Below are 72,089 nucleotides of genomic sequence, written 5' to 3' on the forward strand. Positions count from 1 at the left end.
AGCTGCCCTTCTCCTCTCAGCCAGGGATCTCTTCTTGTCTCTTGTCCTTTCTCCCTCTTTTCTCTCCCTCCCGGCTTTTACATTTCTTCCACCGTGATCCCTTGGGTGATTACTGACAGGGTAATGTGACTTTTCACACCATCTGTCTGCGTACACTGCCCTAAAACTGGGCTGGGGAAAGCCTCTCCCCAACCTCAGCTGACTGGACATCTCCCCCCTCCCCCTCTCCCCCTCTTCCCCTCCCCTTCACGGTAGCCAAGCGAAGGATTCCTCTCTCCCTCCCTCCCCCCCCTCTTTCTTTTTCCACCCCTCCCGCCTTCAGTGCAAGCCCAAGACGCAGAATCCTGCCGAGGGAAAGTGCTCCTTGAAACCATCACTGCAGACCCCGCTGCGAAAAGTGCAAGAGAAGAGAGAAAAAGCCTCGGCAGCTAATCTCCTGTGGCTGAGGGCTTTGCAGACAGGGAGATGGCTTCAGGCTCTCAGAGATTTTCTCTCACCTTTCTCCAGGGCATGGGATGTGTCTTCTTCATCCTTCAGATCATCTCTGTTCAGGCTGATGGTGAGTTTCCCATTCAGTTTGGGCTGGGTTGCTACAGCTGTAATGAGAGCTGTATGTTGAAATGGGTTATTGGCAAAAAAAAAAACCAAACAAAAAAACCAAACCAAAAACAAAACCAAACCACCAGCAAACTTTTTTTTTTTTTGGTAATAAGAAACTTAAATACACAACCCAGTTTGGGTTAAGGAACGTCAGATTCAGAGGTTTTTGAGACTACAAATGTCCTGGGGTTAAGGAGAGAAAGGAAATAATAGATCAGAAGGCGAAGATTATTTTATTACAACAAAACTCCAAGAGAGTGAACTTTTCCAGAGGAAGTAAGAATAATAAACCAAAACCAGAACACAGTTAAGGAGACTGAGCTATCCTTCAGGAGACCTCTCCTTATAATTAAAAGTACCTTTTCTCCCAAGGATTCCCTATTTGCCCCCCTGAAATGCCTCTCAGCATCAGTTTATACAGGCAGGTACTTGAGGAATGGAAGAGAAGCAGCCGAAAGCTTTAATGACTTCTGTCCACTACCTCACACGCTGAGGATGACTGCTCACCTTTCTGCAGGCGAGCTCCAGCTGCACTCCACTACTAATGGATGGAATCGTGACATGAGTTTGACTGGAGCACCAGCTACCAGTTACTCTGGAATGGGACTTTCAACTCTCTGATTATCATCCTAAACACCTGCATCTCTTGAAAGTTCCCAGTAGCCTATTGCCCTTTCATTGAAAAAGCCGGGGTGTAGTAATGATGAACAACTTGCCTTAGGGAAAACATAGTGTGCTTTTGAAACAGCCATTTCTTTTCCTGGGTGAGAAACACTGAGTGGTCACATTTTTTCACTTTCACAGCTGCAACAGATTTATGCCTGTTGTCAAGATTTTTTCTTTTTTTCACTTTTATTTCAGTACTCTAATCTTTTACCACCAATGTTTACAGCAGTATTGCAGAGAACAGAGCTTAAACATTATAGGGCAATAAAACCCTCTTCTTTTTGTTCTCAGAGTATTTTCCTTTTTAAACTAATTCTTTCAGCAAAGGAAAGGGAGAAAATTAATCTTGCCTATATGTTTCTGCCACTTTTGGTGAAATACCATTTATACAACAGAACTGTGTCTTGTAAATGTGAAGAAAACTACCTTTCATTAAGAACAAAGGAAAAGAAATATATCAGGCAACGCACTGTGCTGTAGTAGGCAAAACTGTGATTCTGGTGTCGGGAAATACTCCTTCCCTAGCAAAATTCCTCTGAAACAAGGGGGAAAAAAAACCCCATACCCATGAAAAGGGGTTCTCCACAGAACTTAAGAAAAGGGGACAGGACAGGAATAGTTAATTTCCCTTGCTAAGAAACTTTCATCTGAAGGCTTCCTTTATCTTTTCAAGAGCACCTCTCAATCTGTATTATTTCTATAGAACTAGTGGTATCTTCTTGGATCCTAAACGGATGCCCTCTAAAAGAGAAAGGAGAAAAAATGTTGGAGACCATTTTAAGGCAGAGTTCATGACAGGTTTTAATTGTTATTTAATAGTTTGTCCTTCCTTCACACACGGTAAAGCAATTACAAGAATCAAAGGGTGGAATATCTGAAGTACATTGCAGTTGTAGAACATGACTGTAATACTTTAGTTTCCATTTTTATTTAACGTCTAAATATCATCATGACGAATGTGCAAGTCCCCTATTAACGTGCTCCTCAACCTGTCCTCCTAACAGTGTTCAGGCAAACAACTGCAACACTGCCCTGTAAACCATCTGAGTACTCTATGCTGATACAGAAGAAAACACTTAAGGTGAACTTTAAAATTCACCGCCAGACGTAGGCTTATGTATTTAGGACAATCTGAGAGTACAAAACAGGATTCGTACTCTTTATTGTTATAGTTTCTGGCCTGATCCATTCAGGAGAAACCACCTTTTCATTTGTGCTGCTCTCTGGTACATGCAAATGTCACTGAAGTGCCAAAGGACCATTCTGGGTGAAAACACATATCCATGCATTTGTTATTTTAAACTCAGAGTAACTGCCTGCCTTGAAACCGCTGCAGGGGTTTGGAATTCACCTTGTCAAAACCCAGTAAGACTCAGGCTGGCCCCTGTCGGGCAAGCCTCCGAAACTGGCTACACTGCGTTGCCCTGAGTAAGACTTCCCTTTTATTGTCTCACACGCAGCTAAGGACAGAGAGGAGAGCGTTGAGGTCTGATGAAGGTGTAAAGCCTCGAAGCTTAGTTGATCTCTTCTGACAAGTCCTTACCACAGCGCATATTGTTGTGCTGTCCTTAGTTTCCAGGAAGGCGTAGGTAAAGGCTGAAATAAAAGATAGGTTTGTTTCGCTTTACAGGTTTGTGACTGTTGAAATCTTCTTGCTCACAGCTGGTGAGGCTGGGGTGAGGCTGGGGTAAGGCAGGCAGAAGGCTTCTTTAGGGCTTGTTGCTGCTCCGACGGACCGTGCCGTGCTACTGCTGTTCGGGCAGCTACTGCAGGACCACGCAGGCTGTCGTGAGGAGTCTGCGTTACACCAGTGCTCATCCAGACTTGTTTAAAGTGTCTTTGCATTTGCTCTGGAACAGGAGAATAAGGACGTGGCTTCATGCATAGGAGCTGACTCTGCTTTTTTGGTTTTTACACACACCCCCTCCTTTCGCAGCTGCTAATACCACCATACATTCTCTCTCTGCAGAGCACTTGCAGTGATACAGAGCATGTCAGGAGAGAACGGTGGTGCTTCTTCTCCCTTGCTAGGGTACACCTGAGTTGAAAGAAAGATGCTAATTGCGAAAACTGCATTAATTGCGCCAGAGTGGGGTTGGTTGTTGGCTAAATCTGGGGTCTGGGTTGCATCAAGCCTGTCATCTAGTAGTGACCATGCATAGTGACTGCAAAGACTGCAAGTGGAAGAATCGTGACTCTAGAAAGCTAGGCACAGTTAAGTAGGGATCTGAGATCATAAAATCATAGAATAATTTTGGTTGGAAAAAGCCTTTAAGCACATTGAGACCAATCATGCATCTGACCTAGAACCAGGTGTGTCTGATGTACAAGAGGGGGGAAAAATTACTCTGGGCTTTCCTCTGGCTTACTTTTTTAGAAAAGGTAAAAAGATATTTTTTTCTCTTCTGCTCTCTCTAGACATGTGCATTTTTATAGCAGGTGTTTTGTTTCCAGGCTCCCAGTTGCCCACCAGCACATATTCTTGCACACTGCAAAAAGAAATGCGTAAACAATTGCAGCTACTTGACCCTAAAGAGTGTAGTGAAATTAAAATTTAAGCTCAGATTGAGCTCAAAGGCAACCTCCTGATTTTGCTGTTTTTCTGATGATGTAGTATTTTAAACAATTTAAATTAAACAAGGTATCATTCACTTTGGTTTCTCACAGAAATAAACTCTCCATTCATGAACGCCAAGCAGAACTGGTAATTACAAAAATCTCTGACTGTAATTGTACAGTTTTACTGAATCCTCCACCCTTACTATTACAATGAAGGCCATTGTTAGACACAGCCATAGAAATGGAAATTAAATTGCTCTTCAAGTACAGAAATGACCTCCTCTTCCCCTGCTCTCTTCCATCTCAATTCAAAGTTTTTAATATTTCAGTTAAAATAAATTGGACTTCACATTCGCACATCTTTCACCACATTTATTTTGTTGGAGCTGCTTTGAACTAGTAAGTATCACATCATGACATCAGCGCACTGGACATGCCTTTTAAATTGCTTTCATTTTATATTACTTGTGAGAGAGATTTCTTTTTCAAAGTATATTTGGCTATGCAGCTTTATGTTTCTTCTTCAAGCGTGATGCAAATCCTGCTGAAGACACAGGGAACTTTGAATTCATTTCAGTGGGCTTTGAACCATGCCTATATGCCTCAGAAGAACTTGTTGTATGTTACCCTGTTGGAATAAGTTAGCCAAGTTCTGTCTTCTTAGCAACCAAGAGAATTCTGCTAATTCCACTGAGATTCCTAAGAGTATGAAGAACCTGTTTTTGCACTGATTTTATTTTTCAAGAGCCCCCTTCTCTGTTTCCATACACCTCATGGCAGATGGCTCTTTAGTCTTGAAAGCATAACGTGGTCCAGTTGTTAGAAGCTGAGTTTAGCAAAATTCGAAACTGGAAATAAGGTGGAGTGAGAGTAATGAACCATTGGCACAGCTTACTGTAAAGTGTGCTGTAAAGTCTCCATTACTTGGAGTCATTGAATCATGACGGGATGCCTTTTGAAAAGACATGGTCTGGTTCAGCCATAAATTTTTGGACTCGATGGTGGAATTACTGGGGGGAAATTTACAGTCCAGTTATGTAGGAATTAAACAAGGTGGTAAAAATGAATCCTAGAAGCCCTGACATCTATGCTTCTATGGAGATATATATATAGATAGATATATATATGTATATATATATATAAAGCTTCTCTCAGTAAAGCCTGTGTTCAGCCATTGCTTGTGTGGTAGGTAGAGAGAGGGCCTAGCTCTCCCTCCCCCACAGAGAAAGAAACCACAGCTAACCCAGTTGGAGAAGCAAAGCTATATTTACAAGCATATATGAAAAGCAGGTTATATATAACACAGTATATACAGTATTTACAAAATACATACAGAAATAGACAGCAAAGAAAAATAACACAACAAAATTCCCTCCTCGAGAAGAGAAGGGTTTCCCTCCCTGTAACCCCCTCTCTCCCCCCCCCACCTCCCTTTTATCCCAAAAAGGGGTTAGAGAGAGAAAGAAAGGCAGTTATTAAGGAAAAGAGATGTTATTAGGCTTCAAAAGCACATGCAGGAATTAGTTTTGCTTATCTCAAGGTCAGCTCCGGCTAGTTTGCTGAGAAGCAGACAGGCTGGAAAGGCAGAACAGGCTGGAACTCCCGAAAAATTCCAACTGCCCTAAAACTTAAAGCTGCATTCTACCAATCTACCAATGAAATTTGTTTACAATATCCTGTTTTCATTTTGATACAAAAACATTCAGCCAGAGTGTTCTAACACTGTCCCTTTCCTAAAGGCACAGCCTCAGACGGTCACAGTTTGTTTAGAATTTTTTCATGCCAAACAATAAAGTGATTATTTTATAAATATATCAAAATATAATCAATATTCTGTGATAATTGTGATCAAATAACAGTAGAGGCTAGCAACACAATGTAAGCCAGTTATTAAAGACAGACTTTCTTTGGTTTCAAGTGTGAATTTTTCTTCAGAACTGTAAATCCAACTGTTAACAGTAGAAAGAGTTGTGTATTATCATTTATTTCTTACCATTGAACTTGAAATGTTTTCAATGGTTTCAAAGGGCAACCTGGAGAAACTTAGTGTGACAAGGCTGTTTTTCATTCTAAACATACTAAATATATTCATTAAGCCTTCTGGTAAAGACTGCTTTGCATGGATTTTTAGCTAAACTAGAAGGGCTGGTTCTCTGGCCTTCTGTATCCATTACTGGCTAACCAGAATTTCCTCTAATTGCCTCTAAACAGTTCACTGTAATGTTCCCAAACAGTAAGTCCTTCCTATCTCACCCTAAAAGCTATTTTTCTACATAATTTGTACATCCTAGATACATTTTTGGAGGGTAAGACTGTTTTGAATCAGTGTCTTCACAATTTCTATTAAAAAGTTCATGCATCTTAGCAAACACGTAACAGGAGCTGAAGAAAGCTGTTACAGCCTCAGTCTTGGCTAGCCAAACTCCTCTAAAGATGGCCTGGTTACTTGCTAGTAGAAAGGCTAAACAATGAACCTGATTTCTTCTAACTGTCTCTAGATGGAACTTGATCCTTAATGATTTTAATGTCTTGTAACTGAAACACTACTAGCTGGAAATTAGAATTACAACCATATCAAACTAACAGATACTATGCAGATGTTCCCTGTGTCTTTGATGCTGTGCCTCAATTCTGACAGTCAAATGGTGAGATGTAGAATGGGGACAAAGGTTCTCCAAATTATCTGGGGGGGTAATTTCAACCCACCATATTATATTATCACCATGCTTACTTCACTATGTCTATTCATGGCTTTGGAAGCAGTAGCCCATGTTGGTCTTGTGCTTTATTTGGGACATTTTGAAAAGGTAGAGTCTCTGTGTAAACTCCCCTGTTATAATTGCAGTTCATGGTATTGATCACAGTATCTAGAGACAATGTAGTCTAGTGGTTAGGACTCTGATCTGTCCTCCTGGGTAGCATTTCTTGGTTCACCATTGTTAATGGCCTGAGCAGCATATCACTCGGTACTCTGAATTCCCATCCCTTCTCGTTGTTGCTTAATTAAATTACTATCTGCCTAAGTCTGGACAACTTCTTACTGTGTGCATGTAGAATTCCCACCCTTGTAGAGATCTTCCTCAGGACCCACCTGCACTTGCTAGCTAATGTAAATACAAATGACATATTTGCTTGAAAGAAACTTTGTATTTTTTGCTGTAAGGACAGGGATACTTCCAGCAAGTTCAACACAGGTGAGAACAGACAGCTGCCAGGTACAGATTTGCCCTGTTTTGGTTCCCTGTATTTAAGATTAGGTTCAGGTGTATCAATTTGTTGAAATAATATGCAGTCAGGGTTGCACTTGGTACAGAATCAGGCTGAACCAGTCTGAAGATTCCTGATACTAGGCAATATATCCTATGAGTGTGAAGCCAGCTGCATAGTGAACACTCAGGATGTGCTGGCATTTATATCTTCATATAAGCACTACCACTAATCTGCTTTTGAAATAAGACAAAATAGGAGTTCCCAGGCATTTACTGAATAAACAATGTGTAAAAGTTGTCTTCCTGCACCTGCAAGCAACCTCAATCTGTCCCTTTGAAACTTAGAAAGGATGTTATTTTCAGAAAGAAGATCCTTATGGCAACTTAAATGTCAATATTATAAACTGTATCATTGTTTGTTTATTTCTCTGGAAATATCCAGCTGATGTGTTTATTCCACGAGCCAGTAACTTCTCAAGCTTCATTGCCAAAACCTCAACTGCCCTGTTCCCAGTTGCCAAACCCTCTAACTTTCAGCCTTACAGCTTTCACACTATTAGATAAATTAAAGTAAAACAAACTGAACTGAAAATACAAGTAACACAGAAATTGTTGCACCAGATATGCCCTCATGCTCATTCCAAAAAGCCACCCATTAAGAAAAATATTCTCCCTGTCTTTCCGGAAAGGTATAGAAGCACAGTGGCTTTGCAGCAGCGTTTGGGCACAAGTTGCTGTAGAATTGCATCATTCTTATTTTAGAGAGCAAGTATAAATCTATTTCTGACACAGAAAAATGGGTTGCAATACTGTCTTTTAGATTTGTACTTGGTTGTAGTTGTGATAAATGCAGCTGTAAAATGCTGAGTAATGGATTCCAGTGTTGTAGCCCACAGGAGATGTTCTGACTTTGGCGATATGTGTGCATGTGAGAGTGTTGTGCTTTCTCTCTCCAAAACTAAAGCACAGACCTGTAGAAGCTAGACAAACTTCTCATATGGACTAGGAATGAGCAGGGTTTAACCATGCTTGCTTTTCTGTTGATGAGCAAAGCTGAAAGAAAAGCAAAGACAAAGGTACTTACAATGTTGATAAGATTACTCATTCTAAGAAGTAGGTTGCTCATCAAAATGAATTAAGAAGAAGATGACTTTATTTGGTGATAATTTGCAGTATTTTTTTTTGTTGAGCATGTGTTGACTACAATACTGTGGTGAGTGACATGTCCTTTCTTGGTGCTGCAGGGAAAGTTTTTGCACTAGAGTCCAAGAACAACTCTCAGAGTCTGGATTTAGCCGAAGCTGAGAAAGCTTGTGTTGACCTGAGCGCTCACTTAGCAACTGCAGAAGAACTGAAAAGGGCTGTTCTGGACTGTTCTTTCGCAGGCTGCACCACAGGATGGCTCGCTGGTGGCTTTACCGGGTAAGGACAACAGCATAATCCCTCCTGAGAGCTGTGAACGACAGCAGTTGAGCAGGTTTTCCTCATGGCATATAGCACATAGCCAGGTATATGCCTCTGGCACAAAGCTAAGTGTGCCACTCTCCCCGTGACATTGATTTTGTGCAGCTCATATTGCAGGAACTCATCAGTCTTAGATCACATATTTCACAGATCTGAAGCAATTTGCCCTTCCTCTTTCCTTCTGAATTATGTAATTGTGGTTCCTTTCCCCCTGGCTTGTAGTGGGATGCTGAGCCCTAGAGGAGCTTGCAGGCTGAGGGCACCATGTTTGAGTTAGTGTTGATGCTCCCTCTGACTCTGTCATTCTTTAATCCAAAACCCCTGAGCCTTATGTAGAAGCCACGTGTGTGTCCCAGGTATTCACGCTTGTCTGAACAGAATTATGGACTCATTTAGATTGGAACAGGCCTCCAAGATCATTGTGTTCATGTAGCTGTGACTTACATGTACTTAGCTATGAGAGCACACATGGTAGTTTGTTGAGAAAGCTTACCAGGAGCTAGTGTCAACACTCTGGCTGAATTGTTCAAGGTAGCTCTCAAGTGACTCAGCAAGGCCCTAGGGTGAGCTTTGTCTTGCATTACAGATAGTGTTGAGAGATGTCCCAGCCTGCCACAGTCTCATCAGGCAGCATTGTTTCCCCTGCTGGGGAATGTAAAAGCATCCTGCGGTGGAAACTGCTTCTGTCTGTTGAGCACAGCGTCGGGAAGCTAAAGTCTGCCTTCAGGAGTTCTCCAGAAGTCCCAGTGACTCTCACTGAAATTTAAGATTTTGAGGGCATATGTTGACATAGGTGCTAGCTCTATGCCAGAAGCTGCATGGCCCTGCCACTTGCTGCTCTGCTGTGGCTGATGAAGGCTTCCCAAACTCAGGAAAACTCAGACTTAGCACAGGCTCGCACAGCAGCTGAAGGCAGCAGCACGTCATCTCCTATCAGGCAGCACTGCCTGAGACCGAGAGTGTGAAAGTAGCTACCAAGTGAAAAACACAGAAAGGAGAGGTTCATGCAGGTCATGACCTGGAGCAGAAAATCTGGTGGGTTTTCAGTTCTTTCCACAGATTTTGTTATGTTCATCAAACCCATCCTTCTACTGCAACAAGGACACTGACAGTGACTGGCAAACAGCCTGAATTCATGTCTGGGATCATCCAGCTTTCCCCTGCTCTAGCTCACAAAGTTGCAGCTACCTTCAGAGCACATGGGAGAACCTGGGGACTGCATGAGATGAGGCAAACTCAGCCTTCTTGGTGGTCAGCATTGGGATGAACACAGCACAGTGTCAGACCTTGTGCAGCACCTTGTGTCCTTTGGTTTAGTCCAAGAGAGTGATCATCCAGTTCATCTCACTTGTACAAAGAACCATTCCTGAAGCACAATGTGGACAAGATGTCTGTTCCATGTGCTCATGGAGCCCAACCTGACTATTGGGCTTCCTTCTAGGTACTGAAGTCCTTTCTGAATGGCTGTCCACCTTCACTCATTAAGAGAGTTCCTGGTTATAGATGACTCTGTTGGTTTAAGTAAAACAGGAACCTGGCCAGCACTCAGACCTACTAGAGGGGGCAGAAAAATGTAGAGCCCAAGTGCACATATCAATTTCAGCAGATGTTTCTCCCAGTGAAGGTCAGGAAAGAAGAATATGAGGCAAGATTATACATCTAAGAGGCTTGTATCAATTAACTAGAAGCAGGGACAGGCTGCCCAGGGGGGTTTCCTGTGTGATCTGGTGTAGGTGATCCTGCTCTGGCAGGGGGGTTGGACTGGATGACCTCTTGAGGTCCCTTCCAGCTCCTCACATTCTGTGATTCTGGAAGACCTCTCCAGGTTAATATAGGATTTGCAGCATGGTCATAAGAATAAAATACAGGCATAGCAGAAGTTAAGCCCTGGAGCTGAAAGAACTTTAAGCTGAATGAAAGCCAATGGCATCCTGGCCTGCATCAGGAATAATGTGGCCAGCAGGAGCAGGGAAGTCATTCTGCCCTGTGCTCAGCACTGGTTAGGCCACACCTGGAGTCCTGTGTCCAGTTCTGGGCTCCTCAATTTGGGAAGGACATTTTGAGACTCTTGAATGTGTCCAGAGAAGGGCAGCGAGGCTGAGGAGGGGTCTGGAGCACAGCCCTGTGAGGAGCAGCTGAGGGAGCTGGGGTTGTTTAGCCTGGAGAAGAGGAGGCTCAGGGGAGACCTTCTTGCTGTCTACAACTCCCTGAAGGGAGGTTGTAGCCAGGTGAGGGTTGGTCTCTTCTCCCAGGCAACCAGCACCAGAACAAGAGGACACAGTCTCAAGCTGTGTCAGGGGAAGTTTAGTCTGGAAGTGAGGAGAAAGTTCTTCCCAGAAAGAGTAGTTGGCCACTGGAATGTGTTGCCCAGGGAGGTGGTGGAGTCACCATTCCTGGAGGTGTTCAAAAAGGATTGGATGTGGCACTTGGAGCCATGGTTTAGTTAGTCATGAGGTGTTGGGTGATAGGTTGGACTTGATGATCTTTGAGGTCTTTTCCAACCTGGTTGATTCTATGAAAGATGTGGTAGTGTGAAGGTTTAATCCTCCCACCACATAAAGCACAGCTAAACACAGCCAGAGAAGTGAATGAAAAGCTGTATTTTACAAGCAGAATGAAATGCAATGAATATATACAAAATATACAGTATTTAGAGTATATACCAAAATATACAGGAAAGAATGTAACACAGAAAAACCCTCCTGAGGAGAATCCCCCTGGGTTCCCCCAAAACGCCTCTCTTCCCCCCTTTCTTGTCCAAGGCTAATTGGATGGAAAAAAGGATTAAAAGAGAAATGGGTATTAAGGGAAAAATCATTAGTTCAAAGCAGTTGTTAAGAAAGTTAGTTTTCTTATCTCATAAGTTTCAGTCCAAGGTCAGGTGCATGCAGGCTGGCCAGCAACAGAAAAAAAAGGCTGAACAGACTGAAAACAGACTCTAAGTTCTTAAAGATACATTCTACTGATCTACCAATGAAACTGGTTTAGAATTATCTTTGTTCTCCTTTTTACACTTAAACATTTCAGCTAGAGAATTCTGTAGCTGTCCTTTTCTTAAAGGCACTGCCTTCAGCTGTCACAAAAGATTCAGTTACATGGCACTGCACTGGGCCAAGAACCTTGGTCACAACTGCCCACTCTCTTCCAGAATCTAAGTCTTTACAGCATCCCTTGGGGACAGGGAGAGAGGCTTCTTGTCTGACAGAGGCCAAATCACAGAGGTTTAAAAAACAGAGGGCAAACAAAAGGGAGGAGCTGAAGATGGATGTGAATGTCTTGTGTCACTGAAGCTGGGACCCTACAAGAATTGCCCAGAAGGAGAGTGTGTAAATCTGAAGCCCCTTCTCTCTTGGATCTCTCCTTTCGGCAGCTTACCAGCCACAGCCTTAGAATAATATCGATATTCGTTCCCTGAGGTGCTTTACAAAGTTCTCATGAGTTAGGAGGTAATACCTAATGTACTGTCAATGTTCAGTGGTGATAAAGGTTTGGGTTATCTAGACACTGTTTCCAAGTTCCCAAACATCAGTATACCATTGAATTTTGTGACAGCTATCAATCAAGTAAGCATGGAGGTTTGTGCATCTTTGGTGATAAAGTTTCCAGAGGGCAGTAAAATTGGTGCAATTAATGAAAGGTTATATTGAAACAACTTCAAGCAAAAGCAACTAATTCCAGTTAAATAATCCAGAAATCTCTCAGGTGATAAGACAGTGATCCTAATTTTGTTGGTTTGTGGTTTGGTTTGTTTGTTTGTTTGTTTGTTTTTTCCCCTAAGCCACTTGCTGAGGTGTCAGGCAGGCTGAGAAGCCAGGAAAACCGCCCACCTCTAAGAAATGCTTGTCAAAATTGTTGTACAGGTTCTTTTATGCAGTATTCGTGTTATGGATGATGGAGAGGAGAAGAAACCATCCTTTTTTTTCAATCTAAGCAATACCACTAGCTAGTCCTGACAGACCCTCAGTTAATTGGTGCAGCTACTAATAGACCAGTCATGGACCTATCCCTAAATACCTTCAATATCAAACTTGGATAGAGTGATAGAATTTGATGATCGATGTAGTCATCATCATACTGTTAGGAAGGAAAGGAAGATTTTTCATCCCTTCTTCGATTCCTCCAGTAAAGCTCTCCTTAGTATGGAAGTCTCTGAACTGTTTAACAGAAGGGACATTGTGGGGTCGCATCAGCATACCATTGCTGTGCAGTCACCACATCTGACCTCAACTGGAGAGCTCCACCAGAGAGAATAGCTCTCACAGCTGGAAACTGATGCTCTCTTCTCTGGGACTATTTTACCCATGGCTGAGCAAGCACCAGAATGTGTGTCACTTGGTACTGAACTAGATGTTATTGACTCTGGGGGAAAACCAGGCAAAGTATAATGCCTAAAAGGATTAAAATGTTTTCACTGTTACTCGCTGCCACTCTGAAGAAGGAAATGAGCAGCTGAGCACAAAGTGTACAAATGAGACAAAATTATTGAAATTGGACAAGCTCAAAAAGAATAGAAAGATTGTCAGAGGGATTTAGATGAACAGACAAAATGCTGACAAATAGAGTTCAGTGATAATACATGCTGGAGGAAATGCTTTCTACTTAAAGGGCTCTACGTGGGTTCTCTGTCAGCTCCAGAAAGATATGCAGATATCACTGTAGACAGCACACAAGAATCTCTGTCAAACTGCAGCTGTAGTAAAAACAAACAAGCCAAGAACTTCCTAGAGTGCTTATGGAATGGGATGGAGAATCAGAAAAAAATACATGTGTCTACACAAAGAGGTCAGTGAAACAGCTTCCGTTGCAATACTATTATGTATTATTGCTACCACATGTTAAGAAAGGTCCTGAAAGAGGCTCAGAAAAGACTCAAGAATTATTACAGGAATGGAAAAGCTATCAGGAAGGGACTCCAAATATTTTACTACATTAGTTACATAATTCAAAAAAATACATCTACAGTTACCCATTCAATACTCCAAGTGTTCACTTGGTAAATGGAAATGTAACAGCAAGGATAAAAGACAGTTGGTAAACAGACAATCTTCAATCCACACTCAGCTGATTTAACACAGAGTGAGGTAAACAGGCTTCACAGCATTCCAGAAGTGGGGAAAATTATCTTTAAAAGAAAGGACTCCTCACTGGGCACACCTTGTGTTATTTATGTTTATGAACCTCCAAATCTTTGAATGTATTTGCCAGATTCTAAACCACTCAGAACTTTATAGGTTGGATCTAAAACCTTGGATTACTCTCCGCAAATGACTGGTGTCCAGTGCAGGTCACAGAGCTTTAGTCCAGTGTTCTCTCATATCCTCTTGGACTGTCTATATCAGAAAGGAGATTAATAAGAGTGAGCATGATAAAAGAAGTTCCTAATTTCAGGAAGAATGCACTTTGGTTTATTTATTTGGTGCCTGGAAAGTATCTTAAATCTTTCCCCTGAGGAAAAATGGATTAGGCATTGGCAGTAGAAGTAAACACAAATAAATGATGTGACCGAAGTCATTATAGTGTTGCAGATTTCCTGACACGCTTCAGTCCTCTTTTCACCACACAGACTTAAAACTGAGCAGAACCTCTAGCAGAGATACAAAAACTTTTCCACCTTTAGATCAATTTTCCACGTTTTGCAAAATCAGTGATTTGGCTATTTTATGCTCTTACTGAATAATTACAATCCCACTTCTGGTTAGTATACCCATTACTGTTGGCTGCTGTGTCCTTATTGCTTTTACAGCCAACAGAGGCACATCACTGCATCAGCATGAGCACATTTACAGTGCCTGCTCACTGGGCAAAGAGAAGTCAGTCTGAAGAACTATCTCAGTTTGGGTGATTGTGAAAGTTTTGATGTCTCATACGTAAACATTGATCCATGTGTGAGTATGTAAAAGTTTAGAATAGAATAGAATAGAATAGACCAGGTTGGAAGAGACCTTCAAGATCATCGTGTCCAACCTATCATCCAACACCACCTAATCAACTAAACCATGCAACTAAACCATGGCACCAAGCACCCTATCAAGTCTCCTCCTGAACACCTCCAGTGTTGGTGACTCCACCACCTCCTCGGGCAGCCCATTCCAATGGGCAATCACTCTGTGTAAAACTTCCTCCTAACCTCCAGCCTAAACCTCCCCTGGCGCAGCCTGAGACTGTGTCCTCTTGTTCTGGTGCTGGCTGCCTGGGAGAGGAGACCAACCTCTGCCTGTCTACAACCTCCCTTCAGGTAGTTGTAGAGAGCAATAAGGTCACCCCTGAGTCTCCTCTTCTCCAGGCTAAGCAACCCCAGCTCCCTCAGTCTCTCCTCATAGAGCTTGTGTTCCAAGCCCCTCACCAACTTGGTTGCCCTTCTCTGGACACGTTCCAGCAAGTCAACATCCTTCCTAAACTGAGGGTCCCAGAACTGGACACAGTACTCAAGGTGTGGCCTAACCAGTGCAGTGTACAGGGGCAGAATATAATGGGATTTCCTCTGCTGGATCCAGTGAGGTTGTGGCCACCCAGCTCACACCAGCCTACTTATAACTGAGCCACTACAGTGACTGTTGCCTCCTCAGCTGTGCTGGTAGAGGTGCTCGTCTCTTGTCTATTTTACCTCAGAAGTTACCTGAGTGGGCCAGCAACTAGGTGTTAAACCCCATTGTTCTGCAGAGTGATGCTGGTGGAAGAAGACACCGGTCTGCTGGTAGAGATGCTCATCTTGCACTCACTCCCTAACCCACTTCAGTCTCTCCAAACTGGGCTAGCACAAGCACCTTGACAAATACAGAACCATAGAATGGTTTGTGTTGGAAAGAACTTTTAAGGATCACCTAGTCCAACCACTGCTGAAGTAAGCAAGGATGTCTTCAACTAGACCAAGTTGTTCACAGTCCTGTCCACCCTGGTCTTAAATGTTTCCAGGGATGAGGTTTCTATCACCTCTCTGAGAAATCTGCCAGTATTTAACCACCCTCGGTACAAAACAATTTCTTCCTTGTACCTAGTAAAAATACACCCTCTTTTAAGTTTAAACTCTTCATCCCTTGTCCTAGCACAACAGGCCCTGCTAAAAAGACTGTTGCTATTTTTTCATAGGCCCCCTTTAAGTACTGAAAGGCCACAATAAGATCTTCCTGGAGCCTTCTCTTCTCCAGGCTGAAGAACCCAAATTCTCTCAGCCTGACTTAATATGATTCAATTCAACTGTAGGATGGAAATTGCTTAAACAAATAAATCCCTGCCAGCAAACCCAGAGAGACAATAAACTGGGTGGTTTTGTGGTTTGAGCAGCCTGGGACAGAACCTCTCTCACAGGCATAATGGGATGGTTTTGTCTTCCACTTCCAGTTGTTCAGACTGATTGAATTCAGAGTTCAGGGCTGTTTGCCCAGGCAGCCATTTACCTGACATGTAGCTCAGAAAGCATCGCACACACATTTCCATTTCAGGAAATGAAATGCCACTAGGCAGGTCTTGTTTGTCAGCTAAGCCCTATTGCACACCCTCTTATAGCTTATTTGCACATCAGATAGGTGAGTGCTTGAACCAGCAAGCAATGACAGAAGCTGGTAGCATTCTCTGAAGGGCTCTCACTGCTACCTTTTTAGTTCAGATGTTGGACTGGAAAACTTTGTGTTGAGTCCTGCAAATCTGGACACCATGTCCTGTAGGGTCATATGTTCATTTCTGGTGATTTTTAAATTTGGAAAGTGGACATGACACAGATTTTCTTATGGTCATCCCTGTGCACAGAATATTAGAAACCCTTCTGTAAGACCTTTGAAGCTCTGCATCAACTTTCTGTTATATGATAGACCTTCTTCAGGGTTGTCAACCTGTTCCTTTGCATTAGATTGCCCCAGGCTGGTTCCTGCAGGATTTATTTCGGAGGGGATAGCTCTGGAGCAAGCAAGCAGAGTCAGCTACAGTAAGTCTTGCTGTGGGAGTCAGAAGACTGGGGTTCTTTTCTTGGCTGACCACAGACCAGATGTTTGCTGCTAGGGAAATTACTTCATCTCTATTTTTCCTTCCTTTTGTTAGCTTCTTGAGTTTTACTCTGACTCCTTTTGAATGCTTCTAACAAAGCAGGGCCCTCATTGCAGATGACACCAGTGGGAAATGTAATAATATGAATGAGAAATGACATTTCACAAGTCTACCTACTTTTTCTGCAGAGTATGGGGGACCTGGCAGCAGGGAAATAACAGCACATTTCTTAGGAAAGAAAAACACCAATATCCCAGGAATGAAAGCAAGCTCAGTGGCTAACCATTACCATGAAAGCATCTGTGTGTGCAACCCTCAGGCTTGTGGGCCCCGTGAAGTCTCTCCAGGTGTACAAGCTGCACAGGCTATTTGCTTCTTTGCAGAGAAGCAGTCCTGTATGTTAGGTCAGCTTGGCGAGTTCTGTGTTTTATTTCAAGGTTGTGCTCTGCTGCCTGATAATAATTTGTATGAATTTGCTTCCAGATATATGTGTGAGTTAGGTCAATAAGTTCTCTTCAGCAGAAAAATTCAGACATGCCTGACAAGCTGTGGTGCAACTCCAAATGCTGAAATTGCTTATGAAAATGTCTGAGGAGGTCTTGCACTTTGAAAGGCCTCCTAGCCCCAGAAAAAACAAAGTACTTAGGTTTCAGGAACAGGAATTGCTACAGGAAGCTCAGTCAGGAGACTTAAGTGTAATGTATGGACACAGCCAGTTCACTCCAAGGAATGATGTCACTGAGAAATGTGGACATGAGCTGCTTACCTTCAGCTTTGGGGGGGATGCAAATCTTTCCTTGGCACAGCTGGGAAAGATGGTATGGCCAAGGTATGACAGCCATGGCTCTCATAAAACAGCCCGATAACTGAAGTACTTCTTATAAAATGTACTTTTTCAGGAGAAGCATTATATGAAAGAAGATAAATTTTTGGTGTATTTTCTAGGACAAACATCATCTGCCAAACTGTAACACCAGAGTCTTCAGAGAAGCCATTTCCTTAGCTGGGACTTACACTTTGAAATTGTGTTTTTAACTGTGACTTTTTAACAAGCATTGAGGGCTTTAGCAAAGCTTCATCAAACTTTGCAAAAAAAGATAAGGGTGTGCTAGTGAAATTAGGTAATGCTGGAAGTTGTTAAAAGTCACAATATTGAACAGGAAGGTAAGACTGACATCAGAAAGAGAGTAACAGAAAGGAGGTGCAGTGTAGCAGTAATACTCAAAGACTGGTAACAGTTCCTGCCTTAAGCTGTGGGAAGAGTTTGTTTTTGGATAGCTTTGGAAGACTGTGGGGAAGATTTGCCTTTGCTTGAATTAGAGAAAGCTGTGTTTTGTCTTTGACTCCAAGGGTGATGTAAACACTTTGTAGCTGAAGGAGAGAAACTGGGCAGAATTTGGTTGGATGTGTTAAAATATTGTTTTGTTATTTTGACCTATTGTATGCCTTAATTATGTGCATGCCAGTAAAAAATGACCAACTGAGATGTGACACATGTGCCTTCTGATAGACTATACAACTTTGTTGTATAATGTAATAGAGGTCTTCACCTGCTTACATCTGGTCCTGAAAGCTTGCTTGAGGTAATTAGAACATCTATACAACAACAAATGGTGACCCTGATGTGATTTGAACACAGAGCCTTCTGATCTTCATCTGTACAACAACATTAAGCAGGCAGCTGAGCTGGAGAAGGCAGAGCAGGAGGGAATGCTGGGTTCAGTCACAGAACACAGGGCGACAGGGAGCCTCTCATAGAATAAACTAGCTCACATAAGGACTGTGAGAAAAAGAAATGCAAAGTATGATCCTCCTAAATGATACCAGCAGCTCTTTGAGGAGAGAGAAGGCAACACTCAAGGACTTGAGCGGGTGAGACGCCACCTGAAATAGTGCAATGCGGATCTGGGTATCTGAGCTCAGAAGGGGTGAGTTCAGGACAGGTGAAAGCACCTTTCTGATCAGAAATTACTAAAGGTGATCAGTTTGCTTAGCCTGGCAAAATGAAGGCAGAGGGAAATATGCTAACTCATAGCAAATGCAATCAAGAGACTAATATGAGGATTTTACCTTCCCAGTTAGTTCCGATGAACCTGATTTTAAAAGAACTTCACATGTTTTGCCCTTTTAAAGAATCTCTGTAATGTTTCATCCTATTTGAAAGCCTTTTGTCTGAGAACTGAGCTTTGTAAATCAACAGCATTAGGCATTTTCCCCCCTTTGGGAGCTAATCAATAACATCTGTTATGAAAGCTATAGATTAAACTGCAGCAGATAAGATAAAATTGGGTAAAACCAACTTTCTAGTATTAGTTCATGTGTCTTTGAGTACCCAAGTAGTCCAGGCCAGGAAGTAACACAGCTCTCCTCTATGTGCACTAAGAATGACCAAATTACAGAATCACAGAATCACCAAGGTTGGAAGAGACCTCAAAGATCATCAAGTCCAACCTGTCACCACAGACCTCATGACTAAACCATGGCACCAAGTGCCACATCCTATCCCCTCTTGAACACCTCCAGGGACGGTGACTCCACCACCTCCCTGGACAGCCCATTCCAAGGGTGAATGACTCTCTCAGTGAAGAACTTTCTCCTCACCTCGAGCCTAAACTTCCCCTGGTGCAGCTTGAGACTATGTCCTCTTGTTCTGGTGCTGGTTGCTTGAAAGAAGAGACCAACCCCTTCCTGTCTACAACCACCCTTCAGGTAGTTGTATACAGCAATGAGGTCACCCCTGAGCCTCCTCTTCTCCAGGCTAAACAATCCCAGCTCCCTCAGCCTCTCCTTAAAGGGCTTGTACATAGTGACATTGTAGTAAAATGGCTATATAAAATCTTTCATTCTCAGCTACAGTATGAAAATCTTCATGAATGGGACATATTTATTTAATGAACAGAGGCCTTGCTATTTCAATAGTCTTATGCACAATTTTAAGCACAAAAGGCTGCATTTTGGTGTTTATTTTTAAGAATCTAAAGGATATTGGTTCTGCTTTGGTAAGACCTCCTTTTGACATTTCCAGTGGCAGTATTGCTGTTGGAACGTCTTCATGTCACACTTACCAGCTGCTTTCTTTGGGTCACATCCAGCCAAAATTAGTCTCTATAGTTCCCAGTCAACAGACTTCCCACAGCCCACCTGTGCTCCCTTTCATGACTTTTCAGGGAAGTTTTCTTCCCTTTGGTAACCATGACCATGTCATTTATATTTTATTCCTCATCAGAGCCAGCTCTATAATTTGCAGCTTCCCAAACTACAGAAGGGAAAGACTAAGAACAAAAATCCTCGAACTTGGCTTCCCAACTACTGATTTTTCCCCCCTCTCACCCAGTTACAGAAACACAAGTGCTAAAGCTGACCCATGAAAAAAAATTAGCACAGGATGTTAAAGATTTATCTTGAGTAAGAAAAGTGATGAAATTTTTAGCTTTCTAATTAGGGGAAGGTTTGTTACAGTTCTATTAGGTTATGAGTCAAGCTTTCACAGTGCCTCAGCTAACACACTGTTGATGATCTTCTTCTGAGTTGAATATATTTATATGCAAGTTCATAATACTATGCATAAATGTCATAAGACCATTCTGACTCAGTTCAGTGAATTTATTGACTAAGGCTGCAAAACTTACAATCAACTGACAGATAAGGTAATGACAAAACATCTCTGTCCCACCTGCTGGTGGTGGTTCACACTGTGTCATATAAACTCAGCTGTTAACTCCATATGTCTTAATTTGGGTTGGCTGAAAAGTTTTCAATGATTACAAAATTAGAAATAATATTAGAGGAGAAATTTACAAATTCAGAATTTATAAAGTTTTAGAAAGTAAGTACAAGTATCAGTGGATACTCCTTTAAACAAAATGTATAATGCATATGTAAATCTTAAGTGTTTGTGATGTATGTCTTTATTATGCCTGCATATTTGCACTACATACAATTAGGTACTGTTAGTATGGCTTGAATATATCCATTTTGGGCTCCCCATTTCAGGAGGGACAGGGATCTACTTGAGAGAGTCCAATGGAGGGCTATGAGGATGATGAAGGGACTGGAGCACTGCCTGATGAGGAGGGGCTGACAGCCCTGGGGCTGTTTAGTCTGGAGAAAACTGAGAGGGGATCTCATCAATGTCTATCAATATCTGAGGGCTGGGGGTCAGGAAGGAAGGGACAGGGACAGCCTCTGCTCACTTGTGCCTGTGGTAGGACAAAGGGGCAAGGGATGTAAACACCTCAACACGAGGAAGAACTTTACTGTGAGGGTCACAAAGCACTGGAACAGAGAGGTTGTGGAGTCTCCTTCTCTGGAGACTTTCAAGCACTGTCTGGATGCATTCCTGTGGGACCTGTGTTGATTCTATGGTCCTGCTCTGGCAGGGGGTTGGACTTAATGATCTCCTACGGTCTCTTCCAACTCCTAACATCCTCTGATCCTGTGATTATAGGAATCATAGAATTGTCAGGGCTAGAAGGGACCTCAAGGATCATCCAGTCCCACCCCCCCCAGCCATGGGCAGGGACACCTCACACTAGATCAGGTTGCTCACAGCCACATCCAGCCTGGCCTTAAAAACCTCCAGGGATGAGGCTTCCACTACCTCCCTGGGCAACCTCTTCCAGTGTCTCACCACCCTCCTGGGGAAGAAATTCTTCCTAACATCCATGACATATTTAATAGTACATATTACATAATGGCGTATTGTGAAATAAATACTATCCACACCAGCTTTCTTGCTATTCCCTTCTTAGAACAGAAGAATTAGGAGAAGTGCAAAATACACCAATTACTATTGATTACATAGTGCACTAGAAACAATCTAACTGGTGCAAGAGTAAGTGGAAGGTTTCTAGGAAGTCTACTTCATATCTTATTGTGCTACATATTAAATCTCCTCCTTGTGTGTGCACATGACAAATGCAAGATCTGAGTCATGGCACAGCAAAACAGCTATCAGCTTGGCCTTTTTTGGGGGGTAGGTACAGAGGAGGCATTGTCAATTGTTTTCAGTTGGATGAATTGTACAGTGGGAATTAAACTGAGGTTGAACATAGTGCAGAGTCTGAGGCTGCTTGATTTCTCACTTGAGAGAAGATACACCATGAAGCAGGTTGCCGTTCTGGGCTGGGTAAGAGTGCACTGTGAAGAGTCTCTTTAGCTCAGGGCTTGTCAAGGAACAAAAGGAGGCACCATTAGGCAACCTCCACTCTCCATCAGAGAAGGGACTGTTGTGAATACTGCTAAAATCCCTCTTTCCCAACTACATTTTTACCTTACTGTTAGTACATGGCATCTACACAATCCATAGCAATGGTATGTGTGATTGATTTTTATGTTGTGGTTGTGAGTTCATGGCCATGCAAGAGTAATTTCCCAAGAGGCATGCATGCTTCAAGCAGATGTGCATGAAATATAGAGGATTATTACAGATTATCTGCCATATCCAAACTCAGTATGTTTCTTCTTGTTTCATAAGAGACCTCCATAGGAGGAGAAATAAAATTGCAGTTTTGTTAAATACAAGGTACAAAATCATGCACTACGCTGCTGTAAGCATCAGATTACAATGTATGCTGAGATGAGTAATGAGCAAGTCTTAAACTGTGTCCAGTTCTGGGCCTCTCAGCTTAGGAAACATGTTGAGTTGATGGAACGTGTCCAGAGAAGGGCAACAAACCTGGTGAGGGGTCTGGAGCACAGCCCTGTGAGGAGCAGCTGAGGGAGCTGGGGTTGCTTAGCCTGCAGAAGAGAAGGCCCAGGGGAGACCTTATTGCTCTCTACAACTATCTGAAGAGAGGTTGTAGCCAGGTGGGGGTTGGTCTCTTCTCCCAGGCAACCAGCACCAGAACAAGGGGACACAGTCTCAAGCTGTGCCAGGGGAGGTTTAGACTCGAGGTGAGGAAAAAGTTCTTCACTGAGCGAGTCATTCGTCATTGGAATGGGCTGCCCAGGGAGGTGGTGGAGTCACAGTCCCTGGAGGTGTTCAAGGGGAGATTGGACGTGGCACTTGGTGCCATGATCTAGTCGTGAGGTCTGTTGGAACAGGTTGGACTTGATGATCCTTGGGGTCTCTTCCAACCTTAGTTATACTGTGATACTGTGATACTGTGATAGAAGGGAACGTGGCCTGATTCTCAGAGGCCAGAATTGTGTGATGACAACAGCAGGTGGAGTGGTTTTGTGGTTGGTTGGTTGGTTTTGGCTGTTTGTTTGGTGGAGTTTGTTTGCTTGGGTTTTTTGATCGGTTTGCTTGGTTTGGGGTATGTCTAATTGTGTCTGAAAATACAATTGGAGATGAGAGGCGCAAATTTTAAAAGCCAGGTTGGTATCTGTCTACTCAGTGCTGCAAGGCTTAACTCATCAAGGTACCTGAGTGAGTGATTGATTATTGGAAAGACTAAGGTTGCTAAGTCACGTTTTGAATGGAGGCATAACTGTTCAATTCACTTAGGCCTTGTTAGACCTAGTGGAACAATGTGTGAGTACATACAACCATTTCCTAATTGATGGCTTGATTCTCCCAGCCAGCTTAGCTCTCTTTGCTAGATAAGGTCACTTATCTCAAGTTGCCTGATTACTGACCTAGAGGAATCAGACTTTAAGTGCATTAAATTCACAGAGAATTTGATTTTAAAGTTATATGGACAAAACTGTCCTGCAGGTGACCTCCAAAAAAATCAAGGAGTGTTTTCCTAACAAAAGAAACATATTTGATTTGAAATTGTAGAGGGGCTCTCAGTAGGGACTGGCATCATGTTTTGCAGAGCAGAAGCATGGTAGGAACCATTCTGGTAGGTATGCATGACCCCCACCACGTGGCTTGCTTCATGTCATTTTCATATGTTTACATTGAAAGAACACTAAAGTTGCCTATTTGCTGCCTAAAAGCTAACACTTGCCAAAATGGAGGTACCTTGTGCAATCATAACTCAGTCCACTTCTATAAATCGTTACGTAGTATTGAAGTGCATGAGCTGGGTTTCCACTGGGTCTTTTCCATGCTCAGCGAATGGGCAGTTAGCCAATATTTGTTTTATTCCTCAATTCGAGTGTGGGACTGATGGCAAAATTAGTTCAACCATTGCACAATACAACATGATCAATTTCCTCCCCTGGAAGGATTCCTCTGTGCAAAGCACTTTTCCCTTTCTTTCACTGGAGGAGCTGACCGTGCAACACTTTGCAAATCTGCTGTCCACAAAAAATAAACCCCACACCACTAATATCCAGCTGCAAAAATTTGGGCTGAGTTCGTGTTCCCAGCCTTTGTGACCTTCAGTGTGACAGTACAAGCAGTGTTTTCTACAACAAACTGTCTTCTATTTGTCAGTTTGAAGCCGCCAGTACAGCTGAGAGAAGAGATCATTAGTAATCTCTTCCTTCATGTTCAGTGCTACGGAGTTGTGAATGTAAATACAGATTTATTGCCTTCGCTCAAGCCTGCAAAGCACCACAGGATGAATTAGGCACTGCTGGGTATCAAACCAGAAAAAAAGCAGTTTACACAAGAGGGTGGAATTGCTGTTTAAAAAAAAGTAGCAGTTTTTCTTCCAAGAACTGAAGATGAATTTTCTGAGTTTGCCTGTGTTAGCTTTTGGGCAGCTGACTATGTGACATTAATGGTCTTTTAATGTAAAATGACAATGATATATAATCTTTCAGACCAAATCTTGAGTTTTCTGTTCGTTCTTATCCAGGTGCCATTGGTGGATATCTATATTGCTGGAATGTGAGAGCTGAATATGGCCTTAGATACTCTGGGACTTGGTCCGATGTTTGGAAGCATTACAGATTATAACAGATAAATATTCTTTAATGCTTCCTATGCCTTGAATTGAGCTACAGCAATCAACTTTTTAATTACTGCTAATTCTCGCTTAGCTTTTTCCATGGATCTTCCCACACTAATGCCTTGTGCGCCAACTCAAACAGTTAAGCCAAGACTAAAGCCTGATGGCTGTGATAAAAGATCTCCAAATTTCATCTGCATGTACAACTTCAGAAGATTTCTGACTGGTTTTTTTCTTCTTCTTCTTTATTTTAGGACAATTATATGCAGAAAGACGGGCAGCAAACAGCAGAGCGTGAAAGCCATTGATGTTAAAATTGAAACCAATCGCTTTGTGAATGACCAATATGATGCTTTTTGTGTAAAGGATGAAGGTCAGCACTGATATACTATTGAAGTAATGCAGAGTCATCTCTCTTGCAACACTAAAAGTTTTGCCCTCAATTTTTCGGTGCTGAGAGGCAAAGAGAGAATGTTAAGGAAGCAATCTTTATACTAATTGCCCATGAAGTGAGCCAACTGCTGCAAAGACATTGGTGGCAGGAGATAAATTGCACTAACTTTTTGTCTTTGCTGCAGTTTTTGCAAGTTCAAGCAGCACTACTGATCTGGAAGAACCCATTTTGGTGTTCACAGGACAACCTTTATAGAAAAGACTCTATCTGACACCAATATAACTGAGATGCCTAAAGCATTTCCCAAAAATGGTTAAATATAACCCAGGAAGCTGGCTTCTGACTGCAAAACACCACACTGTTGCATATGTATCAGTATAGAACATTTCATGGGATCATTTTGCATACAAACTTCATTGCCTACATTTTATTTTTGTTTTGGGTTGTTGTTGTTTTGTTAACAAGTGTAGACTAGCCTGCTAGGGCCCTTGCTATATCATGGATGATTCTGAAAATCTATTTATTTCCAGTTTATGTTGATGCTTAAACTTTCAGATATTCAAATGCTGTAACCTACAAGCAAAGAAAGATTCTGCAGTAAAAAACTAAATTGTTACCAATAGGCAGGATTGTGTAAAGAAGTCTGGGAGCCCCTGAAACAGATTGATGATGTCCCCAGTGAAGTTTCACATCTCAGTTCCGAGAAAAGCAGGGAGAAGCAGGTGGCATTTACTGGGAAATAAAAGTTCACAGCACAGGAAGGCATTTTGATAAACAGCAGTGGGAATGAAAATATGGTTGCAGTGAAACGTGGCAGAGGTGATGCATATTTGATGTGCATCCAGGTAGTAAAAAAATCAGATTGGCTGACCATCCTCTCAAGTCACCCTCATGATAGCAACTCCAGGCTCCGTGCCTCTATGAGTGATGCCGGCTCTGTCACCCAGTTGCTAATGTGGTCACACAAGCACCTTTGTGCTTTCTTCCATGCTGCTCCTCACAAATAGGAGCATCTCCCAGTAAACATCTACAAAACTCTCTCATTGTCTTCATTCAAATCTCTTTTGTCATTCTCCACCCCCCCCCCCCCCCCCCAACCCCCCTACCCCCGCGGAGAAAAACCTTGCAGTGGGTGGGACAGCTGTGGGATGCTGAAATCATGGCTCATGCCACTATTGTTCCATTGTGCCCTTGTGCTCCCCTGTGTGTCTCCACCTTCTGTGTCTGAGCTTCCACGTAGATGTTGAACCTTGCCCTTTGCATCTGGTTACTGTGCACAGTAAAGGGGCTAAAGTGAAGATACGAACATAGTCTGACAGTGCTTGTTGGGAAGGAGTGCTGCTCTGGACTTGGAAACTGCAGAGTTAAACTCAGGGCAAATTCAGATCTTTGCAAAGGAGACAAAATTGACAAACAACTTGTTTTGTTCAAGTCAGGGAATTTCCTGATGGCAGAATGGGATGATCATGCTGTGCTTTCACACAGAAACATTTCTGGATGACAGGAAGGTCCCCTCTTCTTTGAACATATCAGAAAATGTGGATGCAGAGCCAGAGTTCAAATAGCAATGCTTAGGTGAGGTAGAGTGGCACAGCCTAGTCTATAGTTGGTATGAAAAGAGCTGAGTTCAGAAAGACAAGACCCTTAACATGCAAGTGTAGTACACAGTAACACACAAACCTTTTGACTGATGAAAGCAGAACTTTAGCAGAACTTTCACCTCAGCAATGCTGCTTTCAGTTTTGGGAAGTAAATGACAGAATCATAGAATTATGTTGCTTGGAAAAGACATTTAAGATCAAGTCCAACCATATCCAGTAAGAAGCAGCAAGAGCAAATCCTATAGAATAGAATAGAATAGAATAGAATAGACCAGGTTGGAAGAGACCTTCAAGATCATTGTGTCCAACCCATCAACCAATCCAACCCATCTAAACAACTAACCCATGTCACCAAGCACCCCATCAAGTCTCCTCCTGAAAACCACCAATGATGGCAACTCCACCACCTCCCCAGGGAGGCCATTCCAATGGGCAATCACACTCTCTGTATAGAACTTCTTCCTCACATCCAACCTAAACCTCCCCTGGTGAAGCCTGAGACTGTGTCCTCTTGTTCTGGTACTGGCTTCCTGGGAGAAGAGACCAACCTCTGCCTGTCTACAATCTCCGTTCAGGTAGCTGTAGAGAGCAATAAGGTCACCCCTGAGTCTCCTCTTCTCCAGGCTAAGCAACCCCAGCTCCCTCAGTCTCTCCTCACAGGGCTGTGCTCCAAACCCCTCACCAACTTTGTTGCCCTTCTCTGGACTCGTTCCAGCAAGTCAACATCCTTCCTAAACTGAGGGTCCCAGAACTGGACACAGTACTCAAGGTGTGCCCTAACCAGTGCAGTGTACAGGGGCAGAATGACCTCCCTGTTCCTGCTGGCCACACTGTTCCTGATGCAGGCCAGGATGCCATTGACCCTCTTGGCTGCCTGGGCACACTGCAGGCTCATGTTCAGCCTACCATCAACCAGCACCCCCAGGTCCCTCTCCGCCTGGCTGCTCTCCAGCCACTCTGACCCCAGCCTGTAGCTCTGCGTGGGGTTGTTGCGGCCAATGTGCAGAACCCGGCACTTGGATGTGTTCAGTCTCATGCTGTTGGACTCTGCCCATCTGTCCAGCCTGTCGAGGTCCCTCTGCAGAGCCTCTCTACCCTCCAGCAGATCAACTCCTGCCCCCAGCATGGTGTCGTCTGCAAATTTACTGATGATGGACTCAATGCCCTCATCCAGATCATCAATACAGATGTTAAAGAGCATGGGGCCCAGTACTGATGCCTGGGGCACACCACTAGTGACTGGCTGCCAGCTGGATGTGGCACCATTCACCACCAATATGGCACCATATTGCACCGCCATAGAAGTTTCCATCTCAAAATTCCCTTCTTAAGCCCTTCTTAAGCCCTGATTTCTAATCAGTCTTTACTCAATTAACATTTAGCATGTGAACAGGTTAAAATTGTTTCAGCATACACCTCAGTGCGCCTCAGCAGTGGCCAGAGGCTAGCAAGAGCTCTGAGTATATGAGGAGGATTAGGTCCTTGCAAAGAAAAGTCCTGAAGTGTGAGACATTTTTTCTCTGTTTCTGAAACAGATCTTGTTCTGCATACACCGAGGAATTGCAGCAATATTTGATACTAAGAGTTGTGTTTTCCAGGGCATCAGTACTAGGAGTTATGCCTGACAGGGAAAGATGTAGCTGTGATGTTTTATGAATGTTGTGGAGCATAGCTGCAGGTTTGGCAGTAGGGAGAAATGTGTCTTCTCAGTTGCTTGTAAACAAATGTTTTATGCAGCCATTAGAGACTGGAGGACAACTCTGTACCACCAGCTTTGGAGATGCTGAGATCAGAGAGTTTCTTTCTTAGCCCTGAGTGCCAAAGATTACCTAAAAATATATTGGATTCTGTGTATTCTGAAAGTAGAGTATCACACGTGAAGTCAGATCTGGCCCACAGAGTGTTTATTTATTCTCTATCAAGGCTCATAAGAGAATACCTCAAAGTCCAAAAGAGATAAAGCAAGGAAAACAGAAAGCTGGAGGTTTTACTATCAGGCTTCTTTTTTTTTCCCTTTTTGAGAGGACCATACACCATTCAATTTCTTGTATGTGTCTAATCCTCTCTGTTCCCTTTCCTGTTTTCTTTCTTTTTTTCCACCTTTTTTTTTTTTTTTTTAAAGCAGCAAAGGAAAGATCTCTCTCTTGATAGCTCCCAGCTTTTATTGGTTCTTTCTTTTGGTGACCCACTGGTATTTACAGGCGACAAGATCAATCTCTACTCCATAAGGCTTTGATTTGCTGTCACTATAGAAAAACTAAACAGGCAGAAACTTATACTAGCATACAGCGTCAATGCAAATCAAACTTTGTTAATCACAACTGCTGGCTCCAGATACCCATTAAGGATTGATGGTTTACATATTTCAGTTTGCCTTTTAAAACAGGAAAAAAAATAAATTAGTGTATTCTGAATATATTAAAAGCAGCCTCCAAGAGCAACCAAACCGCCGTTTGCTTTATGTGATATTTGAAGTGTTTCTTTGTCTTTACCATCCTTTGCTGTAGAGATGAAGCTTTTAATTTTTTCGTTGCTGCAGCTTTTCTTTTCCAGATAGTGGACAGTGAATTTCCAGCTACCTGGTGATGTCATTTAAACCAAACGCATTGTTACAAGCCCTGTCGAAGGAGTTATTGACATCCTAAAATCGGTGGCTTACAAACAGGACTTATGTTGGCTATGACTGACTGAGTTTTGGTTCTTTGTACTCTATTTGTGCTCAGTGTTTTCATCCAAAAAGCAAAATCCCATAGGCTTTAGTGTCTCTGCAATCAAGAAGAAAAACAAACAAGCACACTACTCTTTCACAGGGCTGAGAATTAAGAGTTGCATTTTCCAGTTTCTTAACGATGAGATGACATCCTATAAATTCCAGTGGTCTCTCTGGAAAAACTCTGCTGAATGAGGCAGTTGTAGCAGGGGATGTTTCGTGTCAGATTTCTGAGCATGGTGCACAGTTAAAGGCAGCAGTTGTAGATAATCAGATTTCAGTGGATTCCCAGTTCTGACAGGTGGCGTAGAAGCTGAAGTTAACTTTTTTTCTCATGTCGATGGGGGTTTGCATTGATCTGAGGCTCTCCTTTCTATAGGCAGTATTTTATGAATACATCTCAAAAAAGCCTTTACAAACTGATGCTATGCTTCAAATCTGGACTGGGGAGGAGGGGTGCTGTGTTGTTAAAGTGGCTTGTGTCAACTCTGCCAGAAACCCTTTGTCACAAATCCTTTCCACCCATGGTTTGGAGTCAAAGTTACCCTTCAGAGGGGCCAACCAATGTTGAATGTACTGACTCAATTAGCAAGAGGCATCTTCAGTACCCTGTAAAAAAAGAATTGCTAAGTCTCTCAAAGGTTTGTAACCAGAGTCGTCCCTCGCCCTAACACATCTACACTCAACTCGTACATCTTTGCTGTGCCACTTATTCCCATCCTGTTGTCAGATGTTGTCTATCCCGATTTCAACCCATTTATATTGTGGTGGGGGTAATTTTCACTCCAGGAGACAGTCTGTACCAAACTACTGCTGACATGTAGATCTGCTGCACATTTCAACATTGCTTTCTATCTGTACCGTGCTGTCTTGCTATGTAGCCCAATCCACTGATGTTTGCTGAAGTCCAACTATAGGTGTTTGAATTCACTGTCAATATGTGGCAAAGCATCACAATATCCAGAAACTTACTCCAAGTTTCCAGGTTTGAGATGTGATCTTGCACACAAGCAGGCAGAGCACAGAATCTGCTGGATGGGACCTAAGTATCAAGCCCATCAGGCTGGTGTACTGGGAAGCATGCATTTGACTCATTTTTAGCAAGTGCTAGGAAAATATGCTGGTTTGTGGGAGGATAGATGAGGGGCAAAGCAGTGCTCCAGAAAGAGTTCAGCACTGGAGGAGACCAGTCCTCATCTATGAGCATCACCAGTCTAGGCAATCCCTGTGGCTGCCTTAACAAAGAGCAGTACTGTTCCCCTATATGACAAGCTGCTGCCAGCACACCCTCTCTCCCACCTCATGGCCCAGAGCTGCCTCCTCTCTTCCAGCAAGAAAATGGCTTGAATGCCAGCACTGAGCCCAAGCTGTTGTTCCAAACAGCCCATGCTTTGCCATCTCCTGGTACAAAAGCCACAGACAAAAATCTGAAGCCTGTCCCCAGGAGTGCTCTACTTGCTGAGCTGCTGTGCCAGTGTCACTTCTGTACACGTACCAGAAAGAACAGGTTTGGCAAAGGGCTGAGCAGGAATTGTCATAGCAACTGAGACTGCAGCAGGATGAGAAAGCTGTCACATGCTGCAACCTGGAAAATTCCTGTACGTCTGATAGAGGGGAGGACGGCAGCAAAATAGATACAGGAACTCGAGTATGCCTTTGCAGGGTACAGGTTTCACTTGTTCTTGCCCAGCTGCCACTTAGTGTGCTCTGCAGTGGAGACATGCACCTTACCAAGTCTCCTGTGAAAGCATCAAATGTTCCCCAGATGTTCATCCATGAACATCTTCAAACTCCCCAGTTGTTTTTTTTCTATCCGCACATCAGTCAGCTCTCCTTCAGGATCTCATAAATCTCCGTTACCACATTCATTGCCCAGTTTTACAGCAAGGCTCCCTTCAGCTTTCTTCTTTCCTGGAAGGTTATAATGTGCTTTTTGAATGTGTTTGCTGTATTTAACTAATGTGTGTGTTGCTTTTCCTGCTTCCTCTGGCCACAGGATTAAGAAGCGAGGCTTTGTAGATAAGAATACTCTCTGAGATATAATTGTCCCATACATCCTTGGGATTAATACTTTCCTTGGAGCAGATACACAGCTCCCATTTGTACTGATGGAAGTAGCTAGATAAATAAAGCACATGAACTGCAGGGATCTGTATCCTTGCTACAAGGCAATCAAATGTTTTTTTATTCCTTTCATCCACATCAATCTCTATTCATCCAACCAGTTTACAGGAAAGGCATTAGCTGCTAACTGCTCCTCACTTGCTCAGGTGCCAGGTCTCCATGAGATTGTACATAAACTGAGCTTTGTGTAGCCTCAAGAGCTTGTTTTTTCTGTCAGTGTGTGTGTGCATAACTCCCACCAACTTCTGAAGGTGTTAGACTGTATATGTGTATGTGTAGAGGACACAGTCTCAGGCTGCACCAGGGAAGGTTTAGGTTGGATGTTAGGAAGAAGTTCTACACAGAGAGAGTGATTGCCCATTGGAATGGGCTGCCCGGGGAGGTGGTGGAGTCACCATCACTGGAGGTTTTCAGGAGGAGACTTGATGGGGTGCTTGGTGCCATGGGTTAGTTGTTTAGGTGGTGTTGGATTGGTTGATGGGTTGGAGGCGATGATCTTGAAGGTCTCTTCCAACCTGGTTTATTCTATTGTTCTATTCTATTGTGTACAGTATGGAGAATAGCCTTCAAAGCTTTGACTTCAGTAGTGTGTCCCCTAAATTAGTGGCAGATGTTTTTCAGCATATTTGGTTGAGAAGTGGTTAGCAAGGTCTGTTGGAGCATTTCTAACAGCCTCATCCAAAAGAACTTTCACAGAGCGTGGGTGTTTATCATAGGATTTTCATTTCACTGCAAGGTAAGCAACTGACAACTTAAATACATCACATCTCCAAACAAACAGGTATCTACCTATGCTGGGACCGAACTGGGTAGATGATGAGAAAAGCTGCTGCTGGGACTCACAAAGATCTTGCAGAATGTCCGTAGGGCACAAGCAGGAAAGTCTGAGCTTTTGCAGAAAGTAGCCTGAAGAAGCTTTTCTGTCAAAACTATTGCCTTGGAAAACCCTGAGTGTGAACTGGTGTCAGTGGGAATGCTGTTTGTAAGACTTCATGCTGATGCTGTCCCGAAAGCAGACTCTAACAAACAGCAAGGATGTTCTCTGAAGAGGCTTCTCCTTTTGCACGTTTAGGAACATTGTCTTTGAGGTCACTTTTTCAGCTTTCAAACAAACGCCTTTCCAAGGAATATAATCCTTGTTGAACCAACTAAGTAATTAGGTTTTTGTACCAAGACAAACTGGGTTCAATAGGAGAGATTGAAGCTAGAACACAGACTTGGCCCTAAGTTCCCCTTATCTCATTCATTTACCAAATCTCCTGAGCTATTACCTATTAGCCTTTTCTTTTTTGGTTGTTCTGTATCGGGACAACAGCAGATTTTGATTCTTCAGTTATGTCTGCAAGCAGAAATGTTGTTTTCCTTCCACAGTCAATAAGGACTCTAGAACCACTGGGGGAAAAAAGTCCCAGATTTAAGAAAGAATATAGAAATGTTTATCTTCACCAACACTGCACACTTTGTCCTTGTGGTTCCTGGTTAAATCATGCTCATGCATTACAGGGTGTGTGGTTTGGTTGTTGTTTTACTTTTCTGTAACCATCAGATGTCTATTCCAAAAGGGATTGTAAAACATCTGGAGAAAAAGGAGGCAGAGCAAACCCTTCTTGGGAGACCTTTAGGAGAAGAAAAACTGCAATGCCTGGGTGTTCCCTAGAAGATCTTGACCCATTTGTTACCAATAGCTGAGGTTCTTCAAACCTGAAAAGAGAGCGTTAAAATTCAGTTTACACTGTGTTGGCAGTTGTCTGTCTGCCTCCTCTCAGTCCTTTCATGCAACAGAACATGCAGATAAATTTTGTTATTGTTTATAGCAGTTTTGGTCTCTTGGCTTTTAGTGCTGTCAGCAGAAATATTATTAAACATCTTGTTAGATTTTACATCCTGATGAATTTAGCTGCTTAAATTCTCACAGAGATCAGAACTATGCTATCCCTGGGAGGTGTTAAGTTGAGGAGCATAAGTCACCAGTTATTTTAGGGTCTCTAACCTAAAATAAGGAGCAAGTGATGTTCAGTAAGACAAGAGGCAACAGGCAAAAACCAGAAACCAGAAAGTTCATCCTAAATATAAGGGAGAAGTTCTTTACTTTGAGAGTGACAGAGCACTGGAAGAGGCTGCCCAGAGAGACTTCCAAAATCTGTGTGGCCTGCCTTAGGTGACCCCGCTTTAGCAGCAAGGTTTGAGTAGATGATCCCCAGAGGTCCCATTCAATCCCCACTGTTCTGCAATTCGCTGTGGAATTTGAGTATCTGTGAAGAACCACTTTGATTTTGAGAAAGACTAGAAGATTAGGCATAGTTTGAAAAACTGCTGATGTCCACCTGCAACTTTTCTTTCTGTAAACGTGGGCTGGGTCGCTGCTCAGCCTCTGCTTTCTTGCTCCAGTACAGCAGACATTAAAGTGCCAGATTTAAACAATTTCACAAGCTTTTCTGCAGTTAAGAAAAATTACTGCATCCAGGCTTTTGCTTTCCAGTACCAACCTACCAAGCCTTTTTTAGTCTTTACAGAAGCAGGCAAAGAAGGTAACTGTAGCTTCATGTCCTGGGCCGACTTGATGGAAACAGAGCTTCTCTAGATTCTTTGTCGTTACACATCAATAACATCACAGTTATCACATCACAGCCCAACAGACCACAGACCTTCCCAATTACAGCTGAAAATAGTTATGAAGAAGGGTAAGGGCATAGATCAGATGAGCTGCATGAGTTCTGTGGAAGTTTGTACTGCATTTAAAGACCTTTGCAAAGTCTCTACAATCTGATTTGCTTTTCCCTTTCAGACAAGCCCTGCGGAGACCCACCGTCCTTCCCCCACACCATCCTGCATGGCCACACTGGCTTTGAGATGGGGGATGAGCTGCTCTATGTCTGTGCCCAGGGCTACATCATGGGCAACAAAGAGACAGCATTCACACTGCTCTGCAACTCCTGCGGGGAGTGGTACGGGCAGGTTCAGGCCTGTGTCAAAGGTAAGCTAACCCAGGATGCAGGGCACCCCTCGGGGAGGTCACAGCCTCCCATCAGCCCAGCTGAGATCATTTCAGGCTTCCAGGGTCTGTGCAGTCCCAGTGAAGTTCTTGGTGAATAGCATGTCTCAGCTGGCCCAACAGGGCTGTTACAATCCTACTGGTAGATGTTTCCAGTGAGCCACAGGAGAGGATAATTTATTCACACTCGTGTGCATAAAGTTTCTTTCTGAGCAGAAGCAGCTATTTGAAAAATTTTCAATTATTTTTTTTTATGCCATACTTATTTTTCCTGTAACCAGTAACCCCATTTCAGGGATTTATTGAGTCTTATCCAGGGTTATCATTCAGCTTCTGACTTCCAGTTCATGATCATTTTTCTTTTTCCTCCACTATTCTTTTTCCTTAGTAGAATCATAGATGTGAAGAGTGCTTTGGGTTGGAAGGGAACTTTAAAGGTCTAGTCCAATTGAGCATAGTTTTCACTCGGTGGAAAATAACCCTTGAGAAGATTCTTCATCTGCATATTTAATACCAACGTCAGCCCCTTTATGGAAATCAGCTGATTGCAATATTACAGGTGCTCATTCTGTGGCTGGATGAGGTTTGTAGCTTCTCAATGAGCACACTTTGGCTCACCAAGGCTGCCGGGGCAATGGCTTTTGAGCTACCTCTGGTATTTCTTGTAAAGTCCCTAGTAATCCCTTCCTTTCCTTGAGCACACATTGTTTACCAGATGGAGTGTACAATGTGGGTTTTGTACATCTTCTGTTGTGTTTATTTTCACATGAAGCCACAGAGGTGCTACACAGCAGGCTACTGAAATGAAAACTTGGTCTTTGTTCTTGCCTCAGGGAATTCAGAACAAGCACAGAAGAAAGCTGGTGTCTTTTTGTAGGCATGCACTAAGCATGGCCTGCATGCAAAGAGCATCTCTCCTTACCATAGATGTGCTGAGCTGACTGTGGCTTTACCACCAGGTCCCCAGCCTTACATACTCTTGTGGGGCTACATGCTGAGGCCCCTAAGAGAACATCCTTCTTAGAGAGAGGACAAGATACTGAGGTGGTACTGTGGCCACAGGGAGACAGGGATCAGTACCTTTCTAGAAGACACATATGCAACTCTCTCCATTTCATTTGATTGTCTAGATTGAATTGAGCTGGCATTCCTTTGGGTGTTCTTGGAATTTTGAGGGAGGAAAAGAAAAATGGGTAATACAATAGCAGTCCATCTTATGAGCCTAAGACTTTGTTCACTGGCTTGTAGATAGTTTGACTGATCTGAGCTTTTATTAGCCCTTTCCTACTACTTGTTTTAGCACTTTTTAACTCTGGCCATGATAAATGATAAATGCTGCTTCTATTCATTAACTTAGGAAAATTAACGACCTATGGAAATTAGGAGAGCTGCCTGTGCCACAAAAGAAGTCTATGACAAAGTGGAAGAAATTCAGTTTGAGTTAGAGTTAAGCAGTATGATGGAAAAGTTTGGGAAAAAAAAAAGATATTATTTTTAGTTTGCCACAGTAAATGCTTTCAGAATTCTTGTCTAAAAACACAACAGTAGCTACCCAGATATTTACTCCATCAAAAGGAATGAAAGTGGATTTTCTTACCAAACAACTTGACTCAACAAGTCAGGCTTTTTTGTTTTATAAAATGAAAAAAGTAAAAGCTCTGATAAATTAGAATAATGACATTTCCTGAATTTAAACCTTCAAGAAAATCCACCTTTAGGTGTTAGAGAAACTCTGCAATAAAGTTTTACTTTTCCTCTTGTTTAAACATAAACTAAATAGCATAATAGGTTCGGGTGTAGATGCAATACAAATTCTGCTCTCTCATGCTCTTTCTCATGTTCATTGCATAAATCTCAGAATTCTTCTAATATTTAAGAACAATCAGAGTATCTTATTATTTCTCTTTTAGAGATATATCACAATTTCAGGATTCCATTTCTGGCAAAACAGAGAAATTTTAAGGAAAAGGAAAGGAAAGGAAGGGAAGGGAAGGGAAGGGAAGGGAAGGGAAGGGAAGGGAAGGGAAGGGAAGGGAAGGGAAGGGAAGGGAAGGGAAGGGAAGGGAAGGGAAGGGAAGGGAAGGGAAGGGAAGGGAAGGGAAGGGAAGGGAAGGGAAGGGAAGGGAAGGGAAGGGAAGGGAAGGGAAGGGAAGGGAAGGGAAGGGAAGGGAAGGGAAGGGAAGGGAAGGGAAGGAATTCCAACATCCTCCAGAACTATTTCAGCAGTTCAGATGATTAAGTGAGATATTGTAGGGAATGGAGGAGAGACATGGAGGCAGAGAAGGAAAAATGAGTATCTACATCTAATAAACCAGTGGGTCTGAATCTCCTATAACCCATACCAAACCGGTACTTCATTCTTTCCCTGAGGTCACTGAAAATGTTAACCTTGCCACACAGAGAAATGAAACTGTGTTACATCATTGTAAGGAAGAAAAAGAACCAGAGAGTTTAAGTTGTGTGTGTTTCACTGTTTTCCCTAGATAAATAGTCAGTTTCCCCTGTTTTGCCTGAGCCTTTCACACAGCAGCAGGGGGGGTGGGGTGGGGTGGCGTGGAGAGAGGGGAGGGGGGGAGGTGTGGAGAAAAATATTTTTACAAGAAATAGGAAAAGTGTGGCTTTTTAAAGTAAGATTTCAGTGAAAAATAACCAAAAAGGATGGAATGTAATTAAAACAAACCTGATTTACAGCTGACAGATACTTGGGGGCCATAGAAGAAAGGACAATAATTATCAATTAAGGACTCCATAAGTCAGCACATAAACTGCTTTTTAAGTGCTTTGAGGCAAGAGAATAGCTCCCCTATCACAAAAGTTAATCACAGAACTCTCAGGGTTGGAAAGGACCTCAAGGATCATCCAGTTCCAACCCCCCTGCCATGGGCAAGGACACCTCACACTAGATCAGCCACATCCAGCCTGGCTTTAAAAACTTCCAGGGATGAGGCTTCCACCACCTCCCTGGGCAACCTGTGAATGACAGGACTCAACAGAGTATTGGTATTCCTGTTGGCAGAGGTCATACTGGCTGATATCTGAGGAAAGATGGTTGTGAAGCCACTTCAATGGAAGTGTTATGTTTAGAGGCTGGTAAGATAATATGGTTCCCTTGTTGTGCATCTATGCTGGGGGAGCAACTGGAAATGTGAAGTGGTCCCAATGCCTTTAAACCATCACTGGACCATGGGGAGAACTCTTGGATCAGAGCACTGGAAGGTAAAAGGCCTTGCACTGTCTACAGGACAAGGGACAAGTCACTGCACTACTCTCTGCAACTTACTCCATCCCATCCATGAAAGATGGATAAACATTTATGCAGCTTCCTGAAGTTCTGTGAGATCTGTGGTTCTAATTGCGGACGTTACAGCTGTGCATCACTGTGCTGCTTGGTAGCTGCCACATTCTAATGCCCACCTGTCCAAGCAGGGTGGTAGACCAGACAGCAATATTTGCTTTTTTCCTTTGTGTAAAAGCATTGAGCCTGCTTTACATTCCCAGTTGCTCACCCAGAGCAAATATGGCATCAAAGAACTATCATTATAGCAGTGTCTAAATATAGCTCTTAAATGTTCTTTGAAGTAGCTTTATGATCATCATCCCTCTTCATTTTGATCCTGCCAGAAGAGAAACAGTCCATTCTGGCCCTCAGGATGTGAGTGTACAACCATGCAGCTGGCAAATTCATCAATTACATGAAAAACATGCTATGTATCTACAGACATGTCCATCATACGTGGCAAAATTTGTCTGTGGGCATAACTGACCAAAATCATTCCAGGGTTATATTAAGTGGGTTCTGGATACAGCAAACCATGTTGGAAATTCAGAAAGTAGTACACTACAAATGGCTCTAACATGCATTGCACACACCAGGTAAGGAACTATAATTTTTTAATCAAGATGCTTTGTAAGAAAAATGTGGCTCTGTATACTTAGTGTTGCCTGCAGTTTCTCATCATGAAAAGTCTCTGTGTTCTAGCTGAAAACACAGGGATATTCAACCCTGAAGGAGAGAAGAGGGAAATTTGTGGGTTGTGCAGTTTATTATTTTTTCTGCTACAGTGGAGGCAACTCATTTGTTTCACAAAATATATCCTGAAGGTACATATCCTGAAGATATATTTGTGGTAAGGTCTGGAAGAACACATGTATGTGTCATGCTGTGGCTGTCCTGCAGGCACAGAGACTACAGTAACAGTTGCTAAATGACATTTCTGGGGTTGTCTCCAAATGGGCCGTAAGTTCAATATCTGAAGCATTAACATTAACATTTCAGTGGGGGTTCAGGGCTGCCTGGCATTCTTGAGTTAGCTTCCTCAAAGAGAAGGTAGATGGGCTGGGAAAATCATGTCACAACCATGCTCTAATACTAGCTAGAAAGAATGTAATCTATTTATCCTTTTCCCTTGACTGCTTTGAGTTTTTCCAGCTATAAGCTTAGGGCAGGAGAGTCCTATGTTCAGAGTAAAGAGTCTCTGCAGTGTCAGCACTTGGGTACCTGTCTAGTGTCTTCAGAGTTAGTCTTTTTCTGCACTGGGGACCATCCTTCTAATTTCTGGGTAAGGAGGATCTGGATAAGTTTGGCCACCTCTGAAAGCTTCAGCTGCAGTTCTTGGTCTCTTTTGCCTGGTTTAGGTATTCTCATTACTTCAAACTTTGCTTTCTGAGTTGTCAAGAGTAGTAGTGATTCACATTAGCATGGTCTGTAAGGATGAGCAGCCAGAAACATTCAATTATTTTTCTTTAATTTTTTTTAATTGGGAGAGTAACAGAGAATGTCTCTGGCTTTTGATCTGACTTGGGAATGTTTTGAGTTTTTTCTTCTGAGAGTGCAGTGGGAGAGTTGTGGCAAACAAATAAAACCAGCAAAAAAAATATGTCCGTGGCATGTCAAAACAATTGTTCTGACAAACTTTGGTTCTCTTTTCAGGTCTGTCACTGTATTAGATGAGCATAAAGTATTGATCTGGCATGAACTGATTCTGCCAAATTGAATTAGTTTAAAAAATTGTGATGGGTTATATTTATATTAACTAGCTTTCTGATACAACAAAAATCATCCTCCTTGTAGCTGTTGCAAAAGGCAGCACAACTTCTGCCTGGCAGATTTGAGATACGTGAGTTCAGTGTCTGATCCAAATCAAATGGATAATTCAGCCTGCTGCTGTAGTTCACAGATCTGGCTGAGCTTAGGCAAAGGCTACAAAAGGTCTGCATGCTCTTTTCCTTCCCACTCTTTAAGACAAATGCTGGCTTGTTAATGTTTCCTGCAACTGCTTTAAGGTTCTTTGAATAAAGATGTTGTTGTACAGTAGCAATGTGTATGGTGATGGTCTACATAGAATCAAATTTCAATTTCCTCTACTCCAAAAATGCATCTACAAAATATGCACTGCACTTTATGGCTGTCCAGAATAGCAGCACCCAAAATAGAGCTCGGATGCTAATATGCTATCTAGAAGAAAAATTAAACTGCTCTTATACTGTGGAAAACTAGGCTTTTGGGGTTTGCTTCTCTCTATGCGTGGTCACTGTTTTCACATTCAGATCAGAAGTTGTGGAAGATGAAAGCTCTTCAGGACTCAACACTTCCCAGAAAAGACAAGGCTAAATTACAAGAATTTTACCTTTTAATTGAGCTTCATATCTTTGGTAATACACTATTTCAGTATCTGTTGTTGTAAAATGCTCATTACAGACTCAGTAATTCCTCAGACAGGGAATCAAAACTTGAGTCTGCCTAAAGAGGGTAGATGTGAGATGAAACAATGACCAAATATAGAAAGATTTTGGTCTTGGACTAACTAATTTAACGTCTGTCTCTTAAAACCAGACCTGCCTGAATAGGAAGGAGGATGCAACCATTTCTAAATCATTTGCTAGCTGTTTTAAAACTGTGCATTAACAAAGGTTTCAACTATTTAGATAAGAGGTAGGGCTGAATCTACTTTGGTGGTTGTTCTTCAGTACTGAGACTAAAATTCAGGGAGCTGGAAAGCTCAGGAAAGTGCTGAAGAGGTGAGCAAAAAGGAATACAAAAGTTGTGCAATCTGTTCCTGGAAAATGGAGTTCCTGACTGACTTAAAATATTGTCATGGTAACACAAACTCACTGAGTGCCAGCCCTGTTGGAAGGTCTGAGGCCCAAAAGAAAGAATAAAGTATTATTGCTGTGTAAGTCAATTCAGGATCATATAAATCAAAGCTTTGGAATAAGGGGGTCTGTATTTCCTTTGATGCTTAGAAAGCTCAATACTTGCTTTCATTCTGGCACCCCGTAAGCCAACATTAGTTATGTTGATAGCCTTTGCTATAAACTATACAAATATAGGAGGCTGCATATGAAAATACGTTATAACAGCTTTACAACTTGGGCCACAATCTGATTGTCAGAAGGAACAAGACTCCCTTATGTGGTGACAAGCAGTGTATAATGAGCTCCATGCTCAGCCTCTCTTCAGACTACAATGGGCTTTTTCTTCCCTCAGCCGAGCATTAAGAAAGCAACGATTCATTTCTGTACATGCAGGATCAGGCCCAGTGACAGGAGGCTTGATGGAGACTTGATTGATGATTCAACAAACCCTTACTATATTCTGATAGGCTGAAGACATATTTTCCTAGGAGCTTGTGCTCATTGTTGATGTGCCTCCATAGGATTTTCTTTTAAAGGGCTGAAAGTACGTGGCAGGAGAGGTACTGCAGGGGAAGAGCTTCAAATTCCATAAAAAGCATGCTGGTACAGTTGTTAAGCATTCCCCAACGATCCATACTGGTCAATAAGACGAATACCAGCTGCCCATTCATATTTCTTACTAAGAAGAGGCCTGGAGAAAACAACACAAACATATGAATGTCATTTTTGTTCATGGATACACAGGCAGGCACTAGAACACCATAATGTAAAAACAAATGTTTCATCCTCAGATGGATTACTGTAATCTGAAAAGTAAATGAGTGGCAAAAATAGAGGTGCAGGAGACATATAGGTAAAGGGACTGGTGTGATGATTCATCTCAAAAAAGAAAACAATGACCATCACAGTTGGTAAATGGTGAGTTCTCTCATTATGGTGCAGGAAAATCTCAGATTCTGCCAGGGGAGGCCTAGGTTGGATACAAGGGAAAAATTATTTACTGAAGGAGTGGTCAAGGCATTGGAACAGGCTGCCAAGGGAGGCAGTAGTGGAGGTGTTAAAAAAACTGTGTAGACATGGCAGTTCAGGACATGGTTTAATGTCCATGGTGGCGTGAGGTTGGTGGTTGGACTCAATGATTTTAAAAGTCTTTTCTGACAGAAATAATGCTATGATTCTCTGGTGTTCGAGTTCATATGTACCTAACAGACACCTACAGGCTGTCCTTAGAGACACTGGGCTTTGGCGAAGCAGGCATTGAAGATAACAACTTTTGGCGGGGTGGCAAGAGGGCCAGGTGGCTTGAAGCCCCATTTCTGTGCAAAGACATAGAAAAAATACTTTAGTGAACGTGAGACAAGGGACAAAAGTATGCTAGCATTTGGTGGCTATTGTTAGTGCCACAGAGTGATGGCTAGTGTCACGCAGAGCTTCGTAAATAGGTTGGCAAAATGCTTTGGTATTCAGCGTCATTAACAAAATCTGAAATACTGATTATAAAGATTTTAAATTTAGTTAGAAAAGTGAGAGTCCTACTGGTAGGCTTTCCACTCTGAGAGCTAGATTCCCCTGTCTGTTGTGTTGTCTCACCCTATTCCTTTGCTATGAAATGGGAAGACCTGCTGAGAACCTTCAGTTCTCCACCTTGGTAGTTCTCATAGAGGTTATGTCACACATTTTGGTTTCCTCAGCATAATTGCTTTGGTTTCTGGTAGACACAGATGCTATGCCAAGAAAAATACCTGTTGCTAATACTCATTCTATTCTGGTACCTGGCTTAAGCTGTTCTGGCAAAAAGTAAGCTGGTGTGAGCTGCATCACCACTAAGTGTTTTTTGTCAGGCTGGTTTGACAACATTTCTAATCTTTCTTAAGAGCAGACCAAATATGGCTCTGCCAGAAGTCTGGGAAGCAGTCTCCAAGGAGAATGTGACTCATTCAGAAACTGAGGTGGGCCGCAGATGAAAATGTCATTCAGAGTTGGTTGAGTGTAAAAAAAGGCTCAGAAAGATAAGGCTTTATGGATCCGTTGATTTGTACTACAGCTTCTCCTATTAATCTTTGTTTCCTGTGTCATGCCATGTCTGTCATTTCACTGTCTTCATGAAAGACTCAACACTTTTTTAAAAAGAAGAATTCTCACCACAATTCAGTTTGTTTTATTTTCCAGATCCCAAGGCACTATTTTCTAGGACTTTTAAAGACAGCATAAATCTCAGCAATTACATCAACACTCTATGGAGTAAAACTTGTGTGAGCTGAAAATCAACCACCCTGGCTAGTTTGGAAAATTCTTCATTGAGCTAAGGCTTTAGAAGAGTGGAATGAATATAAATTACAATGCATTCTGTCCTTCAAGTTCCAACATTTGGTTTTATGCTTTGAGTCAAGCCTGTTTTGCTATGACTGATAGGTCTGTTGAGGCATTGAGAGTATTTCTAAGTCAAACTCACACTTTCTGATGAATCTGGCCCTTTGTGGCATTCAGTTATTCTTTTGTTGGGTTGGTTTGGATTGTGTTTTTTTTTCCTGTTCAGCAACATTTAGTTTCTTAAAACTGGAAGCCTGAGAGCTGATTATAGACAGTATTATTTTGACACTTAGGTGTTAGGGTTTAAGTTTTCTATCACTGTAGTCATGAGTGTATCTTGTTTTCTTCAGATGAAGGTGAATAGAACTCAGTGCCCATTTTGGTGGTGGGGTCTACTTTGTGCAGCTCTGAAGACCTCTTATGGGGTGAGAAATATGATTCAGCTCACCTGGCCCCAGGTGCTGTATCACTGCAACACCAACATTACTGCCAGAAAATAGTATAATTATAACAAATTGAACATCAGGTACTGAATGTGATCCCTTAAAATCAGCTGGCTGTAAAACTCAGAGGTTTGGGGTGGTTTTTTTTAAGTCCAATTATTAACTGATTACTTTTTGCTACACATTCTTCTCCACACCTATTTTTTGCTTGAATATACAGCTTTAAATCTGGAAATATAAGATATTAGCAGTTAGCATTGACACCTGTCATGATTTGTTTTAAAAACTTGATTCTGGCTGTCAGCTTATGGTGGACCATTCCTTCTTCAAGAAAACAACCCTGAATAAAAAGCACTGCCTAAAAGTCACTCCTTGCTTCAACTTTCTTCTTGGCTTCTTGCAACAAATGAGCCCAGAGCTTTTTTTTGAGAAATTAAATGTTTTGTTTTGTTTTATGTTCCTAGATGAAACTGAGGCACATATTGACTATGAAGATAACTTTCCTGATGATAGATCAATACCTATTATTGAAAAAGGACATATCAATGGCAAAGAGGAAAATGGGCAGGAACAAGAACCACTTTCTTCCAGTAAAAGTTCAGAGGAAAGAAGAACTGGAAGTACCATAGGTGCTACTCGGAACAGAGATCACTCTGAAAAAGGAATCAGGGCTCCAACTGAGTCCCCTGTGTCATTCCTAAGCCAAAAACACTTGTTTTGGTTCCCATCAGAGGCCTTCAGTGCACCTGAATCGGCAAAAGAGACAGACGATTCCACTAAAGCACAGTTTGCTGAAGGTGACAACCACATTGGAGGGAAGACAGCCTATGATGAACCTGGTGCCAAAATGTTTTATGACAGTGAGGATTTCCCCATCGGACCCATTCTCACAAATAACAATTCGAAGGCAGAAGTAGATGCAGGTGCTATTACTGATGAGTCGTGGTTAGATGGCTACCCAGTAACACAAGAAGTGGCAGACGATGATGAAGAGGAGGGGGATAAAGTTGATGGTTCAATGGGAATAGATGATGACATCATCCTCACAACTGACCAGCCCAATCATGTTGAAGTAAGAAAATCAGGCAACGGTAGTCCAGCCCCAGAGGAAGGTTTAACACAGATTGTGGCAGCAACAACAGGGACAGATGATGAAGGGGACAAAGAGACACTGGCACCCCTTACATCAGTGAGCAGTTTGGAGAATTTAAGTATGACCAGAAGCTATGATGATGCTGTATGGGACCACTCAACTACATCCCTGGAAACTGTGACTCAGGAGCCCAGTACAACAATGCTGCTGGAGATAACCAGCTTACAAACGTCTGTGTCAGAAACCCCTGTGATGGTCAGCCCGTTCGATCACACCCGGTTTACAGAGCCAAAAGAAACAACTGCCTACCCAGCACAGGCAGCAACCACGGCACCAGCTCCAGCTGTCGTTACTGACACGTCAGCCCAGGAATTAGATGAGCGAGAAAATCTCACCCAGGGCCTTGGTGAAGAGCCCGCCCCCACTTCTGAGCCTTGTGAAGGAGAGGATTGTTCCAAGTCCAGTAAAGGTGCTATCATAGCAGTGATTGTGCTGCTTCTCTGCTTGTTACTGATTGCAGCTGTACTGGCTGTCTGGGTTTTCAAAAAACGGCAGCAGAAAAATTCTGTCTATAAACTAAATGGAAGGTGTCAGCCCAGACATCATTGCTACCACCACTATCACCACCAGCACATTGAAATGCAGAAAGTCTAACCAGGGGCCTTCTGGCAGAGATGCTAGAAATCAGAGGAAAAACATATTGATGCTAGAGGGATCGTATGACTCATAGATGCTAAAATCCAGCAGTGCAGAAAGCACAAGAGAAAAAAGAACGCTAAAAGGACATAGAAGACAGGTAAGATTTCACCCGTGTGAATCTGCAGTTCAGCATATTCAGCCTTTCAAAGCTAAGGAATCCATTTGGTTTCATCACAAAGGGTCTTTCAGAGACATCAGCAGGAGACTGTGCTGGGTAGGGCATCTACAGTTTGTTCCGCTTTTACATTTTGCTCCCATTAATAATAAATTAATTGATTAATTTCCGTGTTACCTGGTTGTAATGGCAGGGATGCTCAGGCCTTCTTGGCCTGTTCTCAGTGGAGGAGGGACAGAAGGAAGGAAGGAAAGGAGAAGGATGTTTCTGGAGCAACCACACATTTGATGTTTGTTCCCTTATTTTTAACCTGCCCAAGCTGACCAGGATGAACCACCATAACCAATGATTACCTGACATACCTAAAAAGCAAGGCTCTTTGCAACCATATTTTACTGGACAGCGTTGCTGTGGTTACTAAGGTACTTCAACATGGTGAGTTGAACAAGTCACGGAAGTTGGATCATTATGCTGTTTCTGGGAGGTGTTTTTTAGCCTTAGTGAAGAAATGCCACTCATACTAAATCATGACGTCTCCCTGGAATTCAGAGAATAAGTAAGTGCCATTCTTCCCTGACTGTAAGCAGGACAGGAGTCACAGCACCTTTGATCTCAAGTGTTATGATGAACAGGCTTTTATTACAGAGCAAAACAATAATGAAGCACTTTCCAGGGGAACCCTATATAAAGCTGGCTGCTTTTCTGAACACGATACCAACTGACCAAGATGCTGAATTTTAATTCACAGCCAGTAGTACCTCTGGCAGCTGAAGCCATGTATGTAATACTTCTTCTGTATGAACTCTGTGGAAAGACTGATTTTCACCATTCTGCTCTTTCATGGTCTGGAGGAGTGTCTGGTATAGATATTGGCTGTGGGAGATGGGTATCTATTCTGAACGCTGCTTATTGTGTTTTTAAAGACAAAGCAAACCTGGGAAGGAGTCACATTGCATTCAGTTGATAAAATGCAAACACTTGGCTTTTAGACTGGGTATTGTTTGTGAAAACACAGGGGCTGTTCCAACACCGTGTTCCATTTCCAACGGTTCTGAAAAGAAACAGAGAGAAAGGTGAGGTATTTTCTGGAGTCATCTAACATGGCCCTTCCTTATTTTTCTGAAGGAACAGGAGAAAGACTGGCAACTGTGAATAATCTGCAGGTCAGAAAGAAATTCCTCTGCCACTCTAGTGTACAGCCTTAGCCAATATATACCAGCAGTTCAACACATCAGAATTTCTGAGTTAGAAAAGGTGACTGAGTTCACTCAGTCTTGTTCTGCACTGTGTCATAGTAGCACCCATCTCTAACTCCATGGAGGGCAGGCTTTATGAAATGGAGTGCAGAAGGGGGCCCATCACACATCAATCTGGGTGCTGGTAGGGAAAACAAGGCCCTCTCAGATGACGTTATCTTGGAGAACTTGACCTCGGAGCTGTAAGAGTTGAATGTAAGTGCCTGGCAAGAGCCACAGTATATAGAAAAGGACAGTAACTGTACAGACGTGTAAATATTGTGTTCTCTGACATATGCATGACCTTATGCTTTTAATGCATTCTAGACTATGGAATAACCTACAATTTATCTTGTGAACTATTTTTTTAACACAGTAACCTTTTTAAGGAAAACCCAACCAATGGATTTTGCACTAAGCAACTTTATGGGGACTGTTAACTAAAACATGCCGTCTGTAATCTCATGGAAACATGCTGAAAACTAAACACAGGAATATCCATTAAAAATATTGCTTAACTGAAAGATGCAAGGATGTGTTACAGTTCTGTGTGGCATCATTCACAATGAAAAATCAGTGGTATATGGCTCAGGAGCTGGACATGTGAACAAGAGACTCAAAACATAATTGCAACAAACCCAAACACAAACACAAACCCAAACAAACAAAAACCCGAGAGAGAGAGAGAGAGAGAGAAAGGAAGCACTTGTTGCATGTCTGTTCTTGTTCAAATCACCCAACTTTGCCCACATTTATGGAGACAAGATAGGTCTGTCACTTGGATAATTCTTCTAGAAGACACTTTCATATTAAAAAAATTAGATGAAAAGTGTTCAGCTTAGGCTGCCAGCCCAGTTCTGCTTCAGAAGATCATCTACCCCCTTTTGCAGCAGCAGCTCTTTGCACTCACGTTTTTCACTTTACCCGAATGATTCAGGGAGTTTGGGAAAAACTAATATACAGATGGGGATCAATGGTACTTTTTACTTAGACCTCATTTTGTGTGTGAAACTTGGCTACTCAAAGACAGCACAGATCACGGACAATAAATGTAGTGGAGTAAATACAAAATCTGAATATGATAAGGTCAACATACAGTAGGGGATGGGTTACTGCTTACAGGAATGAAAAGCTGAAAGTGCCACCTGTGGCTTGAAATTAAGAAGGGAGAAAAGGAAAGGGGGAAATATGGGGAGTGATTTTGTGATGATGACATGCAGTCGTTAAGGGACTGATCTGTTGCTCTTTGAATAGATGGATTGCCCTCTCCTAGAGAAGCCGCATGTTAAAACAGGCTGGCCAGAATCAGCTCGGGGTCTGATCTCCTTTTCCTCTCCTTTCCTTTATCAACAACTGCCTATTGATTGTGCCCCCATTTCTTACAGATCATGTGCTGCTAGGTCTGGGCAGAGCCCTCTATGAATATGCCGTCAGGCAGGCTGAGAAGTGATAGTGTGGGGTGTAACATCAAAGCTACTTGCAAACCATCAGGTCCTCGCAACCAAAAGGTGTTTGCTCCCCTTTGTACAGACAGACTGGGATCATGGATTTGAGGTATTCAGTAAGTTCTCAGGCTGATCTGCCCTTAATTTCTGGGCTCATCCTTGCATCTGCCAGCTAGATGACAACATATAGTCTATTTTGCTGTACTGCCTTGCTGCACCTCAAAAACTATTTTGTTGTGAATTTGTTGCCACAGGCACTGAACTCGGCATAAATTTTTTTCCTTCAGCTTTTCTGTTCAGTTTCACAAAGATACAACACAATATATAGCCATGAAAGATCAGAATGTGTAGCTATGAATGACCATGTGAAAAATAAGTCATAGCAAGAAATTATTAGATACTTGTAAGACCTTCTGACACTGGTTCAGAGTAATACATTCAGTATTCAGTATTCAGTATCACTAAGGTTGGAAGAGACCTCAAAGATCATCGAAAGTGTTTAATCCCTTTTCAGACAGCAAGAATGGGGCAAATGCAGAAAGCTCAATTTTCTTTATTGTTTTGTTTTAAAGTTAGTAGCTGCATGAAGTTACACCTCTAACCCCCATATTGCCAATTGAAAGTAAGCAAGTTCCATTACTTTGCAAAAGAATTCTTCAGGAAGAGAGCACATTTGTTACTTCATCCTGCATGAAAGGCCTACCCATGAGATGCAGCACAGGGAAGAAAAAATCCAAAATAATCAAAGAAACCTCAGCAAGTTTTTCTACAGAAAAGGTTAGCATGTATAGACTTAAAAATTCAGCAGTCTCTACAGAACTTAGTTTCCATTTTTCAGTGGTACTCTAAGGAGAGAGAAGAGGGGAGGGAGGAGAGACGGGTGTCTAAACCGCTGGATATTTCCTTGCCAAAAATAAATAAATAAAAGAAATGGTATCTATTTAATATTTTTTCCTAGGCTCTGAAGAGGACTTAAGATACAACCCTCTGATTTGCTGGGGTGTGCAACCCAACTTACTTTGGCTATTTCTTACTTAATGTCTTTTTTGTATATACGTTAAACTCTCCACACTAGGTCATTCAAGCCTCGAGTCACCAGATAAAAGAAGTCGCTGTTTCAAGTATGGCAGACAACCAAAAGTTCAGACAGCTGCAATGAAGGATTAGTTGTGGGGTTTTCTCACTGCCTTGCTACAAACTGCATCACAGCTCCATGTTCAAACATTATTAAATGGGAATGTTTTCCCTGGCACTGACTACTTCTCCCCACAGTTTAAGTATTGAATTTTCTTAACTGAAGTAGCTTTGGTTTACAGCTCACATTAGAACTTAAAAGCGTACTTCCATCGTAGCTGGCATATGCAGGCAACTGTTTATTCTCAGCACCAGCCATAATAAACACTTGTACTTTCATAATCCAACAAATGTTTGCCTAATCACAACTTGGTTTTCAGAACTGTAAAATTTGCGTTATTTAAATCATTCTTCATGAAGACTTTAAAGAACTTGATACATTTTTCTGCCTTCATTATCAATATAGACCAATAATTCACTCTATAGGATGTGAAGATACATGGTAGGTATCACAGCAAGTCAACTGAGAAAAGGATTTGTTAAGCAGAACACACTATGGGATTTTCAGTGGAATAGCTTTTCTTCAGGAGATTGACCTTCCATTCTACCTCAAACTTACTGGAGCAATTAAGAAATGGCATCTCCTTGGTCAGACAGTCTTTCCAGGTGAATTGAGAACAGCATCTGACTCACTTTGGGGTTTATATTTTAGCATTCCAAACCAGTAAAGCTCTGGAAACCAGAGCAATTTGAGTTTGCTTTTGGCCTATGCCTTGACAACAGAAATCATAAAGGTCTGTTTGCAGAATCTCTGCAGTGAATGGAAGGGCCCAGCAGGACATTTGGCTTCTTGTTGAATTTGCCAGAACTGATCATTGCAAAAGTATTTGTTTTTCTTAGCTGACTTTATTGGCTATTGGAATCATTGAGACACAAGTATGGAGCTTGTGTTACTGTTCTTTGGGAATAGAATTAAACTTCAAGAAGAAAAACCACTATCACCCTCCTTCCTTCTTAAATAACTGTTGCTGTTTTATTAGGCTGAGTTAGCCGGGAACCAGTCATAGGTGAATTACTACCAGTTACAGCAGGTATTAATTTGACAGAGATGACATACTTGGCAGAGCCTATCAGATACACTGATTTCCAACCTGATTTCCCTTGCCCAAGCTTTTGTGCTTACACATGAAAGACTGTTCTGATAACCAGCAGTCATGTTTTTCACATAAGCGCATACTCACTTCAATGCACAGGCAGTTCCCCATCATGCAGGGCTTCATCCAACAAGAGATCAAGCGCAGGACTTACGTTGTGTGCAGACCCTTGTGCCAGCCACCTGCCAGAAGACGGACTTCACCACCACAAACAGTGGTGACAGAACAACATGCTCAGAATTATTACAGCAGTAGAGGATCAGTGGCCAACAGCAGCTACCCAAAGAGCAGCTTTGTTACTAGAAATGTGGGCAGTTATTAAAAGATGTAACTGAATGGTTCTCATCTTCCAGGCCAGTCCAGGCTCATCAGTCCAGGCTTAGCAAACAAAAGGAAGAAATTATTTATGCTGAGGGTGTTGAAACACTGGCACAGGTTACCCAGAGAGGAGGTAGATGCCCAATTCCAGGAAACACTCCAGGTCAAGCTGGACAGGGCTCTGAATAACACAACTTACTTGAAGATCCCCCTGCTTGCTGCAGAGGAGTTGGACTAGATGACCTTTAAAAAGGTCCATTCCAACACAAAACATTCTCTGACAAAATGATACCAATGCTGCACTCATGTCAATCACATGAATTCAGCAGCTTCAACACAATTATACTTCCCTGAGCATCACACTGTAAGCCTTGTGAAAGAAAGAAATGGAGACAAAAAAATCTAAACATCCCACCCTGTTAGGTGAAAGCTGCTAACTTAGGAGGCAGACAACTCAAACTGTGAGAATATTGGGTGGCAGAAGGGAGGCAAAACCCATATTCCCACAGCCTCCCAAGAAGAGCTGGCAGGATCAGAGACTTGGAAGAAAAGACACTGTTATTGCAGTCACATGTAAATGCTGGCATTTAACAATGGCAGCAGCAAAAGAAAAATCAGTTTATAGAACCTGAGAATGCTAGAAAAAGCCACAATAAATACGGAGGGACTGGAAGAGGAGCTATTTCTCACTAGAAAAGAACAAAGGTTTGAGAACTATTTGTACTTACTAAGATTGAACTGGCTTGGGACCTTATGCAGTGGAAATTAAGAAAGCCAGAGAAAACTCAGACACTTGAACAAAATGGAAAAGGGATCACAGTGCCACTCTGGGAGGCCACAAGAGTATCAGTTGCCTCCTTAAGTTAAACTGAACAGTGAAGGTTGGCTAATGGACATCTTAGTAAATCATGAAATCCCCACCTGAGCAGACACAATGGCAGGGGACTTTAGCTGCAAGGTCAAGAGATGAGGAAATGACCAAACATGAAAAGAGATTATCTAAAGAAGCCTTGAAGGCAGAATCACATCTTTACCAGAAAATTGATAATACCCAAAAGACTTGCAGTGGTTGAGTAACTGTCAGATGAACAGGAAAAATTAGGGTTCATAGGTGCCAAATGTATCCCCAGTGTAACCTACTGAAGTTAAAACAGTCGCAGGACTGGTTAACTCTGGGCTCAGTGTCTTACTATACTTTACCACAGCCTTTGCTCTTTCAAAGAGATTATAGCTATTTCCAACAACTAGTGCTGGAGAAGGAAGAGAGTCCCTTAACTGGAAAGACCTAATTTGGGGGGGGGCAAACCCAAAAGATCCTGAAACTGACTGTCTTGTACCTACCTTAATGTACACCGCTTGCTTCACCTACAGGCAAAATCCGATTAGAAGCTTTATGCACACACATTATTTCCACACTACACCTCCAATTATGGAAAACCTCAGGCCCAGGAACTTGAATTAAAGGCACCTCTCTTTGAAGTGTTTAAGGTATTGAACTGCCTGCAGAGAGCTTGCAGGAGCTAGGGCATCGCAGCAACAAATAGCCAGACACTAGCTGGTACTTGGCAGAGCTCCTAAGTCAGCCTGGTAAATGGCAATAAGAAAAAAGTAAACTAAAAATGTTGTAAAATGCAAGAAATGTAGATTGGTATCTCCTACCAGATCCATGCCCTTTACTGACAAGATTTCTGGACTCAAAAGCTAGAGTGCCAAAGATGAAGTTATCTGGGCATATGATTTTAACTTCAGTGGTTAGGTTCCTGAGGAAGAAATCTGCACTTGTCCTGTGCCCGTTGGAAAGCATAAAGAGGCCTCCAGGGCAGTAACCTCTTGAGCATAGAAACCCCTCTAGTAAAACTAGGGACAAACTGCAGAAGCTTACCCCAACTGGGTATATAGCACGTGCATTTCTTGGGGAAGAAAGTGATGGTTTATAGTCAACTGCTTCCAAGCACTAAAAGCAAGGTTGAATTCTTACATCAAATTACAACAAATGGAGTGCTAATATGGTGTGGAACAAAACATAAGGCAACCTGATATACCCTCTGTATGCTCAAGGCATGCAGCAAGCCACATTCTGCCCTTGTTACCGCAAGTGGAGCTGAGTAATCTCCTACAGTTAAAAGGCTCTTTGTAGACTTTAATTTGGAGAATAAAACAGTCTGCCCACTGACTGCAACAGATCGGTTACGATTTTGTATTAAAGAAGCTAAAACCCCCAATCTGATCCTCCAAACCTCTTTCACACATAACTTTGACATTTTAAAATACTTCACTTCTGTCACAGGAGGACACTTAAACCTGACCCCGTGGATTCCCTTTTTCTCTGCACTCAATCGTGTAGATGCTGTACTTGTACAGCACACCGAAGCTGTAGCAGCAGTAAATCAGCAAAAGGAGTGTTTTGCTTTCTTAGAAACCTAAAGCAGATTTTGGTTTTGCAGTTCAGTTCCATTCAGCTGAATAAGGCTCCAGTCATAAAAGCACTGAATGCTCATTTCCCCTTGATGTAAATAGGATGAAACCACTTGCAGGGCTTGATCCTTAAAAAGGGGAAAGAAAAGGATGAAATACTGGATCCTCCTCTGAGATCAACTGGATTGATCAGCTCTTCATTGGAGCTGTGCACTAATTCTTATCTCTCTAACACAATATTCGAGGGGCCTTCAAAGTACTTCTGTATGGGATTCTGCCATCTAGTTAACAAAAATATCAGGAATCCACATGCAAATAGTTTTCAGGATTCCACTTAAAATTGTCTCAGTCTCCACCAGTACTTACTTTCGGATGAAAAATATGGAGATAGTCTCACTAGCCTGAAAAAAACCCATGCAAACAGTTTCCTATAGAACAGAATACTAAACACACAGGCAACACAAGTTGTTTCAGCAAAAAGAGTTATGAATTGGTAAGAAGAAGGAAATATTTTTTTATTCAGTCCTAAGTGACTTCATTTTCACATCGTGGAATTTAATTTACCTTTTAAGACACATCCGCACTGCTCACAAAATTCCTCACCCAACTTTCACATTGTGCTTTGATAATCATCTTAATTCCTGGATCTCCAAAAGTTCCTTCCAACCTTCCATCTTATTTCAGCCATGTAAATGTATCTTGACATCTTTCAGCTGCACTGGGATTCAGTATCACTTTATTCATCATCACAGAAAAAGACACATATAAATAATAAAACATATAGCTCAGAAAGTTTTAAGGCACTGTTGTATCTTTTGTGGTTCATAATCTGACAAAAGCTCTTTGGAATCTAGCAGTACTGTTGTAACTCAGTAGAACAGCACTGAAATCAGGAGCTGTGGTGTTAGCCCAAACAGTCTGTTTCGTTGTGTTTGTGTAAAGGCAAGCAAGCAATGCACCAATTCTGTAAACACACAGTGAAAACCATGCTCACAGGAGAGTCAGTGCAGCATGGAAGTCATCTTTCAGGGCTGGATTTTGAGACATAAGGCGGAGCTTAAAGGAGCAGCTTTGAGGTATATCTAAGTGGAACTACAGGTGACCCAAAAACAATAGTAAGGAGCTATGAGCAATCTTCACTTTTGTAAAACACTTTGCGTTGATTTCACTCATGAGGATTCCTTCTTTTCCTCCACTTCCAATAGGTCATCAAGGAATTCCACAACTTCACCCTAGAAAGGATTAAATTTAACAGAAACAAGTTAATCTGCACTACAAAATCAGTGGGAAATTTAAGCTGTTTTAATCAGAACACAAACTGTAGTATTAGGTGTCTGAACACTTTTCCAACCTGGCAAATGGCCTTCGCAGGAGCAGCACAAGAACTTGCAGTGACATCAGAGCTTATAAAGGAAATATCACACTTCACATCAAATCTTCCTATACTTTTTCAGGTATTTAAACAGACAATAAAATCTTCAAACTTAGAAAGCAGAGGCATACATTTTTAAAGCACCTGTTAAATTAGGGAATTGTTAAGGTACCATACAAATCTAAAGAATTGAAAAGCTTCAAAATTCAAAGCAGAAGTGTTTTGTAGAACTGTAACTTTGATTTTGCATCTGTTTTCTCTCACTGTTTATGTTTTCTGTTATGTCCTTCAACATACAGCTCCATTTTCAACCACACAATCTTCACATGCCATGCTTCAATGCAGCAAAAACGTGAAAACACAGACACCAGAATGTTTTCCATGCTGGAAACAAATACATCTGGTTCAGATTCAGACCAGAGAATTCTGTGTTTACAAGCCATGCTCTGCTAATACCGGGTACCAACACAACATAACAATCCACCTCTCTTTATTTAAATCTCTCCTAAGACAGTGTATGTCATACATTGTAGTCAAATGCCTTCCTGTAGTCAAGCCTGCAAGTCCATGTTACATTTCCAATCTAGTAACTACCATGTTCTCTTAAACCATTTAAAATTTCCCCATCCTTCCTTTCTTGACATAAGCCTATGCCCTCAAAAGGTCTTAAGATGTCATTTGGTTTTTTTCCCCCAACAAATAATCACTTTCTGACAGAAAAAAATATTCTGCTGGAAATTCTGATCAGCTCACACTGCCTCATGCTTAGAATAATGAGAGTTAATAACAGCTACGTTGCAAGCAAACAGCCCTTGCTTGGATGTTAATTCACCCTCTTCCTTTCACCACCCATTCCAAGTCTTTGTGAACTGTACTAGGCTCCTGGATCTGCTCCATGAAGACTGCAAACAGCATTTTAAATTTTAAGCACGTTATTTGTCTATAAATGTATTCCCTAGGGGGATGATACCTTCTCAAACATGCAGTCTGATACTCAAAACTTTACAGTTTTCCAGTGAGGGAAGGGCATTAAAGGCTCTGTCAGTGGAAACAATAAGAGGAAATAGGGAATTGTTGTTTATTTTGATTACAGCAAGTGTATTATAGATAAGGTGATTAAAAATATTAACATTTTTTCACAAGTGTGGTTAGCAAGGAGAGACATAATGAGAATCAAGCAAACAAAACAATATTCAGGAAGAGAGCTGGCTGGAGTAACAGCTGGTCTGGTTCCCTGCTTCACAGCTCCATCTCAAAAGACTGCTGAGCTTTTGCAGCTGTGAAGTGGTTTTAGTAAGTCTTGAAGGGTAGGAGTTTATTTTGCTTTGAATTTGTTCAAAACATGTAAGTATCCAATTCAATAAAGAACACGAGAAAAAAAAGAAGTCATATTCCCTACTTGTCTTCCCGGTTGTAGGAAATCTGGCACTTGGAAAACAGGAATTCAACATTTCTGCACGATTTCCTTTGTTACAAGTATTTTGATTGCCTGAGGAGCCCAGTCATGGGAGGAACTCAATACCACTTCACAACTGTACATGAAGAAAACAGCCATGAGGTCCAACGGACACTATGCAAGCAGTTAAAAAATGCAGTAACAGAGGCACAGAGGACTTCAGGTCAAGCTCCTGAAACTGTGGGTGCAAGCATTTGGGTGCCTCTTGCAGGACTACAGACAGGTCACATTAATTCTGAACAGTCACAGACTGGGAATATGGGTGCCCACTACAGGAGCTGCATTCAGATCAATTCTTTTACACATCAGGATCATATTTAATGAAAGAAATACAGATACTAAAAGAGATTTATCCCCTTGGTCTACCTGCAAAGACAACCCTCAAAAGGTAGGAGTGTGAGAAGCAGCGTGAAAGGTATTAACATCTGAGTGGATGGCCCAGAGTTAAGGATAAGGAAGATGTGGGGTTTTCAATATTGTGCCTTTTGTAACTTAACCATATGGGCACTGAATTCAATTTGCAATAATAGTCATGCTCCTCAGTAAGACAGGATATTTCAGAAGATCAGAATTCAAGGTTGTGTTTTTTCCTCTGGGCTATTTTCAAATCAAGAAAGATGTAAAAAGCCCAGGTTTTAAGTGGAAAAGGCTATTGAAAAGCAACAGCATTTGAAATAAAAAAATGATTGAAAGTTGAAATATCCAACTCCTGAAACTGATCTTAAAGGAAGGTATGATGGAGGCTGCTGTGGTCTAATGGAGAGTACTAAGGACCAAGAGAGGTTGAAGCATGGCAAAAAATACACAAATAGTTGTCAAAACAATGCACATACAGAAAATATGCTGTAACACAACTGAATAGTTGCCCGGGTGCTGGCTGGTTTTGAAGAGGTAAAACCTCCAGATTACAGCTAATAACAAACAAGACCCATAGGTAAATTTTTGCCTGGGCATTCTGGGGCAGAATGTAAAACACTTGCAACTGGTCCATGGTATGGTTGGCAGCCTAATGAAAAGGTGGTAATGCTGCATCAGAAGAGCTGATCACACCAGCAGCTGTGAACCAGACTGATCACTGTCCTCACCACATTAACATGCACTTGATACCACATCAAGCATTTTGCATGACTGAGGTCAGCAAATAGTTCACAGGTGTTCATTCCAGGGGAAAAGCCTTCTGCCTGCCCCTATCTAAGAACTTCATGCTGGCTTGCTGGAGTCTAAAATGATTCTCTGACAGGATTTAAGCATGCAGTGACATGGTTCCTCCTGTTACCCGGTAATAATCTTCGGCTACTACCTACATTAATATCAAGGACATCAAATTTTATATGCAAAGTCAACTGCAACCCCCTAATTTTTTCTGCTGCCAGCTACTAGAGGAGACAACAGCCAGCCAGTTCTAATGCAGGTTACATAAACATGCTGCTTAGCGCTGATGTATTTCAAGAGTTGAGCAATATATAGCCCAAAGCATGATGCAGCTGCCTGGATGGTAGCTAGTAAATTAGTATGTGAGGTCAGACTAAGCTCAGGGAAGAGAAGGGTTTCCCACCACACCAGTCCATGCCTGATAGCAAAACTACAGTGAAACATATCCTCATTGACAAGCTGGCCCTTAAATCACAGTCATTGTCTCCTGGTTTGCACTGAAGGCCAAGTACACACTGCAGGTACAAAAGCCCTGCTGGCACCCCACAGAATCACAGAATTGTCAGGGTTGGAAGGGACCTCAAGGATCATCCAGTTCCAACCCCCCTGCCATGGGCAGAGACACCTCACACTAGATCAGGCTGCTCACAGCCACATCCAGCCTGGCCTTAAAAACCTCCAGGGATGAGGCTTCTACCACCTCCCTGGGCAACCTGTGCCAGGGTCTCACCACCCTCATGGGGAAGAAGTTCTTCCTAACATCCAATCTGAATCTACCCATTTCTATTTTTGTTCCATTCCTTCTAGTCCTATCATTACCTGACACACTAAAAAGTCCCTCCCCAGCTTCCTTGTAGCCTCCTTCAGATACTGGAAGGCCACAAGAAGCTCTCCTTGGAGCCTTCTCCTCTCCAGACTGAACAACTCCAACTCTCTCAGCCTGTCTTCAGAGTAGAGGAGCTCCAGCCCTCTGCTAATCCTCATGGCCCTTCTCTGGACACCTTCCAGCACCTTCAGATCATTCTTGTAATAGAGGCCCCATAACCTGCCTCCCTGTTCTACTGACCTCTTCCTTTCCCCAGTCCAGGTACAATCAGTGGAAAAAGTGGGAATGACAGAGCAAGAATGTAGGGAAAAGATGGGACAGGTATAGCCTGAACATGAGAGGCACAATACTGAACAGCAGCAGAGCAATGCTCCCAGACTAGTGGGAGCAGTAAGGAGAATCAGAGAAGCTGATCGACTGGAGCCTCTGTCAGATATGCAAACTGAGCACCCTTGGTTTAGATTAACAACTGAGCAGAGGAACAAACAGAAAGAACATGTTTTGTACCATGGTGAGTAATTCAAGAAGGTTTTATGGAGGATGAGTAGGTGGATTATAATAAACAATTACTTTAGAACAAGACAATTACTTTAGAACAAGACAGTGAGCTAGTGAGATTGGTGCACTATTTGTAAGTGAAGGCCTAAAAAGGAGAAAAATGCAGAACTCCTGCCTTATTACCAGAAGCTGAGCATCCAAGACCAAGATACACAGTGGGCCAGGGACTGCTGCTGATCCTTCTTTATGCAATACTAAATGCTGCATTCACACACACAACTCTTTAGAAGAAACATCTGTGTTTTGGAGACCCCTAGGCATCTATTAAAATAGACAGCAAAGATGAAAAGCTATCAATATGGGGCTCAGTTATAGCCCACTTGAGACCCATGGTCCAGCACCAACTTTTCTTTCAACAGCAGCATTTAAAAATAGTAGGAAGTGGTAGCAGTTGTACTTCTCACTGACACAGATATTCTGCTCTTGGCTGCAAAGACTAAACAGTGCTTTCTGCACAGCAAATGCTCATCACTCATGGGTCTTTGCCTCCACCCACAATCTGCTCTGTCCTTTTTCATTGACGACTGGAAAAGTTTTCTTGGAGTAACTCATACTTTCCATGCATCTGCTGATGACCTTTTCTACAGGGATCCTATAGACACACAGGGGGATAGCCTGGTCTTCAGGTAAGTAACAGAGAACAGTAAAATCACAGTGTTCTAGAAAGGTTTAAGGCCTACAGAAAGATATTGTTATGGACATGTTTTCATGTGTGATGGTCAGTGAATGACTAAGAAGCAACCTTTATCCCAACACACCAGCTAACTGAGCCTTCAGGGACAATACATAGACCAAGAAGAATTCACTGGATCTCTGTTTCCTTACAATCTATGACCTAGAAGGAAAATATTTATCCCACAAAATACCTCCTGTCTGTCCTTCACAGTAAAAATTCAAAGATCCTGTTCAACAGTGGGAGGAATAGATTTGATTGTCCTACATGTTGGGTGCAGGTGGCAAGGTGGCAAGGCTGTGGGAGCTGGAAAGGTTGCAGAGGTGGCCTCTGTGAGGAGAGGTCAGGGCCACCCAGTAACTAATGAATAATTCTCCAGTAATTAGCCCAGTACCTAATTTGAGCAACTAATGTGATTAGAGACAAAGAATTAGGCTATGAAAAAACCACTGCTCAGGGCCAAATAATCTTCCACGAGAAAAAGTAAAGATCTAATGTAGATGACTCTGGAGGACATGTGCTCTGTGGGACTGATAGAACCTGCATGTGCCCAGGATGGTGATATTTTTGGGGGGAGGACACATTATTTCAGGATAGCAGTAAGGCATCTCTCAATGAGCAGCTCAGCCTGAAAGATTTATTCAGCCTCTGAGCAAGAAAAAGTTCCTTGATCTAGCCTTCACTTAAAAAGACTTCCTTTTGACAAAAACTGTGATTTAGGTGGTTACTTCTGAAAAAAAATATAAGGACCTTTGAATCTAATTGAGGGGGAAAAAAAAATCAACCACCGAACCAGCAAAAAAAATTATGTCTAAATATATGTATCTATATAGGTTAAGTATTTATACATATATTATATATAAATATATCCCTATATATGTGTAAATGTGTCTCTCTATATATATATGTATATAAATATATACACACTACTTCTCTGCCCCCTGGTGTTACAGCTTTCTGGTTTTGTGGCCTCACTTCATTATATTTATTACCCTTGTGTTAATCCTGACCATATTCTTTTAAATGGTATGTGATGTACTTTGTGTTTGTTTCTTCTATTCCATTTACAGAAGAAAAGTTTATCATAAATTACACAAAGATTTGCTTACAACATTTTCCCATATTAGCTAAATGATGGAATTCCATCTATGTATCATCTTCACTTTCACGTGACTGATACTTTTTTTAATGATGATTTTCTTCCTCAAAAACTCACCTCATCATCATCCATCAGATGCTCCTTTGCAAATTCATACATTTCCAACTGGAGTGTGGTTATGTTGTGGTATCGAACTGCCTCCTATAAAAAAACCCCACAATTTCTGTGTTACTTTAGGGTAGCAGGGGAATGTCATCACGTCACCTGAAATCACTGCAGTGAAGTCAGATCCAGACTTAGTAGAAGGTAGATCCCAGGGTGGGTTATAATGTTTGAGAAAGGAAACAGCAGAACAGCAAGCAGCATATCCAATGTCTTCTGTGGATCTTTCTCAGCACAGACTCCACCCGTGGTGAGAAGAACAAAGCACTTGCCTCCTGCTCATATTTCAAAGCACTGGCGAGTCTGAGCCCAGGGAAGGAGCCTGCCAGAGCTGAGCCTGTGCCTGCATTCCAGTGGGGCTGGATGGGAGAAGGGCTGTCTCCCTGCACAGGCTGTGGCAGCAGGCAGCTCTTTGACTGAAAGTGACTTCACCACCCCAGCCTGAGGTTGGGCCAGGGAAACTCGGCAGGGTCACCCACCTGTCCCTCCTTAGTTCCTGCCTGTTTGTGAATACCAACACTAACCTGCTGTGATTATCCTGTTTAATTCCTTTGGTGAGTGAAACCGGAGGCTTCCTCTTTCACAAGAGTATATAAAGCTTAGTGCCAGAGCCAAATGCTGCTGCCACCCCCTTACAACTTTGTGAATGTAAACCAGAAGCATTATGGCTTTCACGGCAAGTGGTTAGGGCAGCGAGAATCTTTGGTTCATAGCTACATGGGACCCAAGTACAAGAAAACACATTTGTGTGCATTTAGTATTCTATATTTTAAAATTAAATTACCTGTAGTCCCCAGCTCCTGGAAAATTATCAAACAAACATTCAGAGCTAATTTGTAGGGAGGGCTCGTGTTCTGACCCCCTGCCAAATCTGCCTGTGGTTTGCAGTTTTATACTGTTGCTAACCCTCACTCCCACAACTGTCAAACATTGTCTCCAATATGGCTATAGTGCACAGTTGTTCCCAAAAGCAGCAACAGAAGAGCAGTCCATTTCCCCTGTGAGCTGAAACTTGCTGCTGCCTGAATGAACCAAATGCATTTTTGCTGCCTTCTGTCTCACTTGGACTTGTTGCATAAAATTCAACAGCTGTTCACAAATGAAAAGCACTTAACTCAAATGGAGTGGTATTTTTGACTTGAGCTGGCTAGCCTAAGAAAGGAAAAGTGTAATTCTCAACTCAGTGCAAGGTATAAGATGGATACATGAACTGTTCTGCAGTGCTGCTACAGGTCGTGCCAGTCACCTAAGCACTGCACAGATGTATTCAGTTTAGCACAGAATTGAGAATCATAGGATTGTTTAGGTTGGAAAGGACCTTTAAGATCATTGAGTTCCACTGTTAACCCAGCACTGCCAGGTCTACCATTGACCCATGTCCCTCATCACCACAGCTACACAGCTTTTATATGCCTCCCAGGAATGACAACTCCACCACTTCCTCAGCAGCCTGTTCCAGTGCTTGGCAACCCTTTTGGTAAGTAAGTTTTTTCTGCTGTCCAACTTAAACCTCCCCTTGAACAACTTGAGGCTGTTTCCTCTTGTTCTACTGCTTGTTATCTGGCAGGAGAGACGAACTCCCCCACCTCTCTACAACCTCCTTTCAGATAATTGTAGAGAGTGATAAACTCTACCCTGAGCCTTCTTTCCTCCAGGCTAAACAATCCCAGTTCCCTCAACTGTTATTTCAGGTCAAGGGCCATTGGGTCAGTACAGATCTCAGTGACTGAGATGTCTGAGGAGCAACAGGAATAGGTCAACTGCTGTTGCTCGATCTAGATTAACTTAAATGACTCTTCCACAGGTAAATCATGCCTTAAGACAAAGAGAGGGTACTAAATCTAATTTATCATAGAATATCTTAGGTTGGAAGAGATGTTAGAGATAACATCTTCTAGTCATGAGGTCTGTGGTGACAGGTTGGACTCGATCTTTGAGGTCTCTTCCAACCTTAGTGATACTGTGAGATACTGTGTTATAATCTAGTCCAACCTCCCTGCCATAGGCAGGGATGCCTCTCCGCTAGATTTTGCTGATTGAGGCCTCATCCAACCTGGCCTTGAACATCCCCAAGGAGAAAGCATCCACAGTCTCCCTGGGCAGCATATTCCAGAGTCTCACCACGAGGTGGGGGTTTCGTAAGAGCAGAGTCAAAGGGCAGAATCACCTCTCTTGCCCTGCTTGCCACAATCTTCTTGATGCAGCCCAGCACACAATTTGCATTCTGGGCTGCACAAGCACACTGCCAGCTCATGGTGAGCTCATCGATCACTAACACCCAAGGCTCTTCAGAGCTACTTTCAACCCACTCTGCACCCAGTCTGTGTTTGTGCCTGGGACTGGCATGACCCAGAAGCAGGACCTTGCTCTTCGTGGAAAGTATATGTCTGAAGACTAACTACTCGTACAGCACGTGCCACTGATGCCTAAGGAGTCACTCAGGTGTCACAAAGCAGTTGATTCAGTTGCAGAACATAAATTCTGATAACAAGAAATGACAGAAAATCGCATTGATTGTCAGAGTCCAGGCTGCAGCATACAGAGACACAGCAAAGATGCTTTTGTATGCCAAATTTTCATGTCCAAGGGAGTTTAAGAACAGCATAAAAGCCATTTTAAAAGTACTTTTTCAAAGCCAAATGGCAATCGCTGCTGGATGGAATGATGTTCTCTGCAGGTTCTTTGCAGCAAGTATGCTAACCAAGATGAGATACAATATGGTCCTGAGCCTTATTCCATCCTCATCTACCCACCTACACTCTAAATGGAGCAAATGGAAAGTGAGTTTAGCTGGGGTTACCATATTCTGACACATTCCAGTGCCTGCAGAACCTGAAATAACAAGTAGATGGTCAATTACATGTTGGCAAGCAATAAGTAAATGACTACAGTCTGTCACTGGAGTGATTTTTTCATCAGGAGACTTTAGGGGCCAGCTGCTTTATTTATCAAGGCAGATGAAGATATAAATATCTGCTTAAATGGCAGACAAGCACCAGCATGAACTTGCTCGTCATCATATCACATTATACCTTTTGTCATCTGTTTCAGCAAGAAAGGATAATACAGTGACATTCACTGTCTACATTACAACTCTGAGGACAACTTTCTATATGCTTTTAATAAAAGGCCGTGCTTAACTCCAAAGCCAACAGATAATCTGCATTTTACTGACCTCTGGCCCACAGAGTTTCATCTTAATACCTGAATGTGTCTAGAAGGCATTTCAATTGATCCACCTACCGATCTGGGCTGAAAATCCTCTTCTGTAAGTCCCCATTTGTCCTTGTGGTACTGATAGTAGACCATGTTCTGTTTCATTATTTCGTCTTTCTGGTCAAACAGAAGGTAACTAGCAGCACAAGAAGCTGCATTCTTCATGTCATTTACTAACAAATAAACACAAACACACAAAAAGCCCACATAAGGTAAATGAACAAACTCCTACCAGTATCCAAGCTCTGAACAACGCAGTTGCAAACACAACCCATTTTCTACTGCCCCATCAGCTGCAGAGAGAGGGAAAAAAAATTTGCTTTCCAGACAGAATATGTTGGGGTTTTTGTTCTGAAACAGGTAAGGCCATGATTCAAAAATGGGGACTTTTCTCTGATGGTTTTCTATGCAAATCCTGACCTCATGTCTCTGATGGGTTTCTATGCAAATCCTACCCTAATGTTCCTCCCAGGTATCCCAGTGTCAATGAAGTATCAGCCCACACTTTGTTAGTGCTCACTGGGGCATTTATTTAAGAAAAAAATAAATTAGAAATACATAAAAATCCTCACTTGTTTTGTATTAGCATTGACAAAGCGGGAAGAGTCAGTGTGCAAAACACAGTCAAACAACATAAGCTAAAGACATTAATGGCTTGATGCCGCATGGCTGGATGTTTCTTCCCATTGACATAGGAGCCTACAGGAACAGCTGTAAGGGCTATCTGTGCTACTCACAATTCTTAAAGCAACCACAAAAATTAGTAACTGATTTACCTATGAAGTATGTAACCACAGAGCACCAGAACACTACCATTTCTGTTAAGTGGTCCATCCCTCAAAGCCCATTTAGCCCTGTGGGCCCATTCTAACAGTATTATAATAACCCATTAGGAAAAAAGAAATGGTATGAAATACTTCGTAGGTTCGTCTATGGAAGAAATTCTGAATAGTAAATTGAATACTGAGTATTTATTAAGAAGAATTAAGTGGTGTTATATTAGATGTACTGCCTTGAAGTCACAATCTTTCTTCTGAGTTAGAAACTGAAGAATAAATGTGTTAGAGCTATGCATTCAGCTGCTTACCAACCTGAGGGCCTGACAGGTTGACCATAAAGGCTTTTTGGCACAAACCACCATATTTTTTGCACAGGTGTACAAAATGCCTCTGTGTCACTGCATGTGTGCCAATATTTAGGAAGTGGCTGATACTGCTTACCCTGCTATGCCATATGATGAGTAACCTCAAAAAGGCAGATGAATTGGTGCACCATTCAAACACCTAAAATGCATATGATGAACATTTGTCGTTCGTATGAACACATACATGAAACTCTAGAAAGTCACAACAATGAATAAACCAGAAGGGCCTGCCCTTGAGATAATCCAGCCCTTATGGGACTCAGCCATTTGCTCTGTCCTTGGCTCTGTATATTATGTTTTATCTCCTGTGGTGAAGGCACATTATGCCCAGATATTGAATCTTGTCCCAGCATGTGGACAAGTTCCCCCTCCTTCAGGAGGAAGACAAAAGCCAAGGCATTAGCCAGGCCAGCACGCACCCAGCACACGCAGTGTTTGTGCAAATACCAAGTATGGCCATAATTCTAGCTCCACGCTTTCTATAGGCTGAAGCCAGTTGTTTACGAGAGTGCCCATTGGTAAAACCCAGCCTTGAGGACTCTGTAAGTATCACCCCAGTTGGTAAACAAGTTGCCCCCTCCAAACCCAGGACCGCTCTGAGGGTCCCGCTGTTCCTTTAAGCCAAGTAATTGAGAAGCCACCGCTCGACGCAGCCGCATTCTCTCCCCGAGGCTGTTTACATCCGCCCCGAGAATCGTCATAGCCGGGCCGACCCTGCAGCCCAGCCTGCTGCCATGACCCTTTGGAAACCTCCCAGCCTGCCTACTGGCAACCGTCGACCCGCCCAGCGAGCTGACTCTGAGGGCCGACCCCAACCAGGATCAATCCCTATTGTCTGGAGGGAATCAGCCAAGTCCTCAAGGGAACCGTGCTTACGGGCTAAGCCCAGGTTCCATTATTCCCTCTCCACTGCTGCGGAGAGAGGAGGACAGCAACCCAACACCACGGTCCAAATCCACGAGGCACTAGTCCAGCAACAGTAGTCTGCCAGACCTCCACCTCGCTAAAAACAACAGCTACGGAGTATCTCCCATGTGCTTTCCATCCACTAGCGCTCAGTTCAAAGTATCCGTGCCTAGCAGTGTAATCTCTGATGCACAGAAACATTGGAATAGCGCTGTATATAGCCAGAAGCCGCCCGTGTCCCATCGAGTCGCCCTCTAGTGGCCAAGCGGTAGAACCGCACCCTTTGTTATATAAATACAATTCTGTAGATAGTTCAATTGAGTTCTAATTCTAACACTAAGCCAGTTATGGAATGTGTGGCAATGCCAGCGATGAGCAACCTGGCAGTGCAGGCCTAGAGCCTGACATGGTGGTAGGCCGTGCTCAGCATAAGTGCAGAGCCAGCTACCAGTGTAGCAAAACAGTGCTGTGCCTGCAGCATGTAACTAAAACAAGGCACTGGTAGCTATAAACACAGAAAGTTATCTTGGGACAACAGGACATGCACCTGCATCAACAAACCTCGCGTGTCATTAGTAGTCATTAGTAGTTGGATAATAATCTATAATAGTGTGATGTGTGGTCACTCATAGGGAACCAATGAAGCCATGCCAACGAGGCTTTCCGAGTTTATATAAGTTGTAGAAGTTCCCCTGCTATGCACTTCTGCCTTTCCTTTCCCTTCTTCTTCTTTGCTTTACTTCACTGTGCTATACTCGCACCATAGGCCTGCAGTACTGGAACAATAAAGGAACAACACTCGATCATATTGGTCAGCTGTATTGACTCCAACCTCCGTCATCTTTAGAATGTATTTCATGAATGTGCACTAGAACATGTATGTAAGTTAGTGATTCATCGGTTATTAATAATTTTGATAATTAATAAAACCAATATTTTCATATTTCATATTCATGAATGTAATAACCTCTTCATCACAGAACAGAAGGGCCTGCCCTTGACATAATCCAGCCCGTATGGGACTCAGCAATTTGCTCTGTCCTTGGCTCTGTATATTATGTTTATCTCCCACATCTGTTAAGGACAATTATACAGAGAGAAAAAGATGCCAGGCAGCTCACACTTCCTGTCCCAGAACAGGTTAAAATGGTCTGGAGGACACTATTTACACTCTACAGCATTATAACTAGAGGGAAAAGATTATGAATGAAAACCTGTCCCACATCATCCCACTGGTATTTAAGCAGATTAAATATCTACTTACGTTTATAATAAGCAAATTGCAAGTAATGGTACATGGTGGCCACAAATTTCTCAACAACAAAGCCTCCTATAATAGGTGTCAGATTACTCTCACACTGCACTTTGCATGCAAGGACTTCAATATAATGATCTAGAAGGAAGAAAACAACAACATAGGATACAGATAATGTACAGTGAATTCTTAGAACCCCCTCCATTAGCTTCCCATTAAAATCTGGCTTTATAAAGCTCTCCTGGGTCCTCTTGCTGCCTGGAAGTACAGAGTATCCACGATTCCATTTGAAATTCCTATCAAGTACTGGGACTCAGCCTTTCTGTAAGGTCCCACATCTGGGTTGAGCCAATCCGAGGCACAAATGCAGGGCTGAGAGCAGCTCTGAAGAAAGAGCCTTGGTTGTACTGATTGATGAGAAGCTCACCACAAGCTGGCAGTACACTCAGGCAGCCCAGACAGCAGAGCTTGAGTGTGGCCAGCAGGGCAAGAGATGTGATTCAGCCTCTTTACCCCGCTTCTTATTCTGCTTGAATACTGTGTCCTGGTCTGGTGTTGCCATCATAAGAAGGACACAGAACTGCTGAAGCAAGTCCAGAGGAGGCCATAAAGATGATGCAAGGAGCACCTCTGAGGACAGGCTGAGGGAGCTGGGGGTGTTCAGGCTGGAGAAGAGAAGACTCTAGGGGGACCTTAGAGCTGCCTTCCAGTACCTGAAGGGATCCTGAGAAAGACTGCAGAGGGACTTTTCATAAGGGTCTAGAGACAGGATAAGGGGAAATGGTTTGAAGCTGAGGGATAGTAGGTTTAGACTGGATTTTAGAAAGAAACCCTTCAGTACGATGGTAAGACTCTAGAATAGGCTGCCCAGGGAGGCTGTGGCTGCCTCCTTCCTGGGTGTGACTGTTTTAGGCTGTGCCTTTAAGAAAGGGACAGTAGCTGGAACACTCTGGCCGAATGTAATGAAAACAAAGATAAAGTCTAAACGAATTTCACTGGTAGATAGGTAAAATGCAACTTTAAGTTTTAGTTCAGTTTTGAGTCTCAGCCAGTTCTGTTCTGTCTTTTCAGCCTGTCTGCTTCTGAGCAACAGCTGCGGGAGCTAACCTTGATAACAGGTAAGAAAAAAACTAATTCTTGCATGCACTTTGAGCCTAACAGAATTTCCCCCTTAATAATTACCTTTTCTCTCTCTCTAACCCTTTTTGGGAAAAAAGGGAGGGCGGAGGGGTGAAAGAGGGGGTACAGGGAGGGAACCCTCCTCTGGCCGGAGGAGGGAGTTTTGTTCTGTATTACTTTCTTTGCTGCATATTTCTGTGCATATTGTAAATACTCTATATTGTGTATATATTCACTGCATTTCATCCTGCTTGTAAATACAGCTTTAATTCATTTTGCCTCTCCGACTGAGTCAGCCGTGGTTTCTTTGTTGGGGAGGGAGAACTGAACCTTCTCTCACCACCACACCTGGGTATTCATGGCCAGTCTGGATGAGGCCTTGAGCAGCTGAGTCTAGCTGAGAGGTGTCCCTGCCCGTGGTGGGGAGGTTGGAGTAGATGAGCTCTGAGGTTCCTTCCAACCTGAGCCATTCTGTGATTCTATGATTCAGCACAGTCTGGGCTCAAAATGGATCAAAGCTGCAATTGCAGAGAAATAAGAAGTGAGGTTTCACTGACACCTACAGGCAGTCTGCAGTGGTAGGTTTTATACAAAGTGTGTTGTTTCCTAACTGTGAACTTTTTTTTTTCCCCATTTTGAGAACCTTCACAATTTCATGAAATTATTGCATGAGTAAGGTCCACATGCTGCTGACTACAGAAAATATGTCACAGAAAAATATGGCAGGTGACTGCAAAATAAACCTCCCAGGATGCCTGCATCTTGTTTCTGCAGTTCAGAGGTTCTGAAAGTGAAGAAAGACAGGAATGTGCTTCTCACTAGACAACACTTTACAGTCAGAAACATTTAAGTTCACAAGCTTTCTTGGTCTATGAAAGCTAAGGGACAGGACCAGTGGCAGTTACACCAAGCCTCACAGGCAGATAAATTGATATTGAAATGATGGTCAAAAGACCTATCTGAATGGATCCGCTACCTGGATGGAGTAGTTGTCATTACTTACACATCTATGTTGTTCTGACATATATCCATGGCAACAGCAGAACTCTCTGTTCTGATATTCTGAGAGTCCTCATTTATGTAACTGGGGTTTCAAAAAAAGAAATGAAAAAAAAACCTTTTAAAAAGGATGAGAATTCAAGCAGTTTTTAGTGAATCTAATAAACGATCTTGGCGCAAACTCAGCAGGGAGCACCATGTGCATTTCACATTGCAAACAGAGAAACAGGACTTTGGTAGCAAATCCCATGGATAAACTGAAAAGTGGTTTTGGGACATCTTTCCTTACTGTTTTCCAACCACTCACCTGCAATGGAGAGATAGAAGTCTTTAAAATCTTTGATCTCTCGGGAGCCTTCACAGGCTGCTGTACAGTCATCATAGGCTTTGAAGAAATCAGGAAGAGCCAGTTCCATGTCTGAGATGGATGTTCTCCAGTTGTCACCATTGTATGCTCTCACAGCCCTGACAAAGAGATTCTGAAAGAATACTGGGAATGAAAACCAGCAGTAGCTGCTCTGTAGAAAGCTGTGTGCAAATGCAAGCACAGTAAATTATGTCTCTGGATACAAGCTGTCATCCAATTAATGTGAAGGCAACAAATACAGATGACTAATGTATCACATCAGGTATTTCCCACAGAGCCAAGACTCCATTCCAGATCAATAGAAAAGCCTGCTGGACAGAGTGAGTCTAAAACGTGTGTTTTGAGATTTCAATGGGGTTTTAACACCAAATGCACAAGTTATTTTAAGATGTGCTACTACGGCACTCATGCATTTGAGTAACTCTGTGCACCTGCTTAGCTCCATTAGTGACCTGCATGTAGCAACTTTCAGGTATGCCACTGTCTGATTTACTGTGACTCATTTATGGAACAAGTGAAAAGTATGAGAGGTGAGAATTACTGAAGGCATCAAGAAGGCAGAACAGAGACCGCAGCAAGAAAGAAACTAAGAGCCAAGATCACACAGGCAAAGGAGACCCTGGAATCCCAGACAGTAAGAGGAGTAATAGAACACCAGGAATAAAACAAGCATACCTCATAAGGCTTTGTCTCCAAGTCTTTAATATGCTCCTCAGCATCAGGTATGCTCTTGTAGTAGGCCATATTTCTTTGCATCATTTCATCATCTGGATGCTTCAGAAGAAATGTGTGAGCTGCTGCAATAGCTTTTGGAAGATTATTAGCCTAAACAGAGATGGGGAAAGGAGGAAGGGAGGGGGAAAAGGTTAATTGGGGAAAAAAAAGCAGTTCAAAGTTTCCCTGCTTTTGTCAATGAATTTTCCTGCAGCCACTATATGGCCAATTTGATTTCTACTGAAACCACAGCAGATGCAACAGTAGAGTAAAACTGATATAATTCTCAGTTTCACTGCATCACCATGAGCATTCTTTTTAATACATTTTGAAAGTCCATTATTTTTGCAGATAGCAAATCAAAAAGATGACCTTTTTTTCCCTGTTCATAAAGCCGGTAAGGCACTTTCAGCTGTTGCTGTTGCTCCTGTGTGGGACTAATCTCACTGAAATTAGTGATATGAATCTATGGCTGCTGGGCAGAAGCCATCACTTACCATCTTTACATGGTGCTTATGTCACTTATTTGCCTAGAAGACAATACTAATTTGTCTTCCTGATGGTGATACCAAGATAGAGCAAACAGCAGAGGCTTGCTCAGTTAACTGTGTCCTAACATACTGTGTCATTTTTTGTGTGATTTTTAAACTAGCTTCAAACCTCACTAGAGATAATTTGAGACTTGTGCATTCCTCACTTACAACTGCATGTGCCAAATACACATGTACTTCAGTGTGCATGCACTTCTAATTTGTATTTCATAAAGATACATTTTTTAATAAACTGTACAGTACTATATAGACACATACCTAGGAAAAGAAAGAAATTAAGGCTTCAGGATTTGTGAAATCATAGAATGGCTTAGGTTGGAAGCAACTTCAGAAATAATCTACTTCAATCTCTTGCCATGGGCAGGGATGCCTCTCAACTATACTTCGGTGCCCAAGGCCTCATCCAACCTGGCCTTAAATACCATCAGGGAATGGGCATCCATAACCACTCTGGGCAGCCTGTTCCACCCTCATACTGAAGTTCAGTCTAAGAGGTTCTTAGAGTGCATGGAGGACAACTTCTTATCCCAGGTGCTGCGTGAGCCTACCAGGGGTAAGGCTATGCTTGACCTCCTCTTCACCAATAGGGAAGGGCTGGTGGGTGATGTGGTGGTCAGAGGGTGTTTAGGGGCCAGTGACCACGAGATAATTGAGTTTTCAGTACTCAGTCAAGCTAAGAGGGGCAGCAAGAAGACCTCCACTCTGGACTTCAGGTTACTCAAGGAACTAACTCAGAGGGTTCCTTGGGATACAGCCCTTAAAAATAAAGGGGTCCAGGAGAGCTGGACCTGCTTCAAGGAAGAACTCTTGAAGGCACAGGATCAGGCTGTGCCAATGTGCCGGAAGAGGAGCCGCCAGGGCAGACAGCGAGCCTGGATGGGCAATGAACTTCTAATAGAACTAAGGGGAAAAAAGAGGGTGTATCATCTTTGGAAGAAAGGTGAGGCAACCCATGGAATGTTTAAGGATGTTGCTAGGTCTTGTAGGAAGAAAATTAGGGAGGCAAAAGCACATTTGGAGCTTAGACTGGCCTCTGCTGTGAAGGACAACAAAAAGTCCTTCTATAAATACATGAATAGCAAGAGGAAGGGCAAGGACAACCTCCGCTCCTTGGTGGACACGGAGGGAAACGTTGTAACAAAGGATGAGGAAAAGGCAGAGGTACTTAACAGCTTCTTTGCCTCAATTTTTACTAGCAGGACAGAACATCTTCCAGACAGCTGGCCTGCAGAGCTGGCAGAAGGAGCCAGGGAGCTTCATAGTTTCTCTGTTCCAGGAAGAGGAAGCAGTCAGAGATCTCCTCAGCCACTTCGATCCCCACAAGTCCATGGGACCAGATGGGATCCATCCTAGGGTGCTGAGAGAGCTGACAGATGAGCTGGCCAAGCCACTCTCCATCATTTTTCAGCAGTCCTGGCTCAGTGGAGAGGTCCCAGAAGACTGGAGGCTGGCCAATGTGGTGACCATCCACAAGAAGGGCCTGTTGGATGTGCCAGGGAATTATAGGCCTGTCAGCCTGACCTCAGTGCCAGGAAAGATTATGGAACAGGTCATCCTGAGTGCAGTCACACAGCACTTAAGAGGATGGCCAAGGGATCAGGCCCAGCCAGCATGGTTTTAGGAAGGGCAGGTCCTGCCTGACCAACCTGATCTCCTCCTATGATCAGGTGACTGCCTGGTGGATGTGGGGCAGGCTGTGGATGTGGTCTACCTGGACTTCAGCAAGGCCTTTGACACCATCCCCCACAGCAAACTCCTGGCGAAGCTGTCAGCCCATGGATTGGATGGGAGCACACTGCGATGGGTTAGGAACTGGCTGGAGGGCCGAGCCCAGAGAGTGGTGGTGAATGGTGCCACAGCCAGCTGGGGGCCAGTCACTAGTGGTGTGCCCCAGGGATCAGTGCTGGGCCCCATGCTCTTTAACATCTTTATTGATGATCTGGACGAGGGCATCGAGTCCATCATCAGTAAATCTGCTGATGACACCAAGCTGGGGGC

At 42.6% G+C, this 72,089-nt stretch overlaps 2 protein-coding genes across 2 annotated transcripts in view; one reads left to right on the forward strand and one right to left on the reverse strand.

The window, feature by feature from the left end:
• Positions 1–324: 324 nt before the first annotated feature.
• On the forward strand, positions 325–44,960 carry SUSD5 (sushi domain containing 5). The gene is made up of 5 exons (XM_009907954.2): positions 325–559; positions 8,279–8,456; positions 24,520–24,638; positions 33,880–34,068; positions 43,439–44,960. Exons 1-5 carry the CDS (start codon positions 466–468, stop codon positions 44,719–44,721), a joined length of 1,863 nt encoding a protein of 620 aa, XP_009906256.2. The 5' UTR covers positions 325–465; the 3' UTR covers positions 44,722–44,960.
• An 8,180-nt stretch (positions 44,961–53,140) lies between these two features.
• The window catches only part of CRTAP (cartilage associated protein), a 22,985-nt gene continuing 4,036 nt past the window's right edge, over positions 53,141–72,089 (reverse strand). Inside the window, exons 2-7 of the mRNA XM_009907960.2 lie at positions 69,502–69,651; positions 68,767–68,938; positions 66,351–66,479; positions 63,064–63,209; positions 59,776–59,859; positions 53,141–53,754 (exon numbers count right to left, since the gene is read on the reverse strand). Coding sequence (XP_009906262.2) covers positions 53,692–53,754; positions 59,776–59,859; positions 63,064–63,209; positions 66,351–66,479; positions 68,767–68,938; positions 69,502–69,651 — 744 coding nt within the window. The 3' untranslated portion in view covers positions 53,141–53,691. The remainder of the gene's footprint in view (positions 53,755–59,775; positions 59,860–63,063; positions 63,210–66,350; positions 66,480–68,766; positions 68,939–69,501; positions 69,652–72,089) is intronic.

This window comes from Dryobates pubescens, chromosome 38 (assembly GCF_014839835.1).
Source record: "Dryobates pubescens isolate bDryPub1 chromosome 38, bDryPub1.pri, whole genome shotgun sequence".
NCBI classification, from domain to species: domain Eukaryota; kingdom Metazoa; phylum Chordata; class Aves; order Piciformes; family Picidae; genus Dryobates; species Dryobates pubescens.

Coding starts and splice junctions, on each gene's coding strand:
- SUSD5 (XM_009907954.2), top strand. CDS start 466: ATGGCTTCAGGCTCTCAGAGATTTTCTCTCACCTTTCTCCAGGGCATG. Junction 8,457..24,519: donor CTCGCTGGTGGCTTTACCGG/GTAAGGACAACA, acceptor TCTTTATTTTAG/GACAATTATATGCAGAAAGA. Junction 34,069..43,438: donor GGTTCAGGCCTGTGTCAAAG/GTAAGCTAACCC, acceptor TTATGTTCCTAG/ATGAAACTGAGGCACATATT.